This window comes from Muscardinus avellanarius (genome assembly GCF_963383645.1).
Source record: "Muscardinus avellanarius genome assembly, chromosome: 4".
Taxonomy (NCBI): domain Eukaryota; kingdom Metazoa; phylum Chordata; class Mammalia; order Rodentia; family Gliridae; genus Muscardinus; species Muscardinus avellanarius.
Genome location: NC_137789.1, coordinates 95,686,505 through 95,757,695, shown reverse-complemented (window position 1 = coordinate 95,757,695; position 71,191 = coordinate 95,686,505). Strand labels below are relative to the sequence as shown.

Here is a 71,191-nt window from a genome sequence, read left to right as displayed (position 1 = left end):
TAGGAAAATAGGAGACAGAAGTCAGGTATTGGCAGCTTTTCCATTTTCATATATGTGTGGATTTTTAATATGAGGATGGGAAACATTAATGCTCAAAATTTTCAATAAACAAGTTTCAGAGTTCAACTGTATAACAATTGTAAATATCCAGGTACGGTGGTGCACGCTTGTAATCCCAGTAGTTGAGAGGCTAAGACAGGAGGATCGAAGGTTCATGGCCAGCCTCAGCTACTTAATGAGGCCCCCTGAAACATAGTGAGACTGTTTTAAAATAAAGAATAAGCCGGGCATGGTGGTGCATGCTTGTAATCCCAGTGCTTGGGAGGCGGAGACAGGAGTATCGTGCAGGTTCGAAGCCAGCCTTACTGGCTTTAGAGACCCTGTTCCCAAATAAAAATAAAAAATTGGTCTGGGAGTGTAGCCCGGAGGTAGAAGGGTTTCCAGTAACCCCAGTACCACCAAAAATACATACATACATACATACATACATACATACATACATATTAAATACTAAAATAAATACTAAAATAAAATAAAGAATAAAAAATCAGACAGGGGTGTAGCTCAGAGGTAGAATGGCCCCGAGTTCAATCCCCTAGTACTATAAAAAAAAATTGTAAATAAATTTGTTAAGTTTTTCTGGTCATACCAAAATTTAGATTTTTTTACATTGGGAATTAAACCCAAAGGCATTCTGCCTCCAAGCTACACCCTGATAAGTAAAATAAAAAATTAAATGCGAGTAAAATAAAAATAAGTGAGTACGGCGGAGTGTGAAAAACACGAGAGAGGTCCGGTACACATGGCAAGTAAAGTTTTAATGGCACGGCTCTCCCGGGGATCAGGGCGAGGCACCGTGGGGCCCGCGCGCCTGTCCGAAGCTTGAGGACGCGGGCTCTCCTTTTAAAGGCATGCATCTCGCGAGAGGAGGGTTTACTCGCGGGAACGCCCAATTCTCGCGGGGGTTTCAGCCCCTCCCTTGCCCTGCAGAGGTCATGTGACACAAAGTCACATGAGTGCAGGTCCCAACTTAACATTCCGGCCTTTTGATGGTAGGGATAATGGATGACGATTGGACCCTCTAGCTTCTTCCTGCTGTCAAGGGGCGTCGTCAGGGGCCCCAGGCCGGGAGGAGTCGGGAGTTCAGTCCCCCAGAAGGGGTTGCAGGTGGGTGCATAGCTGCAGTGCGAATTGGAGGTTACCCTGGACAGCTTAGTGATGTGCGCTTGAGGAGGCTTGAACAGGCAAGGGCTATTAAAGAAAAAAACAAATCATGAGATTGAGCAGGCGACCAAAAAGGAGACTGGCTTACTCAGTACCTGGAGAGCTACCCTGAGCTGGCAAAGAGGATGGAGGTTGAGGGATCCAGGAGCCATCAGTCTTCAGCCAGGCTGAGTAGGGCCAGCGGCGGGGCCTGGTCTGGAAAGGTGCTCCCCCTGTGTTGAGGCACCTGGGGCTCACCCTTTTCCAAGGGCACTGTTCCAGTGGCCCTCCTGGCCACACGCCGAGCAGTCTGATTGGTAGGCGTGGCTTTGCCCCACTTGAGGCAGGCTCCTGGAGGTAGTTGTTGTTGCAGTCCTCCACACGTAGGTGGCGCTCCAGGGGGCTGAGCCGCCACCGCCAGCCAAAGGGCAGCTACCAGGGATCTGCTTTTTGGCAAAGTCGGAGTGTATGCTCCATTTCCGCCTGTTTCTCTCTGGAATTAAAACTTAGATGCTATGTTAAGGTTCTGTCAGCTGTGACGGACCTATACTCACAAAGAGCGCGTCCCGGGGCTGGTGTCTGGCAAGAATGGCAACGCAGACTCCCCACGGGCAGAGGGTGTCGCCCCAGCCCCGGCGTTTCCCACAGCACCTAGGGCGCGCCCACGCGGGCCGCCCAGCAAAATTGCAGTCTGGCGCGGGCCAAGATGGCGACTGTGACATCACCAGGCAGTGACTACGCCCCATCACAAAATGGCAGCTGGCGGGAAAATAAATGGAAGCTGATGGGGGAGAGCATTTGGAGGGATACCAGACCGCTTATAAAAGTTTCTAACTGTTCCTGGGCCACCGCAACCTATTTCCCAACTCGTATCAAGGCAGACAGGCTCTCAGGGCATCTGCTAGTATAAAGGTTCGACTCTCCATAATTGGTTCGCGGGCAGAAACGAAGAACAGGAAATGGGCGTCCCCGATTTCCCTGCTCAATCGTTCGGAAACAGAGGTTAAGAGATAGGGAAGAACGTCTTCATTCCTTCTCAAAACCGGAGGATGACCTGGTCATCCGCAGCGTGGTCCCAGTGGACCGGGGGACAATGGGTCACCAAGCGCTTGGATTTTTAGGTCCCAGTGGACCGGGAGACCCAAGTCCGGAACCCGCTAACCAAGGGAAGGAGGCAGTTTACCGGAGTGAAGTGTTGCCAGCCAGCGCTGGCTTCGACAGAAGCGCTGAGAAGCTGCTGGGAGCGTGGTGGAGCCGGGGCGCGTGGATGCCGGTGGCTGGTGTGGATGGCACTGGCGGCTGGCGCAGGTGGGATCAGTGGGGGTGCGCAGGCGGCATGGCTTGCCGGGCCCGCGGCGTGGAGACAAAATGGCTTCCAGGCACACGCCAGACGCTGAGGCTGGGCCCCGAGGAGCACCGCCAGTGAGCCTGGCTCGGGGCGGGTGGGGCAAACCGGCCAGAGGTCCCGGCGGTGACCGGAGAACCAAGCTGGAACGGTGCTTTAGGAGGTACAAGCGGCAGGCAGAGGTCCTGGCCCGCGCAGGTGGTTGGCAGGCAGAGCAAGTGCCAAGCTGCCTGGCTCGGGCCGGAAAGATGGCCGCCGACTCCTAGGATTGGTTAGGAGTGGAAAGGGGGAGGGATTAAAGATTGTGAGGCCTCCAGTGAGGCCATGAGGTGGGAGGGGTTAAAGATGGCGAGGCCTCCAGTGAGGCCATGAGGTGGGAGGGGTTAAGGATGGAGAGGCCTCCAGTGAGGCCATGAGGTGGGAGGGGTTAAGGATGGCGAGGCCTCCAGTGAGGCCATGAGGTGGGAGGGGTTAAGGATGGCGAAGCCTCCAGTGAGGCCATGAGGTGGGAGGGGTTAAAGATGGCGAGGCCTCCAGTGAGGCCATGAGGTGGGAGGGGTTAAGGATGGCGAGGCCTCCAGTGAGGCCATGAGGTGGGAGGGGTTAAGGATGGCGAGGCCTCCAGTGAGGCCATGAGGTGGGAGGGGTTAAGGATGGCGAGGCCTCCAGTGAGGCCATGAGGTGGGAGGGGTTAAGGATGGCGAGGCCTCCAGTGAGGCCATGAGGTGGGAGGGGTTAAGGATGGCGAGGCCTCCAGTGAGGCCATGAGGTGGGAGGGGTTAAAGATGGTGGGGCCAAGATGGCGGCCCCCCAGTGATTCCACGTGTGCAAGATGGCGGGCCAAAGCTGGCGACCCCCCCCCCCCAGTAATCCCATGTGGCTGCTTACCGGAATGGCCAGGCCCAGGCAGCAGGGGTGGGCAGGCACAGGGTGAAGGGCGCCAGGGCGCGAGTCCGAGTGGAGGAACCAGCTGGAGCGCGGGCTGGACTTGGCGGGCTGGGGGCTGTTTAGCAGAGTGGCGGCCGCCTAGATGGAGGAGGCAGGCGGCCCCGGCAGGCGGGTCTAAGCAACGCCAGGCGTGGAGAAGACATAGGTGCGCGGTGTGGCGCAGTCCGCGGGCGGCGCGGTCCCATTCCAGCGGCGGGCGGCGTGGGCAGGCGGGAACGGCGGTTTTAGGAGGTCCAAGCGGCAGGCAGAGGTCCTGGCCCGTGCAGGAGGTAGTCCACGCAGGCACGGGGCGGCAGCGGCGGCAGTGGTGGGAGCAACGCCTGCAAGCGGAGCGCTGGTGTGGGACCTCGCAGTCAGCTGCTGGCGGGTCGGAGAGTCCGGGGCTCAAAAAGAGAGTAAAAATAAAAAGAGAAAACAGAAAAAAAAAAAAAAAAAAAGGAAAAAAAAAATGGGGAGGGACCCAAGAGTTCTCCCGGTTCGGCACCAAATGATAAGTAAAATAAAAAATTAAATGCGAGTAAAATAAAAATAAGTGAGTACGGCGGAGTGTGAAAAACACGAGAGAGGTCCGGTACACATGGCAAGTAAAGTTTTAATGGCACGGCTCTCCCGGGGATCAGGGCGAGGCACCGTGGGGCCCGCGCGCCTGTCCGAAGCTTGAGGACGCGGGCTCTCCTTTTAAAGGCATGCATCTCGCGAGAGGAGGGTTTACTCGCGGGAACGCCCAATTCTCGCGGGGGTTTCAGCCCCTCCCTTGCCCTGCAGAGGTCATGTGACACAAAGTCACATGAGTGCAGGACCCAACTTAACACACCCCAGCCCTTTTTAGTTTTTATTTCAAAACAATATTTTACTCAGCTATAAAAAAGAACAAAATCATGTTATTTGCAAGAAGATGGAAAGACCTGGAGAACATTATGTTAAGTGAGATCAGTCAAGCACAGAAAGAGAAGGGACATATGTTTTTTCTAATATGCCCAAACTAGGGAGTATTAGGAATACCAGAGGGACTCCAGACAATGGAGGGGAAACCTCAGCAAAGCTAGAATGGAAGGAGAGGAGAGGAAGAAGGCTGAGGTTGATTAATGAAGGAGCTACATTCGAATTTGTGTAAAAATATAAATATAGCATGGCTAATCTGGACACTCATTGTTGGGAGGGAGAGGGGGAGGAGAGAGGGTACCAAGCATAGTCCGAATATATGCCATTTTCAATATGTTCCACATAAAAAAAACCCAGTATTTTACTAAGTTACTGCAGGCTGACCTCAAATTTCTGACGCTCTTGTCTAAGCCTCCCAAATATTGGGATTATAGGCATGCACCATCATGCTGGCTATATTTAGATTTTTAAAAAAAAGGAAACTTTTTTATTGACAGCAACTTAATGCTGTTTGTAGTGTTTTGCTCCTATGGTAAATTCCATTTATGGTGCTTTTCTGAGTTGTCCTACATGCAAGTATGAGTTTTTTGTTCTGTTTTGTTTTGTTTGCGGTACTAGGGATGGAACCCAGGGGCATTCTACCTCCAAGCTACACCCCCAGCCCTATTTTTTATTCTTTATTTTGAAACAGGGTCTCACTGAGTTGCAGAGGGCCTCTGTCCATGAACCGCGATCCTCCTATCTCAGCCTCACAAATGCTGGGATTACAAGTGTGCACTACCTTGCCTGGCTAAGTATGAGTTTTTAATGTCATCTATCTTCTGTACTGTTTCTGTAAGTTTTCTGTTAAAATTCACGAAACTGTAAGAAAAAGAGATACACAAAATGCTCACTGAAGCACATTTTATATCGGGGAGGGGAAAAACCTATATGTTCATTAATAGGGCGTTACCTGGATAAATAATGGTGCCTCCATCCATAGGATCTTTTGCAACTCTTAAAAGGAATGATTGGATTTATGTGTACTCACTCCCATGGATTTTTCTTCTCATCCTTAATGATCTTCCACCATATGATACTATGAGCTAAACATGATTGTGAAAGCTTTGATCTGGGTATGTGTTGTGTCTGAATATACACTAGGTGAATAAGGAATGTATAGACAAGAAACGTGGGGGAGACTACCAAACTGAGCAGGACTTGTTGGAATTATTGAGCAAGGAAAAATCAGTAATAGGGAGAAGTTTCATGTTTTACATTGAATAATCCCTACTTTGTGCTCTACCACAATAAGAAAGTAGTATGTATGGTTTTGGGCTTTTTGTTTGTTGAGTTACATCCCCAGCCCAATTGTATTTCTTAATTGGAAGCAGGGTGTCAGTAAATTGTAGAGGGCCTCACTAAATTGCTGAGACTGGCTTTAAACCTGTGATCCTCCTGTCTCAGCCACCCAAGCACTGGAATTACAGGCATGTGCCACCATGCCCGGCTTGTGTGCGCTGTTTTAAAAATCTTTTTATGCTGGGCGTGGTGGCGCACGCTTGTCATCCCAGCGCTTGGGAGGCTGACACAGGAGGATCACGCAGGTTCAAAGTCGACCTCAGCTACTTAGTGAGGCTCTCAGCAACTTAATGAGACCCTGTTTCCAAATAAAGTATAAAATAGGTCTGGGAGTATAGCCCGGAAGTAGAAAAGCCCCTGGGTTCCACCCTCAGTACCACCAAAAAAAAAATCTTTTTATGCTTTTATTGGTGCATTGTTACTACACATCATAGTGAATTAAAAATGATACAAACTTAGATGCACACAGCATTGGATGTATTTTTAATCTTAAATTCAAAATAACAGGTAGCCCACTGGCTCTGAACTACAAGAATCTTGTGCATTTAGATATTCTTTGATTATTTATTTTATTTATTTATTTATTTTTTAAATTTATTTTTTTGGTGGCACTGGACCCAGAGGCTTTCTACCTCCGGGCTATACTCCCAGACCTATTTTATACTTTATTAGAAACAGGGTCTCACTAAGTTGCCGAGAGCTTCATTAAGTAGCTGAGGCTGGCTTTGAACCTGTGTGATCCTCCTTTCTCAGCCTCCCAAGCCTGGGGATTACAAGCATGGGCCACCACACCTGGCTTTCTTTGATTATTTAGAACAAGCTAAATTACCAAGGAATGTCCTACAAAGTGCGAGAAATTCCTGGCATTCCTGAAATAAATCCTTCCTTCTGAGCCAGCTAGCTCATCCCAGCATCAATATTTCAAAGGGGTTTTTGTTTTGCTTGTGTGTGTGTGTGTGTGTGTGTGTGTGTGTGTTGTGTGTGTGTTGTGTGTGTGTTACTGGGGATTGAATCTAGGGGCACTCTACCACTGAGCCACACCCCCAGGCCTTTTTATAGTGGGGTGTGTGTGTGTGTGTGTGTGTGTGTGTGTGTGTGTTACTGGTTGGGGATTGAACCCAGAGGTATTTATTCTACTTCTGAGCTACACCCCAGCCCTATTTTATTTTTTATTTTTCCCCCCAAATGGTACTGAAGGGTCCAAGAATTGCCCACCAACCCAAATATCGAAGGACTCACAAGAGATGTAAAAATGCAAGGGAGGTTTATTGTCCCGGCTAGCCAGGGGTCCAGACCAAGACACTATGGCCAAGGTTCGACCCCTCCCCACTCCACGCTCTGAATTTTATAACCCTAGGAGGGAGTGGTTACACATGAGGGAGTGGTTACACAAGTCAGAGCCCGCCAACCTTAGAATACAACCAATCAGATACAAGGACAAACAAGTATAACCAATAATTTTAAAACATGCATCCACACACCTCAGAGCAGGCTCTGACTTTCCCACCCACCTTGGCTGGGCCAGGCTTATTTCTGCACTGAAGAACAGATTATCTCTGCACTGGAGAGCAGATTAGCCTGGCCTTGTTTGCTGATCTAGCTCAGAGATATGGGGATGGGGTCCCATTTACAAAGACCTTGGCCGGCAAGCTGGAGATTAGAGGCTTTGACCTTGTGGGTCCCCTACCCTTGTCCTTGGATGGATCTTGATTTTATTTCCAATCCTACTCTACTTCTATCTTAACTATATTTTAATACCTTATTTCTAATCCTAATATGGGAGAAGACTTCTCTAGTTAACTTCTCATATGGGGGGGGGGGGAAGCACTTCTTCCAGCCTGCTTTCCAGAACCCCTACAGTACTGAGAATTGAATCCAGGGATGTTCTACTTCCAAGCTACATCCCAGCCCTATTTTTTATTCTTTATTTTGAAGCAAGGTTTCATTAAGTCAGAGGGCCTCACTAAGTAGCTGAGGCTGGCCTCAAACCTGCGATCCTCCTGTCTCAGCCACCCAAATACTGGGATTGGTCTAACTTATTTGTCCAGACTTGCCTGGAACCTGCCATCTTCCTGTCTCAGACTCCCAGGTACTGGGATTACAGGCATGTACTGCCATGTCATGCTCCTTCCTGAAACTTAAAAAGAGTTAGATCCAAGTCTCAGTGACATATCCAAAGAGGGAGAGATTCAGAATTTCCATGCCTGAGGCAGTTGGCTTGCTGTGTAAGAGGAAGTGAGCAGGGAGGATTATTGGTTAGTGTGGTGGCTGGATGGACAGTTGCTCAGCCACAGGCACCCCAGAGGGCAGAGGGGAGGGGCTCTAGTTGACCCAGAAAGCAGAGGGGGAAGGGCTTTAGTTGACACTTGGGATTCTAGGGAAGAACCGCCTTCTTCCAGGCTGGGGGGTGATGGCGCTTCACCTGCAGCCAGGCAAGGTACCCGGGGCTTTCAGATTTGTTAGGGCTGCTGCTTTCATTTTGCATTTTCACTAACTTTTTTTTTTTTTTTTTTTGCACTTGATTTAGCTTCTAAGAAGTGTTCTAAACTTGAGGGACTGAAGTGAGTTCACTGAAAACTCACCCAGCTCTTAGAATGAAGAACGTCAACGTCATCGGCTTGCCTAGCATAAAGATAATGGGACGGCAGTATATACTGTTATCTAAGAACCCGGCTGTGCAGAGGCGGGAGAACTAGATTCAAATCCAGACTCCACATGATACCAGCTGTGTGACTATCAGAAAGGGTCTTGACCTCTCTAAAGCTCGATTTCTTGATCTGCAAAATGGATTTGATGATATGCCTCATATGGGGTTTCAGGGAGGATGAGAGCTGGTTGGTGTAGGGTAGGAGTGAATCAAACAAAGCTTAGCTGTGGTTTACTAATCTCAATGATTAGCTAGCCATGGTGGCGCACGCTTGTAATCCCAGCATTTGCGAGGCTGAGAAAGGAGGACTGAAGGTTCATGGCCAGCCTCAGCTACTTAGTGAGGCCCTCCACAACTTAGTGAGACCCTGTTTCAAAATAAAGAATAAAAAGTAGGTCTGGGGATGTAGCTCGGACATAGAATGCCCTTGGGTTCAACCCCCAGTAATGACACACACAAAAAAAACTTAATGATTACTAAACCATGGACTCCTTAAGGGGTAGACACAACATGTAAGCATGTGAATTATTTCTGTTTCCTCCTTCCAAGTATATAACACCATCTAGTACAGGACCTGTGTATGTGTGTGTGTGTGTGTGTGTGTGTGTGTGTGTGTGGTGCTGTGGATTGAACACAGAGACATTCTACCTCTGAGCTGTATCTTCAGCCTTTGTTTGTTTGTTTTTGTTTTGAAACAGTCTCACTAGGTTGCTAAGAGGCTCACTAAGTTGCTGAGACTGGTCTTGAACCTGTGATTCTTCGTTTCAGCCTCCCAAATACTGGGGTCACAGGTGTGCATGACCTCACTTGGCAGGCTTACACATTGCTTGAACAGTCTTTGATTTTAAGTCATCTTACAAGTTTGTAAATTAGAGGTAACTGATAGCAACGCAAAATAATTTTTATCTGTAGATATGCAAATTATGCCTTAAATTTACGAACTTCCAATCTCGCCCACTTGCAATGTGTGGTGCTATTCCCGTAGCATCTTACGTGTTTCTTCAGCAGTAATTAATAGCACATTCTCACTGTGTATGTGTATAAGAGCCACAATTTTACTTTTGGAATACTATCTTTGGGTGGGGGGGTACTTGGGTTCCTGGAAGCCCTTCTACCTCCGGGCTACACTCCCAGACCTATTTTATATTTTTGAAACAGGGTCTCTTACGCCAGCGCGGCTGGCTTCTAACCTGCGCGATCCTCCTATCTCCGCCCCCCAAGCGCGGGGATTACAAGCGTGCGCCACCACGCCTGGCTAGAATACTATCTTTTAACATTGCTGTTCTTACCAAAGCTGTGAGTTTCTATAGAGAGCAAACAGACATCCTGCCCGAGCGTCCTGCCTGTGGGGGTCGGGCATTGTCCTATGGCATTGGTGTTAATGTCTTGTTTGCACGGAGACAGAAAAGCTTGCACGCTCCTAGGAGCTGGGGTTCCAGTCCTGAGCTACTCTGCACGAGACGCCAGGAAGGCTCATCTCTCCGAGGTCAGTCGGCCCGTCTGTGAAACGGGCTCCTAAGGAATCCTGCCCCGGGGAGGCCTCGCGAAGCCAGGTCCCCTCCTCCCTCCCTCCCTCTGTGCCCAGGGGCGCCCTGGCTGGCACCGGCCCCCTCAGCTTCGGGGTCTCCGGGCTCCGCGGGGTGCCGTGGGGCCTCTGGAGGGGGCGGGTTCTCTGGAGTCAGAAACTCGGAGCCGCCTAGGAATTTTGGCTCGGGCCGCGAGCATTTCCTCCGGGGCGGGCCGGCGCGGTCCCGGGGAGGGCGGCCGCCGGCAGACTCGCGCTGCGCCTCGCCGGCCGCACCATGCGCCCGCTGCTCTGCGCGCTGGCCGGGCTCGCCCTGCTCCGCGCCGCCCGCGCCCCGGCCGGTGAGTGCGGAGGGGGGGTCGGGAGCAGAGACTGGGAGGTAGGACGACAGACAGATGGAGAGAGGGGGATGCGGTGACTCGGAGAGAGAGACACGGAGGGAGGGAGGAGAGGAGGAGATGGACTTAGTGGAGAAAGAGAGGAGAGGAGAGGAGAGGAGAGGAGAGGAGAGGAGAGGAGAGGAGAGGAGAGAGGAGAGGGAGGGAGAGGGAGAGGGAGAGGGAGAGAGAGAGAGAGAGAGAGAGAGAGAGAGAGAGAGAGAGAGAGAGAGATGCAGATGCAGAAAGGAAGAGGGCGACCGATGGTGAGAAAAAACAGATACAAGACAGGAAACAGGTAAAGGAGCGAGGGAAGCATAAAATAAGAAAAAGAGAGGCTGACACAAAAAGAGGCTTTGGAAATAATCGCCTACAAGGGAGGACAGAAAGGGAAGGGCGGGGCGGGCGGGGCGCCCCGTCTGTGGTCCCCGTACTTAGAATCGCAGGTTTGAGACCAGCCTCAGCAGCTTAGCTAGACTCAGAAACCTAGAGAGACCTTGTTTCAAACAAACAAACAAAAAATAGGAAAGCCTGGGGGTGCAGTTCAGAGGTAGAAAGCCCCTGGGTTCAGTCCCCAGTAGCAAAACGAACAAACAATGCAAAGGAAAAGTGGGTTGAAAAGAAAAGGAGAGAGAAAACGGAGTTTGTGAGACGGGGGAGAACAAGAGGAAAAGAAACAGAGGAACTGGAAAGGCAAGAGAAGGGGGCTGGGTACCGAGGAAGAAAAAGGCGTGGACCGGCGAAGCCCGGCGGAGCCGCAGGGGATGGAGGCGGGACGGGGGTCCGCAGGTGGGGCGCGGCCGGCCCAGTCCCCAAACGTGCCAAGGACCCAGGCAGACGCGCCAGGGTCTGGTGGGGGGCAGCCCCCGCCTCCAGGGCTTCGCGAGCTGCCCGGGCGGGGCGGCGGAGGGCCGCCTCGCCTGCGCCGCTCCTCTCCCTCCCTCCCCGCAGGGAACGCGTGCTGCCAGCGAGGCTGCGAGGAGAGCCGGCGCAGCCCTCCCCGCGAGTGCGCATCGGGTCTCTTTCCTTTACCCTGATTTTTCTCTAGCTTCCAGTGTGAGAGAAGACATAAGACCCCGACTCCCTGAGTCTGGCTTATCTCACTCACCATGATGCTCTCCAGTGCCATCCATTTGCCTGCAAATGACATCATCTCATTCTTCCTTTTGGCCCAAACTCCATTGTGCTCTCTACTTTGTTTTAAAGAAAACCCCAGGCATCATGTATTTTTATCCATAAATATAATATATAATATACACCCATAAATATAATAAATATATAATATATATTTATGGATGTATATCCATAAATATAATACTGGTTCCTGGAAACCCTTCTACCTCCGGGCTACACTCCCTGACTTACTTTATACTTTTTATTTGGAAACGGGGTCTCTTAAGCCAGTGCGGCTGGCTTCGAACCAGCGCGATCCTCCTGTCTCCGCCTCCCAAGCGCAGGGATTACAGGCATGGGCCACCACGCTCGGCATAAATATATTTAATTACCTATAAATAGTACCGCGTGTGTGTGTGTGTGTGTGTGTGTGTGTGTGTGTGTGTGTTACTGAGGACAGAAATCAAAGGCATTCTATCTCCCAACTATGTCTCTAGCTCTTAAAAAAAAAACTTTTTTTTTATTTTTTTTTTATTTTTTATTAACAGAGTCTTGCTAGGTTGCTGAGGCTGGTCCAAAACCTGGGTTCCTCCTGTTTCAGCCTCCTAACTACTGATATTACAGGCATGAACCACCATGTCTGGCTTCCTTATATATCTCTAAAAGTACATATTTATGTATTTGTCTGTTTGGTTATTGTGGTGCCAGGGTTTGAACCCACAGACATTCTACCTCTGAGCTACACCCTCCAGTCCTTTTTATTTTTTGTTTCAGAATGGGGTCTTGAGAGTCTCACTACGTTACTGAGGCTGTCCTTGAGCCTGTGATCCTCTTGTCTTAGCCTTTCAAGTACTGGGATTACAGGTATGCGCCACCACATCCAATGTTTTAAAAAGTATTCTTTTAATAAACATAACTGCAGCACCATTATCATCCCCCAAATGAACAATTCCTTTCCATCAGATCAATCAGTATTTTTACATATCATTTGTTTGCTCCAAGTAAGGTTACATATACTGAATTTGGTTGATATGTCTGTTCATGGTCTTTACATATATAAATAAATTCTCTCTCTCTTATTTCTGGCAAAACTGTCCTAAAAAGTTCTACACAGTTAGACCTTTTTTTTTTTTTTTTTTTTTTTTTCCCAGTACTAGGGATTGTACCCAGGGGCATTCTACCTTTGGGCTACACCCTCAGCCCTATTTTTTATTCTTTATTTTGAAACAGGGTCTCACTAAGTTACAGAGAGCCTCACTAAGTAGCTGAGCCTGGCCGGGAACCTGCAATCTTCCTGTCTCAGCCTCCCAAGTACTGGGATTACAAGCGTGTGCCACCATGCCCAGATTCACAGTTCAATTTTGTTAATTTCATTACCTTGGCATCATTCAGGTGTTCCTCTACCCCTTATATTTTCTATAAACTGATAGCTAAATCTAGAAGCTTCATCTGATTCCTGTTACGTTTTCTTTGCAAGAATACTTTTTGTCTTAATTATTTTACTTTGCATCTTCTTGATTGCTGCTGAGGTTGGACTTTTTCTCCAAAGGCAAATCGGTCACTTCTACAGATTCTTGTAACTCTGTTAGACTTCTTCAGTTGTGGTGCTGGGATTTTTCATGTTGATCTACAAAGCTCTTCATAGATGAATGAAGCAGACTGATTTGTGTTACCTGTAGGGACTTTTTGTTAAGGTAAGGCTGAGCTCCTAATCTGCTGTCAGAGGGATCCTAAGGGTCCAGTTCTTTTAACTAGTCTCAGTGGGGAGACTGTCACTGTCACCCACCATTCCAGGTGTCCGTGGACGTCGGTCTCCTATTTGGGAGTCTACTTTTACTTTGGGTAAGAGAAGAAGATGCTGGAAGGCTGTTGTGAGGATCACAAATACAAAATAAATATGGTGAGTGTGAATCACTGGAACACATGAGGGAGGGAGAGAGAGAGAGAGAGAGAGAGAGAGAGAGAGAGAGAATGGATCATGAGTACTTGCAGCTTTTGTCCCATATCTATGCAATCTCTCATTTTACAGAGAAGGCAACAGAGATGGGAGGCCCTTAACCCACACAGAGTCACACCAGTGCTGGGGCTTGGTATATAGACAGTGTCAGACACTTGGATTCAAACCCTGTTGCTGCTATATACCTATTGCATAATCTTGAGCATGTCTTTCAGAGGCTTTGGACTTTGGTTTTCTAATCTATAAAAGAAAAAAATTTCAAGATAGAATTAAATGAGATGGTACATGTAAAACACATACACACACTCACACAGAGCTTGGCACATGATAAGTAATCACAAGTCAACAGTAACTGAGGATATAGAATATGGTTGCCTATTCTAAAAGCAAAGACAGCCAGGGTCCAGCAAAGTGGGATTGGCTAGTAATAGAATGAGGCAGGAGGGGGGCTGAGTCCTTGTTGAAGAAGCCCCTCCCAAGGATGCCCTGGGCCCATGCACCCTGGCTCCCTGCATGCATCTGGCCCCAGGACAGATGCTTCTCCACCCTGACCTAGAAGGAGCACCAGCCTCCTTGTGGAGGGCTGAAGACCTGGTCTGGGCTCCCCACCTTCTTGCGGTGTGCCTTCATCTCCCTGAGCCTTGGTCTCCCACCTAGTAAACACCCTCAGATGGTGTTTGGACTTCACTCGACACAAGGCACCTCCAAGGGCAGAATCAACACAGCATCCCACAAAGCAGGCAGGCGGCCGCGGGCGCCTCACAGATGCAGAGGCTGAGAAGGGGGAAAGAGCACACAGAGAGCGGGGGCAGGGCCATGTCTCCCACTGCCAACCTGTCTTTATCCCAGATGGCTTTTGAGATCTTCTCAGCATCCTGGGTTTTTCTGGAGTGCTTTAATATATTTTACTTCACTGGTCTAAAACATACAGTACACCAAGAAAAAACTAGGCTCCTGTCCAGCCTCAAGAGCAGAACACCAGGTGTTATACTCAAAGTCCGGGACCCCAGGGTGACAGAGACCACCACCACACACAATAATGGGAACAACAAGAAGGGGTTTATTGGGGAACTGGCTTGAGCTAGGATCCAAGTCCCTCAACGCAGTGGAGTCTTGACAAGGACCCCGAGTCTTTGTTCCAAGGCAGTTTTATACATTTCAGTCACTCGGGCTGTGATTTACAAAGGAGTTATCTTTAAACCAAAAGGAATTTTTACTGCTGTTATCACAAGCAACGGACAGGATACTTGGTGCCTCCCATTTGGTTCGTGCCTTCTGGGGTTGGTTGGGAGTTTTTCGTCCTGACCCCGGTGCCAAAACTGGCACTTAACTGTTAGTTGTATTCCTGGGATACTGAAACTTAGGCCTAGTGTGTTTGCTATATGGATGAAGCCTGCCATGGCACCACTTTGGTCCTACACAAGCAGCCTGCTTAGCTCTTAGTTGAAACACAAGAGAGAAATAAGCACAGGTGTGGCAGATAGGGACTTTTTGTTATAGCAAATTAACTTGTATCTGAGGGAAAATATTAACTTAACCCCAATCTGTGCATCAGAATGACACTGGTAAATTCTCGGTTCTGCAAACTTATATCTGGACGTGGAAAATGACCAGAGGACAAGGGAGCTGTGACATGTATGTTCCTCAAAGTCTGAGTTCTCTCTTACAGGGCCCCAGGGTCCCTCTCGTATTTCAGCCAGAGCAGCTCCGCATACTTGAGTTCTTCATACAATCATTTGAAAATAGCATTCTGCTGCTTTTTTAAAAAGTCAAGGCTGGGCGTGGTGGTACATGCTTGTAAGCCCAGCATTTGGGAGGCTGAGACAGGAGGATTATGGTTCAAGGACAGCCTCAGCCACTACTTAGTGAGGCCCTCTGAACTCAGTGAGACTCTGTTTCAAAATAAAGAATAAAAAATAGGGCTGGAGGTATAGCTCGAAGGTAGAATGCCCCTGAGTTTCATCCCCAGTACTGCAAAACAAAAAAAAAAAAGTCAAAACCCTTGATGGTTTTGAATGAATCACAAATATTTATTGAAGTATTGAATGTGGCAAAAGTTATTTTATCTGTTTTATTTTTATGTATGTATGTATGTATGTATGTATGTATGTATTTATTTTTTGGTGGTACTGGGGATGGAACCCTTCTATCTCCAGGCTACACTCCCAGACCTATAGAAACGGGGTTTTCTTGAGAGGAAACCCAGCGTTTCCTCGAGATGAAACGGAGTTCCAAGTTCAAAGCGAAGAATGACACCCAGAATGACACCTGCAGACCTCAGGAAGGGGAGTAAAAGGTTTATTGGAAGCAGCAGGGAATGGGGGGAGGGTGGCTGAACACCCCAAAGGGGCTGGAACTCTGGGTCCAACCGCTGCCTTCAGGACAATACTTGAGAGTAGCCCAAGCCGAATTGCCTTCAGGTGCAGGCTGCTTTCTTCCAGAGTCCGCACGATCTGCCAGAAGGGAATAGGAAAAGAGGCAGAACACCACTCGGGCTGTCGGGTCTCCTGGTATCCAGTAGTTGTCTTCAGGTCACTACCCGAGTGTCGCCCGAGCCAAGTGCCATCAATTACAAACTACTTTCTCCCAGAGTCCACGTGATCTGCCAGAAAAGAGGTGCAGGTCACCCCTAGGGGCTCTGGTCAGCCTTGATGTCCAGCAGAGGCCTTCAGGTCACTATCCAAGAGTCACCCGAGCCACGTGCCCTCAGATGCACTCTGCCTTCTCTCAGGGCCAACACGACCTGAGAGAGAGAGAACAGCTCCCCAAAAGGGGAGGGGTTCCCAGAGTGGGTAACCGTCCTGCTGGGGGGGGGACTAAGGCTTTGTCGATGCCTGTGGATCCTCTTTTGGTTGTGGTGACTTTGGGATTCCAAGGAGAATTCTGGGAAACAGCTCTCAGAATTTGCATAGGGTATTTGCAAGTCCTTTGAAGGGTCTCCTTTCAGTGAAGTGTCAGACTTGTTCGGTGGGTTTGTTGATTAGTAAATCAGATGGCTTTTGTGAAGTTCTGGTCCTTCTTATCTCTGAGCCTTTAGAATTTCAGATATTTGTCACCCCTCAGGAAACTCAGGAAATTAACTTTTTTTTTACCAAGCCCTTTTCCCTATCTGCCTATTTCCTTTCTATCTCCTCACTATTTTATATTTTTTATTTGGAAACAGGGCATCTTAAGCCAGAGAGGCTGGCTTCAATCCTGCTAATCCTCCTATCTCTGCTTCCCAAGCGTGGGGATTACAAGCGTGCGTGTGTCACCACGCCCGGCACAAAAGTTATTTTATTATACTGAATGTGATCAAATATAATTAGCCCCCAAATGGTCCATGTTGTTGGTAAAAGTAAAATGTGACTTATGATGATGAAGGTGATATAGGCAGCACCTTTAAAAATTGCTTCTGAGAAAATATCACTCAACACACAGAGATCATTTTTTGAAGGGGAGATACTAGGGATGGAACTCAGGGGCATTTTATCTCTGAGTTACAACCCCAACCTGTTTTATGTTTTATTTTGATACAGGGTCTCACTAAGGTGCTAAGGGTCTTGCTAAATTGCTGAGGCTGGCCTCAACTTGCAATCTCTCCTGTCTCAGTCTCCCAAGTACTAGGATTACAGGTTTCCACCAATCCTCCCAGCTTAGAAATCACTTGAATTGTGGGTGCTTCTAGGACTGAGTGAGTTCCAGATACAAAGATCTCCCTGCAAGACCTGCACTGGGAGGAGGCCACACGTCCTGCCCCCAGGATAGGACCTGGTGGCCAGGTCTCTGTGCCTGGGGCAGCCAGCCCAGCACCTCCCCTGGGCCTCCGGGCTGCATCCGGTGGCCTGCTCTCTCCAGCATACAGTGCTCCTCCACCCATGGCCACCGTCCAGGGTGCACATCAGGAGTCGGGCCAGAGCAAACAACCTCACATCCAAGGAGGTCCGCTTCCCAACTGGCAGGGCGAGCAGGGCTGAGGGAAGGAAGGATGGGGACGCTGGGAGCCAGAGCCTTGGCCCTGCAAGCTCCACATGATAGATACCCCTTCAGCCTTCCAACCCTCTTGGTTGAGTTTACTGACAGCTGTGTGTGTGTGTGTGTGTGTGTGTGTGTGTGTGTGTGTGTGTGTATGTGTGTGTGTGTGTGTGTGATGGAAAGTACTCAATTTTTGCCTGGTTGGAGTTTCTGCTCCTAGAAGCAACTTTTCCTTTACTCCCCCTGTTCTGACCTGGAGCTAATTTCAGAGGCCTTCCTGCAGGCCCTGAGAGGCAGAGAAGTGTCTTGGATGAGCCACATCTGGGGGCCAGCCCCACCCATTCACAGAAGAGGCTGCGGAGGCTCAGAGCGAAGGAAGTGGCTCATGATCGGTAGTGGCTGAGCCAGGCTGACGGGCCTGCAGGATGTTTTCAGCCATAACACACTCAATCCAAAGCTGTAAGCAGCCCCACTATGGGGAGGGAGCGGGCTGCTCAGGGCAGTTGCTAGGGCCCCACCTCAAGCTTTTTCTCTCCCATGCGCTCCTCTGAGACCTGGATGAGCTCATGGACAGTTAGTTGTACAGCCGTGTACAGAGCACAGCTCTGTCCAGATGTGAGAGATTAGCGCTGAGCTGCACGGAGAGTGACCTCAGCCCGGCTCCTTCCCTGGAGAGATTCTGGAGCCAAGTTAGACCTCATTACAGACACGCAGGGAACAGGGGGTTTGAGGCCAAAAAAGGGGAGTAGATTCATGTTGTTCAAGACATCCACAGCTGGGTAGATTCCCCCTCTGCCAGCAGGGCTGTGTGGCTTCCTCTTGACATAAGCTATGAGAAGGGTGGGCAAGGAGAGGAGTTTAGGGTCTGTGAAAGGGCAGGGGATGCCCAGGGGCTGACTTGGCCAAAGGCCCCAGTGGTGCCTGCAGAGAGTGCGCATGTCACAGACACAGGCCCAGACACACCCCTCTCCCTGGGACAGTGCCCTGTGGGGAGAGCAGCTCTCACTGCCTGCTCAACATCTTTCCAGGCTGAGCACCCGTTTCAACTGAGACAAATGACACCAGGGTCAACTCCTGAGCTGCCCTCGCCTCTCAGAGGCCTTCTCACCTTAGCCCAGAATGGAGCCCGACCCTACCCTGGACATCTCATATCTATGCATTCAGCCCTCGTTTTGCTCACAACTCCATCAGACGACCGGCTTTTGTTGTGGAAAATTTCAAGCCATATACACAGAAGTAGAGGGAAGCTGGGGTGTGGTGGCGCATGCTTGTAATATCAGTACTTGGGAGGCTGAGACAGGAGGATCATGCAGGTTCGAAGCCAGCCTCAGCTACTTAGTGAGGGTCTCAGCAACTTAGTGAGGCCCTGTTTCCAAATAAAATATTAAAAAATAATAGGTCTAGGACTGTAGCTCAGAGGTAGAAAGCCCCTAGGTTCCATCCCCAGTACCACCACCACACACACACACACACACACACACACACACACACACACACACGTAGAGGGAGGAGTTGGACACTCCCAAGTGCTCAGCAGCCATCTCCATCGTGATCTCCATCGTGAGTGACCCCCAGCCAATCTTGTCTGCTCTGAGGCCAGCTCACACCTCACCTCATCCCCACGCCAGGCCTGGAGTGCTCCGAAGTAAACCCAAAACACCCAGCATTTCAGTGTCAGTATTTCAGTATGGGGTCCTAAGACTCACATTAATTTTTTTGTGTGTGGTACTTCAGATTGAACCCAAGAGCATTCTTCCTCTGAGCTATACCTCCAAACCTATTTTATTTTTACTTTGAAACAGGGTCTCACTAGGTGGATGAGAGTCTCATTAGATTGCCGAGGCTCTTCTTGAACCTGCAATTCTCCTGTCTCAGCCTTCCAAGAACTGGGATTACAGGCATGTTCCACCACAACTGGCTCAAAGATTCATCTTTATAAAAGTAGTCATCATGCCATTACAAGATTCTTCTCCCTCCCCACATTCAATAATGGCACCATTGTCTTTTGAGAAGGGGTTTCTAAGTTCAGTGGAGGGAAATAATGAGAAGAATTTAAATTGTTCTACATAAGAGGTGCAGTATTAGTGAGATTGACCTGGCTACAATGCAATGTCTGAGGCAAAGGACTTACAAAGATAAAAGGTTTGTTTGGCCTCACAGTTTTGGAGATTCCAGCCCAAAATTGCTTTGGGCCTGTGGGAAAACGGCACATCATGGTGGGAACATTGTCAGGGCACTTGCCTAATCAGCAGGGAGGAAAGGAAAGAAGACACTGGGGTCCTATAATTCCCTTTGAGGGCATGTCCCCCAATGACCTAAGGGCCTTCCCAAAGGCCCCACCTCCTAAAGTTTCATCACACCTCCCAACAGTGCCACCTCAAGGACCAAGTCTTTAACATAGGAGCCTTTGGGGGACACTCAGGATGCAAACTATAGCAACGGGTGCTTCCGAACTCCTCAGGCATGCTAGCTCATCCTGCAAGTTCCTCCTACACGGTCTCCCTCACACACCACATGCCCTTGAAGCCCTTTCTTGATTCAAGTCCTCTACCCAGATTCTCAAGTGTAAAAATATACTTGTTGATTTCTATGTGTCAATAGTCTCACCATGCCTGCCACTATCATCATCACCATCCTTACCACTATCACTACTATTATTATTATTTTGTAAGAGTTTTACTAAGTTGCTAAGGCTGGCCTCAAACCTGTAATCCTCCTGTCTCAATCTCCCAGTACTGAGATTATAGGTGTGTGCCACCACACCCGGCATACCATGGTACCATTTTAATGGCAACTTTTAGCAACCCACTCGCAGAATTTCTAAAAATTCAACAACATGAGTTTTCTACTGCTGGATCCTGGCTCACTTTGCGGTCCCGCCTTCCCTCTTACCCCACTGCGGTCTTTGCTCTGCCTCCCACGGGCACGCTGGCGTGGCACTGACTCTGTCGCTCTCCTTTCCAGTCCTCCCCATGCCAGCCCTCCCTGCTGCCTCCATCCATGCTGTCCCTGTCACCCCTCCAGGTTCAGGAAAGCTCTTCCCTCCTCATCTCTGGGACAGCACCATGCTTCCTGAGCCCTCAGCTGGAAACTGAGCTCAGAACCAGGGTTGAGGTTTCTGGTGCCAGGGCCGGGGGTACCAGGGAGAACCAAGGAGGGGAGGAGATGAGTTGGGGTTTGAGGAGATTGGAGCTCAGATCTTCCACTTACTAGCACTGGGGCCTGGGACCTGCATTCTGTGCATCAATTTCTCTGAGTGGAAACGAGGATGACAGCAGGCTGGGCCCCTTGCACGGGGCATGGTAACACTCGTCCAGTAGTAGCAGCTGTGACTACCTGGTCCCAGTGTCAATGCTCTTACTACAACATTCCTCCTCCTCCTCCTCCTTCTCTTCCTCCTCCTTCTCCTCTTCCTTCTCCTCTTCCTCTTCCTGGAGGATTGCACAGGTTCGTGGCCAGCCTCAGCTACTTAGTGAGGCTCTCAGCAACTTAGTGAGATCCTGTTTCAAATATAAAATAGGTCGGAGTGTAGCCTGGAGGTAAAGGCCCCTGGGTTCCATCCCCAGTACCACAAAATAAAATAAAACAGAGAATAAAGCTGAACATGGTGGCATGTGCTTGTAATCCCAGCATTCGGGAGGCTGAGGCAGGAGGATCACAGTTCACGGACAGCCTTGGCTTAGTGAGGTCCTTTGCAACTCAGTGAGTCTCTGTTTCAAAATAAAGAATAAAAAAACAGGGCTGGGAGTGTAGCTCGGAGGTAGAATACCCCTGGATTCCATTCCCAGTACTGAAAAAAATAAAATAAAATAAAATAAATAAAAAATAAGGCTGGAGGTGTAGCTCAGAGGTAGAATACCCCTGGGTTCCATCCCCAGTACTGAAAAATAAATTTAGACTACTGGTTTATTGCACTAAGTCTTGGGATGAAGCTATATCATTTCACTTCACTTTTAGGATCCCTGTCCCTGCCTCACCCTCTTCCGCCCCCACCACCTGGTCCTCTGCAGCCACCCCAAAGTCCCGGGATGAAACTTTTCTTTCCTGACCTTCCCGGTCCAGGCTCACCTCCCTGACAAGCTCATGGGTCTGTAGGTGAGCGTGGTCTCAGAGACAGGTGATGGCTCGCTGGCTCCCGCTGGCATTGCGGTTTCCAGGGCAACCTGTGACCAGACTTGTTTTGCCACAGATGCCCAGCCCCTCAGCCCCTCCCCTGGAGACCCAGCATGGACTAGAGGCTGCGACTCACAGGTGGCTGTCCAAGGTCGTTTACAAGTCGTGGAAGAGGTAAGAAGGGTTATTGGGGGGAACACAGTGCAAGAACCCCCTGCCAGGTGGTAGGCTCTATGGGGTGTGGACACAACCTTGCTAAGGAATGTTAGAAAGGTCAGGCCCATCCTGCCCCCAGGGCCTAACTGGGAGCTGTCAGCCGACCAGCTCCTACCTCCCCTGGGCCCTCACACCCAGCCTGAGAGCTGCCCTTCACTACGGATAAATTCGGTCACTGCATTTTGTGATATAGCCGTGGCTCATAACTTGGGGTTCATAAACTTGTGTGAGGGAAAAATGGCATCTTTATTGTCAAAATGCTTTAGTGAAAATTTAGCGTTCCTATTCATAGTAGCAGGTGAGTACTGTGACTTTGTCCTCAACAGAAATCACATTTAGTTTCACCCAGTTATAGTTATGAATATCTCAGCATGGCATTTTGTTTTTTATGTTTGGTACTGGGGAACCAAAAGCATTTACCTATAAGCTGTATCTCAAGACATTTTTATTTTTATTATTTATTTATTTATTTATTTATTTATTTATTTAATTTGGTGGTACTGGGATGGAACCCTTCTACCTCCGGGCTACACTCCCAGACCTATTTTATAATTTTTTATTTGGAAACAGGGTCTCTTAAGCCAGCGTGGCTGGCTTCGAACCTGCGCTATCCTCCTGTCTCCGCCTCCCAAGCGCGGGGATTACAAGCGTGCGCCACCACGTCCGGCTTATTTTTATTTTTATTTTGAAACAGGGCCTAAGTTGCTGAAGAGCCTTCTAACTGGCTGAGGCTGGACCTCCTGTCTTGGCCTCCCAAGCACTGTTTTGTAGGTGTGCAACACTGCAGCTGGTCAGCATGTCATCTTTATTCCTCATGTCAGAATCACCAGAGTTGTTGGGCCAGATGTTAGAGCATGTCATTTAGTCAGTTAACAGATACCTATATTATTACACAAAAATCATAATTTTTAATGAAGTTTATTTCCTTGTTAATCCTACAGGTCTTGTGTTTTTCATTTAAAGCATTATTCTGAGAAAAGGTCTGTAGGCTTCATCCGACTGCCAGTAGGGTCCTTGACACAATTGAGAACCCCAAACAAAGAAAATTTCAAAACCCCCAACCTGTTATTTGGTAGGGACGCCACCAGGGGGCGGGACAACTAAAGGAATGGAAGATCAGGCTGCCAAGTCCCAAAGTAAAAACGGTGCTCCGGTGCCCCGCAGGCAGAGCCCGGGACTAAAACTGCTGAGTGCCAGACCCGAGGGGCCGTGGAGGGCAAGCCCCCAGGATACTGTCACCTGGGGAAACGGAGGCAGGCGGGCCGGAGCTGAACAAGGAGAACCAGATCCCGGCACCCAGTTCTCGGCACTGCACCCTGCTGGTCCTTTGGGTGTGGCTGACTGCAGAAGTGGGCCTGACCTCGCCCATCCGCTCTACTCTAGACGGTGGAGAAGACTGTGGAGCAGCTGGAGACGGAGGTGAAGGGCCTGCTGGACCTGCTGGAGGACCTGGCCTGGAACCTGCCCGCGGAGCCCTTCAGCCCGGCCCCCGACCTCCTCGGGGACGGTGAGCTCAGTAGCCTCGGTCATCTGGGGCTGTGCCGGCGGGATGGAGGAGGCTGCTCCTCCACACTCCGAGCTGCGCGCCAGCGGCGTGTACTCTGCCAGATCAGCATCCCTGGGGCACCACTGAGGCCCGGCAGGTCACTAGGGAGGCAAACTCTCAGAACAACCCCGACACCCCGCCGCCCTTCCCTCCTCCCCTGGCCAAGTTCACGCCTCCCTTTTGAGTTCCTCCACCTCGCTGCCTTCCCAGGATCCACTGCTGTTACACCCCAAATCCCTCAGGGAAGACAGGTAGAGCGCCAGTGGGAACGTGGTGGAATTGTTGCCTGACCCTCCTGGAGCCTTGTGTTCCCAGGGGATGGGAGCGGGTTGGGGGCAAGCTGCCGGGCACCACGGGGATGAGGGGACACTTCATCCCTGATGTTCACTCCTTCCTTCCAGATCACTTCTGAGCAGCTGAAGTGAAGGAACTCAGCCCCGGCACTGACACCCCTGTGAGCAGAACCGCCCCTCTGAGGACAGAGCCACAGCCTTCTCGCCCTCCTTTCCCACCTTGGTGGGAAATAAAATCTTCTCCTTTGGTCCACTCTGTGTCTGCTGACAGAATGACCCCTGTACCCACAGCCCCTTCTCCCCCATTCCCTGACTCACTCAGCCCCTCTTGGCTCAGATATGGAGGGCCCAGGCTGTCTATGTCTCTGCTTTCTGTGTTTATAGGGACACGCAGGGCAGGTGTTGCTTGGCCCCAGCAAGGCCTGGTGGGTAGCCTTGCTACTCAAACTGTCACCCTAGGAGGGGCCATAGCATCACCCCAGAGCTCCTCAGAAATGTAGTTTTCACTGGGTGCACTGGTGCAGGCCTGTAATCCCACCAGACTGGGAAGCTTAGTGAGACACTCTCAAAGTTAAAATTTATAGAAGGGTTGCTGGGGGTGTAGCTCAGTGTAGTAGATACATGCTTGTTTAGCATGCGGGAAGGAAGGAAGGAAGGAAGGAAGGAAGGAAGGAAGGAAGGAAGGAAGGAAGGAATTCATTTGGGATTCCACCCAGACCTCCTGAATGAGAATCTGCTCTCATGATAGGCCCCAGGGGATGTGCTCACTAAAGACATTCCACCATACCCATGCTGGGGATGGAACACCACCCTCCTCTACCACTTAGCTATATAACCCCAGCCCCTTCAAAACATTTTTTCCAAGGCCGGGCGTGGTGGCACACGCTTGTAATACCCGCGCCTGGGAGGCTGAGACAGGAGGATCACGCAGATTCAAAGACAGCCTCAGCTTAGTGAGGCTCCCAGCAACTTAGTGGGACCCTGTTTCCAAATAAAACATAAAATAGGTCTGGGAGTATAGCCCGAAGGTAGAAAGCCCCTGGGTTCCACCCCTAGTAACCCCCACACACACACCCCCCAAAAAACCCCATTTTTTCCTATTTAAGTAAAATTCACATAATATAAAAAAATCCCCATTTAAGTCATTTTTAATTACAGATTCAGTGGCTTCCAGTATGTTCATCATGTTGGACAATCATCACCCTAGAAAGAAATCCTGGATCTATTAGTCACTTCCCATTCCTTCTCCCAGCAGCTCCCTGGAAACCACTAACTTTTCTGTTCCCATGGACTCGCCTATTCTGGATATTTTATATAACTGAAATCATACAATATGTGGCCTTTTATATCTGGTTCTTTCACCAAGCATGTTTTGATGGTTCATCCATGCTGTAGCATGACAGTACTTTATTCCTTTTTAGGGCTGAATGACATTCCATTGTATGGTCATCCCACATTTTATTCACCCAACCATTAATTTATAGACAATTGATTTTTTGTGTTTATGGGAAATTATGGTTATGAACATTAATTTACAAGTTTCCTGTGGATGTATGTTTTCATTTCTTGTGAGATATACCTAGGAATGAAACTGCTGAATTGAATGGTGACTGTTTAACTTTTTGTTGGTTTTTTTGGTAGTACTGGGTATGGAACCCAGGGGCCTTCTACCTCCGGGCTACACTTCTAGACCTATTTTATATTTTTATTTGGAAGTAGGGTCTCTTAAACCAGCTGAGGCTGGCTTCGAATCTGCGTGATCCTCCTGTCTCAGCCTCCCAAGCACGAAGATCACAGGACTGTTTAACTTTCTGAGGAACCACTAAGCTGTTTTGGATAGCGGCTGTGTTTAAGCATACATCCCCACCAGCAATGTTAGCTATGGGATTCTCACAGATGCCTTCTATCAGATTGAGAAATGTCTCTTCTAATTCTTAGTTTATTGAGCATTTTTTAAAATTTCAAAGCAAAAAGGTGTTATTTTTCAAATGCTTTTTTTTTTTTTTTTTTTTTTTTTTGCGGGTCTGGGGATGGAACCCAGAGGCATTATAGGGTCTCACTGAGTTGCATAGGGCCTAAGTAGCTGAGGCTGTCTGCGAACCGCGATCCTCTGGTCTCAGCCTCCCAAATGCTGGGATTACAAGCATGCGCCACCACGCCCAGCTCAAATGCTTTTTTTGCACCAATTGAGAGGATCATGTGGGGTATTCCCCTTTCATTTTATTAGTAACAGGTGTTACATTGGTGGATTTTTTTATATTGGATTATTGCATTCCTGGGATAGTCCTTTCCGTATGCTGCTGGATATGATTTGCTAGCATTTGGTTTAAAAATGTTGCACCTATGCCGGGCATGGTGGTGCATGCGTGTAACCTCAGCATTTGGGAGGCTGAGACAGGAAGATCATGGTTCGCAGACAGCCTCAGCTTAGTGAGACCCTGTTTCAAAATAAAGAATAAAAAAATAGGGCTGACTGTATAGCTCGGAGGTAGAATGGCCCTAGGTTCCATCCCCAGTACCACAAAAAAAAAAAAAAATGCACCTATAAGGAATATTAGTTTGTAGTCTTCTTGTGATTTCAGGATCATATCGGTCTCATAGGATAAATTAGGAAGCATTCCTCCCCTGTATTTTGGAATTTGAGAAAGAATTGGTGTTTATTTTTCTTTAAACATTTGATAGAACTCACCAGTGAAGCTATCTGGCTTTTATTTGCCTGAAGCTCTTTGGTCACTGACCTAATGTCTCTGTTATAGGTCTATCTAGATCATCTATTTCTTCTTGAGTCAGTTTTAGTAATTTTTGTGCTTCTAAGAATTTACCCATTTCCTCTAGTTGTCCAATTTGTTGGCATATAATTGTTCCCTGTTATTATCCTTTCTTCTTTTTCTGTAATTTGTTTCTGTAATTTAAAAAAAATGTCCCCCTCACTCCTGACTTAGTAATTGAGTCTTTATCTGGCAGTCCAGCTAAATGTTAATTTATTGTCAAGATTGGCCACTAAAGTCTCTATGGTTAGCTTCATAGTCAGTGATTCAACAGCTTTCCCTAAACATCTGAAACAAACAAGTCTTCCCAGTCTTTGCAGATGTATTCTGTGTTGAGATATACCTTTCAACAGGGCAGTTTATAACTCTGCCTTACCCTTCATTTCCTGCTTGTGCAGAGCCTAAAGGTCAGTCATAGGCGAGTGCTTAGGACCTTCCCAACTGTTTTCTAAGCATGCAACCAGCCCTGGGCATGCGTGTGGCTTTCTAGATTCCCAGGAACATGGGAATCTAAAAAAGCCCGTATTCCCTAAAGCAAAACTCTTCAAAGCCTTCATTGCCCAAAGCTCATTACTCTGCCTTTTATCTCCCCAAGCTTTTCATATTTTCTCCTGTTTGCACAGCTTCTGTGTCTTTCCCCTAGACACCAGTGGCTATACATTGGCCTTGAACACCTCTTACCCCCTCAGTTGCCACCTCCAACCTGTGAGAGCTCCAAATTAGGCCAAAGTAAGTTATTTGAGCTAGTTTAGGTCACAACCTGATGAATGAATAACAATATTCTTGAGGATAATGTCTTCTCTCTCCAATTCTAGGAAGCTATACAGGATGCTGCTGCCAAGCTGGGGCAGGGGGATGGCACCAGGGTACACAAAGCTCATATGGAATCAGCCTTTCCCTCCTTAAGCATTCACTTGGTTGCTATAAACTCTCAAGCAGCTTCCAGAGTTCCACTAAAGCTAATTCTGTTTTTGCCAAGTAATCTTGCTTTTGTAAAGGAGCAGCCTTTTGGAGCTCCTACCTCCCTCTTTATATAAATGACACAAAATTTTAAGAAACTCTCATCTAGCCTGCTGCTCACTTTACAAAGGTGCAAGAGGGGAAGGGCTTCTCCAGGGCCATGAGGCAAGTCAGTAAGTGAGCTGCTATCAGAACGAGGATGCTCCCTGCTCAGAGCTCTTTCTGCCTCAGGACCGCATCAACTGTTACTGTGCAGGAAGCAGGCTCAGGATGAACGCCAGCATTAGGCCAAGAGGCAGCTTTCCAAGCAGGAGTTGTGGATAGTATTCCGTGGTAGACTGGGGGTTTGAAAGATTGACTCCTTTACTCAGAGGAAATCCTATATGAGACCAGGTAGGGAAGTGAGTAATGATGTCCCTGTCCCTTAGAGTAGCACAAGCAGAGAGCTTTCAGGCTTGACCAGCAAACCGGGACAAGTAACCCACTTACCCCACGGCTGCCAAGAATTCACTGAGGGATGACTTCATCTGGTGCTTCATCTTCTAGGCAGGCACCGAGATACATCCCCAGCCCTTTTTATTTTCCTTCTGCCTTGGCCTCCCAAGAAGTTGGAATTATGAGCATGTGCCACCTTGCCCAGCTGGCACTTTATGTTCTAGTTGTTCTTCTAGATGTAAGATGAGAGGGCAACCTGGATTTGTCTTGCCTAACATCTCCAGGAAGCAGGAAATGACCCAGGGTAGCTCTCTCAGAAAGATGACCTTCCCCTTTGTTTTGTCCTGAGAATAATCAACAATGATGACCTCAAACTTCCAATCACTTCAGGAGGCAGTAGGTATCTTTGCCCCAAAGAGATCTCACTGAGTTCACACAGACCTCCAGCCCATAGCTACCTTGGGTTGGGCCTCTTGGGCACTACCAAGTGGGCAGCCAGAGGGACAGGAAGGTAGAGAGAGCCAGTACCAGGGAGAACGCAGGGACCCAAGCGTGTAGACCAGGGGTGTGTCAAACTCAAAGGCCTACAAGGCCCAAAGAGGTAACAAGAGCTTGCAATAATACAACAGGGAGTGGTGGGACCCATAGCAAATGGTGACTCTAAACGGGACAGCTGCACTGGCTCCAGCCAAGCAGGAACGCAGGATCCTAGTTGCCAAATATTTTGTCATATTTAAGACAAACCAGAATTGCAGATTTTAAAAATATGAAATCTCTCAATGTTTAGATTTTGGCAATAAAGTCAGATTTCTACAATGATTCCCAAGAACCAAAGTAAATGCATCTATAAGTTCCACACTGCCTGCTGGGGACCAGCCTGGGAGCTCTGGAGTAAATAGCAAGGCAAAATAATGTCGGAGAATCGTCAGTCACATCAGAGCACACTGGTTCTAGACCTTGCCACAGCTCAGGAGGCCACCAGGGTCAGGCTGAGCTCATGGCCTGCTATACCACACCAGGCAGCCCATCCCATCAGACAGGTGCCAACTGGCACCCATGGGCAAGGCTCTGCCCTAGGGCAGGGGCTTCTTGGAAAAGCAGGAGGGGCGGCACTCAACTTGAGCAGGACCGTTCTAGGCTGAGGCTCTAGATATGGACCCAGACACAAAGCTGCCATCTTGACCAGGCCCTGATCTATCCTGGCACCACATGAGCACTGGCTTCAGAAGGTGTGTCCAAGTGGACCAGGTTAGTGCCCAGCTTGTAGGTGCTCCATACACCTCGGTGTCATCCCTATCACTGCTTATGGGCAGCGAGGAGTCAGACACTGTCCCCAAGCAGGCGTCTACCTTTCAGACAAATCACTCAATGGGGTTCTGGGGAAAAGCCCTTGTCTCTGGATTCTCCTCTTTGTAAACTTTCAGCACAGGTCTGAAAAGAAGTGAGTGGAGACTTCTGGCCAGCCAGTCAAACTCTGTGCTTCTGGACATGACACGATGATTCCTAGAAACTGTTTCTTCTGGTCTCTCCCTTTCCTACCCCCAACTAAAGGGCAGAGGGCCTGCAGGGGACTAGAGCTAGGAGCACCCTTCCAACTGGAGGCTCCCAATTTTAGGTTAGGTGCTGCCTTCCTTCCTCTCTGGGTTGTCCCTGTCCTTCTCGCGGACCTCCTACCAAGGCCCACCCCAGGCACCTGCACATGTTCTCCTACCCAGGCCCCATTCTCCCAGGACCTGCACGGTGGCCCACATTCCTCCTGGTCCACTCTCAAGGCCGCGCTGTGCCTGCTCCACTCCAGGGTCCCCGTGCCTCTTAGTGTCCGGGCCTGCAGCATGGATTTCAGAAGCCACCTTTGCAGGTCCTTAAACCAGCTCCTGTTCATTAGCTCATGCTCAGATTTCCTGAGCACAATTTTCTACTTCAAGCTATGTTAGTTTTCACTGGGTAATGAGAGGCAGGAACCTCTGAGCCACGATGCAGAAGAAAACAAGCTGGCACCAAGAAGACATTTCCAGAAAGTTCCAGAACTGGCTGGCTTTAATTTGGAAACAGCTTTTGGCTACAGACATTCAGGTTTAAGGCACATTCCAAACTACAAGAAGCCCTGCCACTGGCGGGGACTGGCTTTGTGCTCGTGGCTTTTGCATGGAAGATGGAACAAATGATTTCCTGGCCTTTTGATTCTTCTAAAACGGAGTGAGTTTGGCAAAAACAAAGCTCACGACACATTCTCACCAGATGCAAACATTACCCCTACAGATCCTCCCTTTTACCCGTGGTGAGCTGGGGAGGGATGGTGCTCCTCCCCTCTGCCCTCACCAGAGACCTGTACATGGCAAACAGACTGGTATGCATCTGCCTCACGATGAAGGTTGAAAACAGAAAATATGCCTCCAAATAAAAATATAAAATTACATGGCTAAAATGAAGCTGAGTCTTAACACAAGCAACGAGGAAGGACTGCATGAGTCAGAAAATAAACATCTACTTCAATGGCAAGAGGCCAAGAGGCTGTGAGGGCCAGCGAGGAGGCGGCAGCCCGAGCCCCAGCCCCACGCTGTACGATGGGGAGGAGCAGGGACTGGCCGTGGCTCTAGGGACAGACGGGATGCCTCGGGGCTACTTTGAAGATTTGTGGGAACAGGCGCTCCTCTGGCCTTTTCCTGGCATCACCGGTGCCAGCAGCAGGCAGAAGTGAGCCCGTCACCACTCAGTCGTTGCCACCGCAGATCTTCAGCAGAATCTTCCGGTAGTCCCCTGAAGTGTCTCCCTAATCACAGAAACGACATCAGTTAAGGGAGGCAGGGCTGCTTACTGCACCCAGATTGCCTTCTGCCCAAGCACCCTTGAGGAGAGGTAGGCCCACCCTATGGACACTTTCTGCTCCATGGGTCCCGAGCAGGCAGCACAGACCTCCGAGAGCACAGCCCAGCCTCACCAGACCCCCGTCAAAAACAAAAAGCTGCACCCTCTCCAGCTAAAAAAGTCAAAAAAACAATCACGACCAACTTAAAATCAGCCCAAAGCCACTACCTAGGACTAAACAATATCATTCTTTCTCTAGTGCATTTACACTGCACCAAACTGGGCTTATATCATAACACAATTCTGGGTCCCGCCCAGGGACACGATCTCCCCAAGACTGCTACTACTCAGGCTTCCCTGTTCCCAGTGTCCTGCCCAAGTCCACCGCACTTGCTCCAGGAGCGCAGGTCAGGCCCAGCTCATTTCTAATCACACTGCCACCTTGCCTCCTTTGAGAGCAAGGCCTATAGCTTCCTCTAGACATCAAAGCCTACTGGCACACAGGAGCTACTGTCGGTACTCACTAGTTCTCTGCTATCTACAGCATTTCTAGCACAGAAATGGAAATTAGGTTCTTCCAAAGGCAAGCCCAGCATCAAAAGCTAGTGGGTCTGGAATCAGAACCTGGTCCTGGGGACTTGAATTTTAGGTTCACTTGAGTCTGGAATTTAACTGCCGGGCTTTTCAGACAAAAATAAGTTTGTCACCTGGCTCTGGCACACAGGGATGCAACTGTAAGTAGTGTTCCTAGACCCTTCTCATGGGTGCCTTGTTCAATACTCATACTACTCCTGGATAGGAACTAATTATCCTCAGAAGCGATGGGGCCAGGGCTCCATAAAGGAGGAACTAGAAAGTAGAAAGGCCAGGACTAGATTTTCCAGTTGTGACCCCAGAATCCTTGTTTTCAGCTGCCTTGTATGTGGTCCCCATTATAAATCCAAGTGAGAGAAGTGATTAACCACGTAACCATGGCTGAGCCCCAGGGTCTCGCTGATGGATCACAGATGCACAGGGTTCAGGGACCCTCGAGGTCAGAGCCAAGGTGAGCCCTGAGATTTCACCAGTGCAGCAGGTGGACGCTCCCATGCAGTGAGGGAGCAATGGGTGTTTGGAGGTGGGGATGCAGGACAACAGGTGCTCCTCTGGGCTGCCCCACCCAAGAAGCTTCCCATGTTTGGGGGCAATGAATGAACAAGTAGGAGTTAAAAGAACAAGCCTGAGGTCCATCAACAAGATGCCCAAGTCTGATCCAGAGGACAAGCAGAGGGCTATTCCCACAGGGAAAGGGGTGTGGGCGAGCAGGACGTCAAGAGGTCTCACCGTGATGTCATTGTACAGCGACTTGCCATACAGCCGCTTGTACTCCGCTCTGATATCCAGAAGGTCAATCTCGCTGCGGGACACCATGATGCGAATCAGGGTTCGGTCCTTGGTTCCTGCTCCCTAAAGAGAATCCACCCAAGAACATGAGGAGCGGGCCCGCCACCTCCCACATTCCCTGGTGCCCGCCGTCCCCCCATCCAGATCTCCTGGCTAAGACATCTCTTTCCCACGCTTCTAAGCTTAGTCCATCATCCCAGGACACACTCCACAGAGATACATACCCTCATGGCCTTGTTGAGCCTTTCAGCAAAGTAGGCCGGGGTATTCTTGAGACACTTCACTAGAAGAGAAAAATACAGTGTAACTACATTTGTGGAGAACTCTCAGCCTGAGAAGGGCACAGAGTCCTCCTCAAAGCCCGGATGTCAAACCCATCGTTGCATCCGCTTCCCTCCTCTGCCACCTCTGGATTCAATAAGCCCGTGCCTGTGGCTCCAATTCTGTGGATTAGAAACTCTAAGCCTGGACGCCAACCCAACCTCATTCCTGCCCACCACCAGGCAGAAGGCAGGCATGAGTCAGGGGAGGTCGGGGATGGAGGGAGCTGAGTAGGGAAGGCTCATGAGTCACGATGGACAATCCTCCTGCTGGGGCAGGAGGGGCCGACCAAGCCGCCATGAGCCTCTCACCCAATTAGTGTCTTTCTAGATTCGCAGGCATGAGACAGACACACCGTGTGGGACAGGCAGGAGAATGATGATCTGCTGCCTGTCCCATCCAGGAAGCTCCATGAAAAGCACCGTGTAAAATCGAGCAGACTGTCTGTCTAGGTGAGTGGAGAGAGGCTGTGAAGGCCCGGGGGGCAAGGCCCCAGCTCCACACAGGGATAGGGTGTGGTACCCCCCTCCACCCGCTCCAGAGGTGCAAGCATGTAAAAAAGCATGCCGGCCCCGGGAGCCAGCCAGCTCCCCCGGCGCGGGCCTGCTCTGCTGTTGCAAGTCCAAATCTTTCCACGTGTTTCCATCACAAACATCTGACAACTGCCTGCAGGGATGTATTTTTAGAGGAAACTTGGCAGGATATGAGTCACCTTCCTCCGGGAGAGCAGCTGGATGCTCTCCCACTAATGCCCACGCCGTAGCTCCCTTTGCCAGAGCTGCGCTGGAAACATAAACAAGACGCCTCTGGCCGGGGCAGCTGGGGGTGAACTCTGCGGCGATCCGGGAAGCAGCGTGACTTCCCCTGTTCGACACTCTGGATTTAGCAATCCTGGAGCCTGGAGTTCTTTCACAGCAACACCCCTCGACCGGAGGACGGCGGCAAGCACCCTGACAACCCCAGTTCCTGCTGGCTACCTACCCACGGCCAGCATGCCCTGCTCCAGGTCCCCGGACATTTCCCGGCAGATACTCTTCTCAATGTCACGACCTGTCATCCTCTGGTACTCATTGAAAACTAGTGGGAAGACAGAAGGAACACGTCACAGACCGAAGGAGCATTGTTCTCCAAATTTCATCTGGTGAAGACTTAGCCCCCAGTTCCTAGGATATAACTGTGTTTGGAGATAAGATAAAGAAGTAAGTACATTAAGCAAGGATATTGGAACGGGCCCTCAGCCCCGAGCTGGCATTCTTCTAAGAGGAGATCCAGACGCGCAGCGGTCAGGGACTGGACGGTCTTCAGCTTAGAGTAAGTAGTTCTACTTAGGATTTTTTTGCTTTACAAAGGTGACCCATACAACCATTCTGGAATTCAATTTCAGCATAGTTGTCACTAAATTATCTGACATTCAACCTTTATTACAAGCTAGACTCTGCATTAGATGACTTTACCCCACCCCACTGTAGGCTAATGTAAGCACTTGAGTATATTTAAGACAAGCCAGGCTAAGCTACAATTTTGAGTAAGTTAGGTTTTAAATGCATTTCCTTTTTCTTTTTCGTGGTGCTGGGGATTGAACCCAGGGGCATTCTACCTCTGAGTTATACCCCTGGCCCTATATTCTTTATTTTGAAATAAGGTCTTATTAAGTTGCAGAGGGTCTCATTTAAGTAGCTAAGGCTGACCCTGAACCTGGATCCTCCTGTCTCAGCCTCCCAAGCACTGGGATTACAAGCATGCGCCACAAAGTCTTTTTTTTTTTTTTTTTTTTTTAACATAGTTTGGTTATGTGCCCCAGGCCAGTCTCCAACTCCTGGGCTTAAGAGATCCTCCTGCCTCACGCACTTGAGTACCTAAGACTTCAGATGAGTGCCACCACACCCAGCTTTACATGCATTTTTAACTTACAGCGGCCTTATCAGAGCACAGCCCGTCATAAGTTGAGGCATTATGCATACCGAAGGAAGACCACATGCGGACACGGTGACACAGAGGCTGTCTACAGTCAGGAGAGACCTCCAGAGAAACCAGCCCTGCAGTCACCTTAATCACTGATCTGCTACCCTCCAAACTATAAGAAAAGCAATTTCTGGTGTTTAAGCCATTAAGTCTAACAAAGCCAGAGCTAACTAAGGGAGGACACCCACCAGGGGCCTGCCTCTCCCGCTCTACTCCAGGGACCCTGGACAGCCCCACCGACTGCTCCTGCCCAGCTCTCAATGTGGCTGCTCTGTTACGGGTCATGCACACTGCCGATGTCCCTCACCAGACTCCTCCATGCTTCTAGTCTATGCCGTTCCTCCCATTATTCTAAGGGTTAGTCCTCTCAGCCTGACTGCACCGATGCCCAGCTAGCACAGTCAGCCCCGGCTAAGCCTGGGACCAGCTGAGCCTCTGCAGGGTGGGCTCTTGGCTCCTAGAGGAGGGGTGGGCTGGAGACCAGACACTGGAAGCCCAAGTCTAGGTGTGTGTGTTGAAGGAATAAACAAATGCTGCCTGGTACTGTTGCTATGACCATGTTTTAGGCTATACTTTGGGAAACCCTGGATGAGTTACCCCTGAGGGCATTCCCATCTCTTAATATTCAACGCTGCAGCACCCGCTGGCCAGTGGAGCCCATTGCCTCCCCTCCTCTGCTTCCTTCAGAACTCTGCTTGCCAGGACTCAGGAAACACAGTGCTAGCTCTTAAATCACCAGCAGGGGGCTCTTTTGAGAAGCAAAAAGATAGTGCAAAGGACAGGCAAGTAAGTGTTCCCACAAGCTGTCCCCACTCTGCCCTCTGCCCTCATGCCACAGGCTTCCGTGGGGACTGCCCTACCTGCCACCAGGTGTGCCCGGCTCCGAGAGCACAGAATTGCATTGAACTTGGACTCGTCTGTTCCCAGGCGGTTCTCCCCAGCTGCATAGAGTTCCTGGACAGAGAGGAAGGCACATGTATAACATAAGCTCCACCCAGATCCCAGGTCCAGAGCTGAGCAACGTCCAGCCCCGCGGGCTGAGGGGAAGGAATGAGAGATGTCCCAGCATGGAGCACGGGTTCCCTGAGCACCTGCTGTGCTCATCCACTGCAGAACCAGACACGAGCACCCCGCATCTCCTCCCTAGCCAGTAGAAGAGTCTGAGGCTGGGGGCCTTGGACCAGGGCAACCACGGCCAACTACTGGGGGCCCAAGCCAGGTGGCGAGCAGCACTTAGATCTATGGCACCTACACCCAAGGGTGACACTCAGTGATCTGCAGGTCCAAGTGAGGCTGAAGCAGACCAAGAAGGGAGGAGGGAGAACATGAGATCTCTGCCTTCAATGAAGGGCTGAGGAGGTCCAACCAGCTCCTCCCACCCGGAGCGGGGGCTCTCCTGACAGAACACCATGGTCTCAATTAACTAGCAGGGAACAGCAACTTCTCTAAAGAGGAGTTCAGACACCTGGGCTTCCTCTCTTTTCTGCAGCTCATAAGGAGACAAGGGCAGAATTCTACAGTGATAGCTGGTTCCTGGGCTCATACCCAAAAGTTGAACAGACCATGCCAGCTCTGCCCCTGTGCAGACATTCTGGTATATGCACCTCGTCACAGGGAAGGAAACAAGCCACATGAGATCCCAAAGCCATAACTAATCTATCAACTGCTGCAGTGTCCTGTGGTCCTGCTTATAGGTGAGGAAACTGAAGCCCAGAAGGCTGGATTACCTTTCAAGGCAGAAAAATGGTAGAGTATGTCTGAAACATGAAGCACCTGGAACCCGCCCCACACCCCTCACTCTTTCCATCCCAGAGCACCTACATGTAAAAGAAAGAACTAGGGGACAGAGCCCTGGCTTAGAGAGCCCAGTGCAGTACCTGGCCTGGTCATCACTCACCTGGGCATCTCTCTGCACGAGGGACATGTCCACATTTGTGCTTTCGTCCCGGTTTCCCTGCAAGGAAGCAAGTAGCAGTCAAGCCCAGTCCTTCAAGGAGTTCAGTCCCTCCCTCCTGCCTCTCCCTCTCCCCACTGGATGGAGGGTACCTGAGAGAGAGAGATGAGGAGCCGCTGGAAGTGCCCCGACGTGTCACTTCGAATGGCCTCCTCCAGGGTCTTTTTGTATTCTGCAAGGGAGACAGAAGGGCCACCCTGCAACACTGGGGATGGGGCTGCCCACTGCAGACTGTCCAGGTCGACAACACAGGAGAAGAGCACCAGCGGCCAGGATGGCCCTGGGAGGACCACAAGCTCATGACGCCCCAGGCTGGCCTGGCCTCTGGTCAGGCTTCGCCCAAACCACCTGCAGGTGGTTCCTGGGCCGCCCCTACCTTGAGCACCTGCCCTGTGTGTGAACAGCCAGCAGGGCTGGGCCTTGGGGAGTGGCAAGTTTACAATTACCAACGGGTGGGTGATAAGGAGGGCAGGAAGAAACGAGCAGCCCCGGCAGAGGGTGTGGCCAGGGACCAGGGTGCGGAGGGGCGATGTGCGGAGGGCAGCCAGTCTGGCTGACCTGTTTGGTAGGCTCTGCTCAGCTCCCGGATGTGCTCATTGTTGCGGGAAGCCAGGATCTCGATCAGGCAGGCTTCATCGGTGCCAACTCCCTGGAAAGGCCGAGAACCCAACAAACCACGCGCATGTAACGGTGCCCTCGCCATCCCAGAAAGAAAGCAGGTGCCCCAGTGACAAAGGCTCCAAGTAGAGACACACCCCCTCCCCCCAGGTCCAGCTAGCACTGGACAACAGTGATGATGATGAACAAGGGTCACACGGAGGCCATCACCACCGATCAGGAAACAGAATCAGAGCGCCCAGTGACTATCCAGGGCCACACAGTACACGGTGAGGCTGGGGTGTGGACCACCATCTATCTGATTCCAGCTCATGAGTAAGAGGACAACTAAGAAAACAGGTTAAAAGCAGGAGAGATGAGCGTGGAGCTGTGCAAACAACAGAGCCCTGAGTGAACTGTGGATGTCTGGGGACCTCTAGGATACACAGCAATGAGGACAAAAGGAATAATTATGCCAGGGACAGCGGGAAGGCAGGAGACAGGGTCAGCAGCCTGGCTTTTATGTTGGCTTGAATTTTGCCTCTGCAGCTTATGAGCTGGGTGATCTTGAGGAAGTTACTCAACCTCTCTGTGCCTCTGGTTTCTCGAGCTAATATATGTTGAGTATTCAGACAGTGCTGATCAGGCAGGAAGCACATCTCTTGTCAGATGCTTTTACAATTATCAATACCCCCATGCTGTCAGATTACTTGGCATTTACAAAGAAACTTCGTGTTAGCAACCTTACCCAATGCCCACCACACATCCGAGAGTACCGCTGTCCCTACTTCCTGTGTGCTCATAGCTGATGCCATGTCTGTGCATCTCATAAAGCTGCTGAAGGTAGGTGCTGGGAGGACCACTCCCAGGCTCAGGCCACTGCCCTCCCCCGTCACCTCCTGAGCCCTCCCTGCACTGGGCAGGTGCACCACACTGAATTTTCTGCTTCTCCTTGGAGATGTGGGAAAAGATCACGCCTCAGGCCTCTAAGCCAGCAGGTCCTCCCAGGGCGCCTGCACAATGCCCCCAAACCCCCCTTTTATGGAGAATGCAGCTCTTGGTCCACAAGACACACAGAGCCAGAGGACTGGGCATACTATCACCAAAACTGATCAGACTGGGGGAGACAGTCCAGGTCAAGCCCCTGGAAATCTGTCCTGTGTTTGAAATCTGGATGAGGGATGGCTGATCTTTTCTGAAGCTGGATCTCTGACAACAGAGGGGGGGGGGGGATAGGCATCATGGAGGAGCAGACACTCTGGAAGAAGTGGAGACAGAGAAATCCTGCCTGGGCCCTGCCCTTTCCATGCCCTGGTCTAGCCTTCCCTCTCCATCTGCCTGTTTCACTTCGGCTCCTCAGTTATGTTGCTGCCATTTGCTGACAGCACAGTCCTACCCCAGCCCCGGCCTCCAGCCCTGCTTCTCACTGTAGCTTCTTCTATGACCCCAGCTCCTGCCAGTTTTTTAAGATGGAGAGAGACTTAGCTGCTCCCTGGTGACGAATACACATTATCTGCTTCATGGGGAAATTACCAGAAAGATGTCCTTTCTACAGCATTTGGACTCTAACTCAGGAGGGCCCAGAGCTATGCTAAGTAGCAGCTAATAAGAGAACACCGACAAGCCACCTTGTTCAGGCTTCCTTCTGGGCCATGTCCTCACCCACACACGCCCCGCGTACACACCTTGATGGCTTCCTTTATCTCATACACGTCAAACATGACTGGGGTCTTCATCAGAGCCAAGATTGTCTTCTCGAAGTTTCCTGACAGTTCAGACTTCAGATCTTTGATCAAATCCTAATTGCATATTCAAACAAACGGGTCTGTTTTGAGAATCCATAGCAGGTAACTCATAAGAAAGAATCCAGGAGCCAAGGACCAGCAATATCTGCATCGCTGGGCCCTGGGGAGAGAAGCCCGAGCCCAGACCCGGCCCCAGACCTGAGCCTGGGCCTGCAATCCCATGAGGTGCCTCGGGTCCCCAGGCACACTGAGGTGGAGCAGGGCTGGGCTGACCACTAACCTATTCCCTATTCAGCATTTACCCAATGTTCACCTTCTAAGACTCAAAACTCCCAGAGTTCAAAATGTGCCCATTTTAGCCGGGCGTGGTGGCACACGCTTGTAATCCCTGCACATGGGAGGCTGAGACAGGAGGATCGCACAGGTTCAAAGCCAGCCTCAGCTACTTAGTGAGGCTCTCAGCAACTTAGTGAGACCCTGTTTCCAAATAAAGTATAAAATAGGTGTGGGAGGATAGCCCAGAGGTAGAAAGCCTCTGGGTCCCACCAAAAAAAAAAAAAAAAGTGCCCATTTTGTGTTCAGATCTTAAACTTTTTCTCCAAAGCTCTTCTTACCCTCTTTTCTTGGAGGTGGTGGTGGTGGGAGGGCAGGGACTGAACCAAGGGGGTAATTCTACCTCTGAGCTACATTTCCAGGCCTTTTTTTTTTTTTTTTTTGAAACAGGGTTTCACTAAGTTGCTGAGGCTACCCTTGCTTCCTGTGACCCTCCTGCCTCAGCCCCCTAAGTACTGGAATTACAGGTGGGTACCACTACACTTGGCTTCCTTTATAAAGTTTTTACATCAGCTAAACCTCCCAACGTGTCATGAGGAGGGAGAGGAGGGGAAACTGAGGCCAGTGGAAGAGAGTGGTCCAGCCCCCTCACTAAGCCTATCTTCTGGATGCCTGAGTTGCTCCCCTGAGGTGCATCCTACACCTGTGAAAGATGCCAGAAGATGGTAAGCCACAGATGGGGTACATAGCAGGAAAGGCCTGGTACGGCTCAAGTGTCCACCGTCAAAGTCCACCATCCAAGGAAAAGCAGGGTGTGGGCACCCCTGCTCCTGGCTGCACTTCCACACCCCCTGCGCCTCACCTTGCCATAAGCTGTCTTGAAGGACAGGAGGATCTGCTGCCGCTGCTTGTTGGAGCGATTCCCCAGGCAGTCGATGATGGCCTGTTCATCCGTCCCTGAGGAATGGAGGTGCTCACGGATGTACTGCAGCCACTGTGGCTCCTGGCCTGGGGCGGCTGCTTCTCCAGCACACCCCAGGCCCTCTTCCATGTCCACCTCCCCTTCCATCACCACTGGGGCCAGGCTTGCTCCCGCCCCAGCCCCACTGCCCATGCAGCCAGTGTGAAACCACCCAGGAAGTTGGGCAGGGGCAGGCTCAAGGCCCCCATCTCTCACCAAAGCCCTTCATAGCCTTCCGCAGGACCTCGGCGTCACGCAAGGGGTCGAAGCCGGAGGCGTCTGTGATGGTGCCTCGGTTTCCAAACTATTCAGACAAACAGTCACAAGTAAGATGACTAGCATGCTGCCTCTCCCAGGTGCAAGACTGCGATCCCCAGACTCCGGGCGGCCCTCTTCCTGCAAGTGGGACGCCTGAAGGACCCTGCTGTAAGAAGGCTCTACTGTGAGCCTGCCTAACACTGCTGTTGTGTGTCTTCATGCTCTGAACTGTGGCTTCAGCCCATGCTGGGAGACCTGACAGCTGAGTCCTGACACCGAGAACCTGTGCTGCACCCAGGTCCTCCATGAGTGGGCTGGAGTCCTGGTGAAAGGCTGCCGGCGCTGCTCAACATCTCATCACACAGCTACGTGTGCACACATCAGGCCACCCCTGATGGGAGTGAGACTCGCCTCTTCTCCATCTTTGCCTCCTGCCTGCCACATGGTGAGTAGCTTTTCTCCCTCACACTCTCCACCAGGCGGCCCCCTGTCTAAAAACAGACCTCCAGCACATACCACCAGCCCTGTGCCTGGCTAGTTTGGCCATGTAACCATGACAATGAAGTCTAGGCTCTGCAAACATGAACTGTTCTCCAGAATGGGCAAGATAACTCCAGACAAGCTGCCAACACTTATCTCTACCCAGGGAGGATTTTATATGTCCACCAAAACCTGCCTGTGAGGGCACACCAAGGGAACTGTTGAGCATAAGGCCCCGAGACCAGCGGCCTGGGCAGTTCTTACAAAACACATGGCCTGGGCAGTAAATCACAAGATAAACGAAAGACTTTCCTGGGGCGTTCTGACCCAACTTGTACTCGGAACTTCTAACCAAACTAGGAAAAGCAGCAGCTCTCTTAGGCCTGAGGAATACACTTGGAGGTGGGCCTGGGAGAATGTGATACCCTGTTAAAGCAAGAGGCTGGAGACCTGTACCTTTCCCTCCCCACTCCTCTGACCTGCTAGGCCAACACTCACCTGAGATGGGGAAACGGCAGGGGTGACGGTCCCAGACCCCTCATATCCTGGGTAGCTTGGCACTGGCTGTGGCTGCTGCCCCGGGGGTGGCATCGGTGACTGCCCAGGGTAGGTCATTGGCGGTTGTCCAGGGTAGGCCCCTGGGGGCTGCTGCCCAGGGGGCGGCATGGGCTGGCCTGGCATGGGGGCCCCTGGGTATGGCGGGTATGAGGGCATCCCAGAGGGCGGGTTTCCACCTGGAGGTGGGTACATTCCATATGGAGGAACAGGCTGCTGGGCAGGAGGCGGCTGCCCAAAGCCACCAGGGGGCACTGGAGGATAGCCACCCCCGGGGGCTCCAGGGTATGGCACGTTGGCTCCTCCAAATGTCCCAGACATGTTGGCCGCCTGAAAGCACACAAAACAGAGCCTAAGCCTCACTGGCCCAGCAAGCCATCTACCCCAACCTTGCTCCAGAACCACCAGCACTGTCAGTAGTGAGTGCCCGCTGCAGCCCCGTGGCGCTACGCTCCTCTCATCCCTTAGCCAACTTCATTTACGGCATCTCCACCCTTAAATGTGAGGATAACAACACCCACAGATGATTAGAGTTCACAGAAAGGAAAACTGTTCAAAGCTACATGGCTATAACAGTATAGCTGGGGTTCTGAAGTGGACCTCTCTAGACCTGAATCTGGGATGCTCTACCCGGGTGCAGGGGAAGTGACCCTCCCTCTCCCGGCGGCTGGCTGCCTTCCACCCAGAGACCCTGGGTGAAGGCGAGTGCCCACGGCCCCAGGAGGAAAGCGAGGGGAGGCCCGCGCATCAGCTGCTGTCCAGACTCCCTTGGCAGGTGAGTGCAGGTGGGGTTTGTACTCGCCCAGAATAAAAGCCTGGATCCTTATGAGGCCCCTAGGACCTGGGAGACCCAGACCCCGTCATCGTCTCGTGCCTCTTCAGCCTGATGTCCCTGAGCACATCAGGCCCATGGGCACCTTGGAATTGGCAATCCCTAGACAGCACATCTCTCTTCTGTTTGAGATTTCTGCTCTGTGTCCCTTCTCAGCCCACCTAGACCCCCACCTTAAAGTCCTTATCTCACCCACCCACCCACCCACAATTCCAACCTGCTCCCTCACTCTTCTTGTTCCCATAGGACCCACACTTTACTATCTCTACACAGCTGACGTACAGTGTCATCTATCTCGTCCAATACATGGTAGCTGCATCAGAGCTGAGACTTGGATTTTTCATACCCCTTCCCCACCCACTTCTGTGCCTAGAACAGATCTGGCACAAATTTGGGTATGTACTGGTTGTACTGTTCTACAAAGCCCAAATTTATATTCAGATTACAAAGTATACTTTAAGCTACGTGTGGTGTCACCGTTTGTAATCCCAGTACTTGGGAGGCTGAGACGGGGGGTTACAGGTTGGAGGACAGACTCAGCAAGTCAACCTAGTGAGACCCTGTTTCAAAATAAAAATAAAATAGTGCTGGGGGTGTAGCTCAGAGGTAGAATGCCCCTAAGTTCAATCTCTAGTACTACAAAAAAGTGTATTCTTTTAATAACACAACAAATAAAAGTAAAGTATCTGCCCAAGCTCCCTGCCATGCACCACCCCAGACCACTAGGAGAGTCACCTATATGTGAGCATATGTGCATGCACATGCATGTGGATGCCTGTACACAACACACACATGTGCACAAACATGCACACACCCTCTCTTCCCTCTGGGTCCTGTGCTGAGCTCATAAGAAGGCACTCAACAAATCTCCATAGAGGTGCCACCTGCCCCACCCCACCCCAGGGCTTAAAGGACCCCAAGGGACTGTCAGTCCAGAGTGATCCCCTTCAAACTGAAGCCAAAGAAGGGTGGTGACAAAAAACCACCACAAGTGAACACACAAAAAACACTGAAGCCCAGGCCAGCAGCCTCGATCCTGGGCCTGCGGCCGTAGTCCAGGGCCGCACCAGCATGGGATTACACTCACCATTCCGGAGAGGTAGTCCTGGTTGAACTGCCCTGTGTAGTTGGCCACATTATCTAGCCCAATGGGGGGCATGTTGGGTGGGGGGTAGCCAGCACCTCCCCAGGCACCACCACCTGAAAGCAACACAAGACCCCTTAGCCCCATCTGTCTCCTGCCTGGGCAAAGGCAAAGATGCAGGGACCCAGGTGGACAGGAAAGAAAGCCAGGCAGAGCCTCGGGCCAGCATTATAGCCCACACAAAACACTGGGGCGAGAGGGACAGAGAAGAGCAGAGGAGGCCTTCCCTGTGCCAAGGAGCAAGGCAGAGACCCCAGATAGGCTCTGCCCTCCCAAGACCACCACCACAGTAGGGGCAGACACAAGGCCAAGTCACTCTGGAGCACTGTGCTGAGGCTGTGCCGTGGTGAGTCAAAGAGGCTGCACCATTGGAAACCAACACAGGGGACAGTAGGGCCAACTGTGTGTGCTGGGGCAAGGCTCTCAGCCACCCTAGGCCCAGCTCCTCTGCAGACACTCGTGACGGGGCTCGTGTGTGCCTCACACTGCTGTGGTGAGGCTGTCAATGCCTGTGCAGGCTGGGCTGGGTGCCCAGCGGTGGCACACTGGACCCTGACACAGGGAGCAGCAGCGTGCAGCTAGAGCCTTGGTGGAGGCTGTGGCCTGACAGATCCATCCCTGCCACCAGCCCCATGGCGCTCTTCAGCTTCAGGGCACAGGATACTGGGGCTGTGGGACACCCAGACCTGAGAAACACCCAGGGATATAGGACACGCAGGGACGGGACAAGGGACACTCGGGGCTGAAGGCTCCTCAGGAAGTAGCCCTCCCCAAGTCACCGACCTGCTCCGCCTCTTGCTACCCCAGCGGTAGGGGCAAAGACAGGGACGGCAGGATTCTACCTGGGGAGGGCACTGAGGCCAGTGTGGGCAAATCTGGGAAGCTTATTCAGAGAGAAGTAGCCCAGCTCATCCCCGATGTGCCCTGTGGCAGTGGATGAGCCACCTTCCCTGCTTGGGCCAGTTCTTCACCTGTTCAGTGGGAAAGAGAAGGGTACAAACAGCCGGCAGGCTCAATGATGCTCAGACCTCAGCTCCAAAAGTGTGAACAATGGCAGGGATCCCACGGAGTGAGGAGCAGTGCGCTCAGACTTCCTCGGGACAACCATCCTGAAGCAGACCCTATCTCCTCCTCATGAGGAGCACTCATATTACCTTTCCTATTATGGGGGCCAAGTCTCTTTTCAGAAAAACAAGGAGTCGGGGCCAGGTCAGATGGCCAATCCCTAAGTGTGAACCAGCTCTGCTGCTGGGGCAGGTTCTGGTCACTGACTGGGTGGGGCAGCCACACCCACCCTGCACAGTGGGAGTGACATCTGACCCCAGCATCTCCCTCCAGGAGACAGCCTCCACGTCCTCCTCAGCAGGCTTCTCCTCTTGTTACAAAACCATGCTCCTGAAGCCAGGGCGAGGATTCTGAGGCCACCCAGTCAGAGGAATGGCCTGCCTGTCTCCTCAGCATCCTTAACAGCCTAGTGAGGCAGAGACCCTCGAAGCCATTTTACAAAGGAGGAAACAGGATCTCTGAGAAGTGAGGGCACCTGTCCATGTACCCATGAGGGTGGTGGTGGTATGTGTGGGGGTCCTCCACCTGTGCCCACCAGGGAGGGGGTCCTCCTTTGCTGTCTCCTCCCCATGAGGTTGGGTTCCTGGGGGGCAGGGAGTGAGGAAACTCTGATTCCTCCCTTCTCTGCACCTGGTCCACCCCAGCCCCTCTTACCTGGTGCCACTGGGGGGTAGCCGCCAGCAGGTGGAGGGTACCCTGGGTAGCTCATGGTCAGATCTGGAGGGGAAGAGAAAGTACACTCAGGCTGGGGCTGGGAGCCCTCACCAAGCAGGACTGGAGTTGCCCCAGCCACGCCCCTCCAGAGGTTGCATTAGGCTACAGTCCAGTTTATGGCTCCCTGCAGATGTCCAGCTGGGACTTCTGGGCCAGCCACACCAAGGCCAGAGGAGAGCTCACTGCCCTCCAGCCTGTGGAGGGTGAAAGCCCCTCACCCAAATGTCACCTTGGCCCCTGCCTTTACCTCTTCGGGGGAGGGAGCAAGGGTACAAATAACCGACAGGCTCCATGATGCTTAGACCTCAGCTCCAAAAGGGTGAACGCGGGGCGGTGCTTGTGTCTGCGCCTGTCCTCTGACCTCAGTTGCTAGAGCAACTGGAGGCCTCCTCCTTGGGACTCCAGGCCTGTGCTCTTCATCTTCCTGTCTTTTCATCACCATCTCTCCAGTGATGAGGGAAGTAGAGGACCCTGTCTCCCTGTGCCCAGTGTAGAGACCCCAAGCCATCCACAGCCACTCCCACTGTGTCATCCATTCTCCATCTCCAGGTCCTCAGGCAAAGGACCCGGCCAGGTCATTCCTACAAACAGAAGGGCCCTGAGGAAGGCGTGTCTGTTGCAGGGCCTGGAAGAAGAGCAGAGGAGGCAGTGCCATCCTAGTCCCGCAGATAATACGGTGAAGCTGAGAGCATGCAAGGGTCTTACTTTACATTAGACAGTATGGGGAGGAGAGAGGCCTGCAGCCAAGCACAGAAGGTGAACACCTGCTTTCCAGTTCCTCCATACACAGATCATTAATTGTCCCACGACAATTAACCAAGTCAGCTGCTTTGCACCAACCACTCAAAGACTATCATGCCACCTGCCCCCGCTTGCTAATCAGCAGCAGCTGCCGCTGCAGTTTGCAGAGGCCACCAGTGGCAGGTGAGGCTGGGAGAGGACGCCTGCAAGCCCCACAGCAACCACACCTGCTGCTCCCAGGAGAGCTGCCCCTCCCTCTTCACGCCTGGGCCACAGCTTGCGGTCACAGCATCCCCAGGAAAGTTGGTTAACACACACACCGCTGGGCTCTTCCCTGGTTTTCTGGGTCAGCAGAACCAGAGTCTGCACTGTAAACAAGTTCCCAGGTTCTGATCTGAAACCTCACTTTGAGAAGCTCTGTCTGGATGCTCTATCAGCCTGCAGGGTTCCAGCTTCCCTTCATGTCACCCCTGAAGAACCAGGCATGTGTTTTTCAAGGAAGTTAAAGGACCTTCTGAAGGTGCCACTGGTTCCCTAGGTAGGCCCAGTTCTCAGCCCTATAGGTGTGGTCACTTGATTTAGTCACTGGGCCCAGAGGTGACCAAAGGCAAAGCAATTGGAAGTCAGGCAATGCCTTAGGGGCCTGGGAGACCCTTCCCCTTGTAAGTTTCCACCTTTCTGAACACACATAAGGCTGAGGTGCCCTTGGAGAAGGTGTGGCTCATCTCTCCGCAGCCGGGTGAGAGGTCAGCACAAAGCTCTGCTAGCCCTACCCTCGGCCTGACCCTTCTGCCTACATTTTGCCAGGACTCTCAACCCTCATGGGGACGACAAAGCCCCGGCGGTGCCAGATGAGTCGGGAACCTCTTGACAGGAGGAGCTGTCCACAGGAGGCAGGGGAGCTGCCACTGAGGCTGGACCAATGCCTCCCTCACTCTACTCCGTTCCTCTTCCTTACACCAAATACATTTCAGAAGATTTAAATATAAGAAGCTGCCTCACACCCCAAAGGCATGAAATGTGCGAAGAGAAAAACCAAAAACAAGAGAAAGATAAAACAAATGATCAACTTAGGAAAACTTTTCTAATTAAAGAAAAAAATTTTTTTTAATTTTTTTGGTGGTACTGGGGATTCCTGGAAACCCTTCTACCTCTGGGCTACACTCCCAGACCTATTTTCTATTTTTTATTTTGGAAACAGGGTCTCTTAATCCAGCGAGGCTGGCTTCGAACCAGCGCGATCCTCCTGTCTCCGCCTCCCAAGCGCAGGGATTACAAGCGTGCGCCACCACGCCCAGCAAAGAGAAATTTTTAAAAGGACCAGCTACTGAGACTGAGGCAGGTAGATCACCTGACCTCGAAATTTAGAGGCCAACCTGGACAAGAGTAGGATCCTGTCTCAGAAACAAAAAACAACAGTCAGTAAAGAAACTGTCAAATGATGTGAGTGGGCAGCTACAGAAAAGGAACTGAAGAGGTCATAAAGATGCTAGGAGAATTACCAGCGAAAAATACAAAGATGCCCAAACTGAAAACGGTACCCTTGGACCCAGCAACTCTGCTACAAACTTCGCTCCTGGCCACTCACACAGTGCGAGATGACACTGGGCCATGGCTTTACTGGACAGCACCTGTAACAACTGTAAACCTCTCACTGCCCAACATCTGGTCACACAGCATCAGACTCCTGCGATGGATACTCCCTAATTTTCAGAATTAGCTAGTTCTATATAAAAGGATTTAACATTATCCTAGTGTATAGTATGCTAATAAAAAAAAAAGAAAAAACCCAAACACACAAACTATACACATACATACACAGGCATACACATGCACACAAACACACACACACACACACACACACACACACACACACACACACAGGCATAGACTATATCCCCGAGTGATAAAAACAAGAAACTGGGGACACTGGCTACCTCTGAAGAGGAGAACGGGGGGCTCGGCATGACTCACTGGTTATGGCTGCGCCCTCTGCATTTCGGTCACATGCATGAATTCCTAATAAAAACCCCAATTTAAGAAGGCCTCGTGCAGGTAGCTTTTGTGACCACACTTAGGCCACCTCCTCCTGCCTTCAGAGTCAGGGCTGCTCTTCCACGATTAAATAACTGACACATGCCAGGCATAGTGGTGTACATCTGTAATCCTAGTACTTGGGAGGCTAATAGGGGATCGCAGGTTCAAGGACAGCCTCAGCAACCTAGCAAGACCCTGTTTCAAAGCAAAAAATAAAAAAGGGCCAGGGGTAAATCTTGGAGGTAGCATGCCTTTGGGTTCAATTCCTGGTACCAAACACACACACACACACACACACACACACACACGCACGCACGCACGCACGCACGCACACACGTTTGGGAGAAATGATGTCTGTGTTCTCCAAAGTATCTGAAACAAAACACCCAACCAGGGACAGTCCTGAGTAGTCTTGTTTACCACTCCCCCACCTGACGAGGTGGACACAGCCAGCTGTGCCCCTAAGTCCACCAGAGCCAGCCCACAGCCAGCCCAAGTTCAGATGTGGGTGGGACAGCCTCTCTAATCATCCCCAGGAGGAAAGAAAACCGGCTGGTCAGCCTGGAGCAACCTACAGGCCACATCTGGACTCTGAGGGGCACTCAGGCAGATCCGCTGCAAGGTCCTGAGCAAAGAAGGCAGCTGACCTTCATTTTCTTTTTTTTAAACTGTGGTAATGGGAATGGAACCCAGGGGCCTTCTACTTCCAAGCTATATCCCTAGACCTGTATTTTATTTGGAAACAGGGTCTCACTAAGGTTGCTGAGAGCCTTACTGCGTTACTGAGGCTGACTTTGAACCTGCAATCCTCCGGTCTCAGACTCCCAAGTACTGAGATTGCAAGCATGTGCACCACACCCAGCTGGCCTCCATCTCTTAGGGCTTGCCTCTGGAAAATTCCCACCCTCTGGGGGGGGGGGGGGAGAGGGAGAGAGAGAGACACAGACAGACACAGGGAGGCAGGAGGCAGGCAGAGATCGGGGATTAAACCCAGGGACATTCTACCTCTGAGCTACACTCTCAGCCCTATTTTTTAACTATTTTGAAACAGGGTCTCACTAAGTTGCAAAGAGTCTCATAAGTAGCTGAGGCTGGCCTCAAATCTGCGATCCTCCTGTCTCAGCCTCCCAAGTACTGGGATTACAAGTGTGTGCCACCAAACCCAGCAGTAATACATTTTCTGATCGACAATGCTATGAACCAAAAACTGCCATAAAAGATTATTTTGAGAGGGGAGAAGAGGGCACTCCTCTAATGTTCATGATGTACATTAAAAACATATCAAAGTCAATCACTAAGTCAAACATGAAGAGGGAATGGGGCGGGAATTGGGCAAGGGCTAATTGGGTGATGTGTGCATGTATGCCTCCACCATCTTGTACTCCATTAAGATGTATGACTATAATGCACCAATACAAAATAAAAAAATAAAAAATAAGAGGAACACAAGCATACTGTAGGGAAATCCAAAGGGAACAGAAAGGAACAAGGCACCCCCATCCCTTTCAGTAAAGATCATCACTGAGCAGCTTCTGATGTATAGTTCAATACACGCAAACATAGACACACACAAACATATATGAATATATATCTATAAATGTACACACGTTTAGTTCATGTCTGTCCACATACATGTACTAAGTGTATGTATTTGCACATCATGAACTCCCTTAGCTCCAGTACGAAGTCCGGCTCCGTGATCACAGTCCACGTGACGCTGTGATGGGATGAGAAACACACGCAAAGCAGCTGTGGGACTGAGCCGCTCGGCCTGTGGGGTCAGAACGGATCTGAACTGATCACCGGCTGGCTGAGGGGAACAGTCAGTGGGTGCAGACACCTTAGCATCCGCTCACAAAGAGAGTGGCGTGAGCCAGAGGAAAGCCGGTTTTGCTTTGTTTTTCCTTTGGATCCACGTGCCTCCTGCTTACTGTTTGGCGAGATGAAGCGCTAGCCCTGAGCTGGTCTGAGTGGCTCACGGCCGGCCTGCGCCGGCCTGGGGAACTCATTTGTCCTCAGGTACAAGCCAAGAGGGCCTTGTACAGGTAGGCTCTGGAGCCCAAGTGCAAGAGAGAAGCCCAAAGAGGGCAAAAACGTCTCTCTAAAGTGGCCAAGTTCCAAGAATCTAACCAGCAAGGATCTCACAGAGACCTGCAGCCAGGCCCTCCCTGCCCCACTTCTTCCTTCCTCTTGGATCTTGGGTGTTCTGAAGAGGATCCCTTTCCGTTTTCACCCCAAAACCTAGGCATACAGAGACTCACAGAACGTCCACTGTGGGAGGATCTTGGAGACTGTCCAGTTTCCACCTCCCTTGGTTTTGTAGCTAAAGCAGGCCAGGGACACCACTTGTTCAAATCACAGGTCAGTGTAGAACAGGGCCAGCTGGCAGCCCACAACACAGCCTGCCTTATTCCCTGGCAGCACCGAGCAACCAAACCTGTGTCCGCTTCACCCAATGTGGGGCTGGGGGAGAGCTCATCTGGTGAGGTAGCTGGTCTTGCCATGGTTGACCTGCTTTAGACCCTCCTCCAAGGACAGGACCGAAGGGGGCGGCAGAGATGTGCTCAGAACATGGCTCCACCAAGGAGAGAGAGAGAGAGAGAGAGAGAGAGAGAGAGAGAGAGAGAGAGAGAAGAAGAAGAAGAAGAAGGAGGAGGAGGAGGAGGAGGAGGAGGAGGAGGAGGAGGAGGAGGAGGAGGAGGAGGAGGAAGAAGAAGAAGAAGAGAAGAGAGAAGAGAGAGAGTGTGTGTGTGTAGCAACCTTCAGTTCCTTGGCTCATTCCATTCCTTCCCCTGAATAAATTCAACATTTAAACCCAAAGCTCAGTGGGGCATGGTAGCACACACTTCTAATCCCTGCACTTGGGAGGCTGAAACAGGAGGATCGCACAGGTTCGAAGCCAGCCTCAGCTACTTAGTGAGGCTCTCAGCAACTTAGTGAGACCCTGTTTCCAAATAAAATATAAAATAGGTCTAGAAGGATAGCCCAGAGGTAGAAAGTCTCTGGGTTCCACCCCCAGTACCACAGAAAAGATAAAAATAAAAATAAAAAATAAACCCAAAGCGCCTGGCAGGAGGGATACCAGATACACCCCAAACTTGCCATATATGCTCAGCCAAGGTCAGCTGCAGGAGCCATCTCAGTAGACCATGCAAGTAACAGCAGCTCTGGACTTCCAAGGAGTGAGAGACAGCAGGGACGCATTAATTGATAACAACTGGCATTTTTAATACCCTTTTTATCTCGGAGAAAATGTCTAAAACACAACAGCGTGGCTAAGTGTGGTGATACATGCCTGTAATCCCCGTACTTAGGTTAGGAGCTGAGACAGGAGGATCATAGGTTCAAAGCCAGCCTCAGCAACTTAACAAGACCCTGTTTCAAAATTAAAGGGTGGGGGCCTGGAATCATAGCTCAGAGGTCAAGTGCCCCTGGGTTCAATCCTCAGGACCAAACTGAACTAACCAACCAAACAAGAAACCACAACAGCACAATATATCCTCATCCCTCAGCTTCAACAAAGTATTGCTTCAAGGTCAATCTTGAGTCATCTGATTCCACCCACTCACTTGTTATACTTTGAAGAAAACCCAGTCCCTGGATCAGTATGCTTACCCAGTTACCCAGGTAATGCTCCCAACCACCCATGAATGCTATTTTCCAGGCCTGCAGCCTGCCCGCAAGGACCCCAGCATCCTGCTCACGCGTACCCCATGCTTACAGCCGGTGCAGAATGAACACAAGTCTGGCCTGTGCTTTGGGGGTTGGTAGCTGAGTGGCAGTGGCCATGCTGCTCAATATCCTTCAAGATCAATTTTCTCCTTTACGACCCCTTCCTCACTTGCTGTTAAGATCATACAAGTATCAAATCCGAAGTGTCTGGCTCATAGGAACAGGCCAAGAACAGCACGGTAAACACTTAAACTCAAGGCTCCAAGCAAGGACGATACGCATTTTTGCACGCTGCTGTTCTGCAGAGCAGGACCCCACTGGCAGCGGCACAGCTCCAGGGACCTAGAGCACACCCGATCAAAGCTTCCCCCCAGGCGCCAGGCCTGTCCCTCTACCGCACACCTGCTTACTTCTGCACCCAACATCCGCTGCCTCCAAAGTCTCGCTCTGGTGTATACAGGACCCCAGACCCAGCTGGGGCGTGAGCAGAGGCTGCAGCAGGATGTGCAGCTCAGCGCTGCCTGAACCACAGTGACACCAACTTAGTCTCTGGCGAATGTGAACAGCAGGAACAGTTTACAAAGAGATTTATACTCCAAAAAGGTTAGGAAATGCTGGCTCCTATACATCCTCATGCCCTACAGCTAATACCTCCCCTTCCAGGAAACTGCCAGTGCCCAACGGTATAATAAAGGCTCGGAGAGTCCTGTAACAAAAGCCCACTGATGTTCAGCCTCAAATCTCCCCAATTTATGAGGCCACAATCTCAGTCACCTTTTGCCCACTCGCTTATAATGCTCCAGGAATGACATTTTACATGGAATTTAGTGCTTTACATGGAATTTAAATTCCCCACAACCCCACAGTATTAAAACTAACATTTTTCTCACAGAGATGAAGAGACAGGGGCCCAGGGAGGCGACAGCTAGTAAATGGCCGAGGCAGAAAGCCACCCAGGTCATGTGGCTCCACGCCCAGGGCTGTCACTCTCCCCTCCCCACACTTCCTCAGAGCCCACTGTGTCTGAACCGTGTCTCAAGGAGCAAGCTCTAGAAACACCGTGAGGTGGAGTTTGGAACCTGAAGATGCCAACGCTTTTCTATGTCCAGTCACTGTAAAACCTCCCCCCATCCCCCATACTTCCTGCAAGGCATGTAGAACATGGGAAGAACCTGGACGCTGGGCTGGTTCAAATCCCAGCTCTGCTCCCTACTTGTGTGATCTCTCTTAACTTTCCTGGGCCTCAGTTTCCCACATCTGTAAATGGGAATAGTAACAATTTTATATTGTACTCATTATGCCATTTAACCTTTCACCGAAGCAGTTTTCCTCAATATAAAGTAGCAAACAGGATTAGAGGGTCCCAGGAGCCCCTGGGGCTATGTTCTAACACCCAGGCTGAGAACTGCAGGCGCTGGAGAGGCAGGAGGGGGAAGGAGTGACATGGTGGCACGGCCTGGACAGGGAGGGCACAGGAGGTGGGAGGGTGCTGTGGTTGTGGTCTGCAGCGTCCCCAGGCAGTCTGCGTGCCACTGGGAGGTGGTGGAACCTTCTGGAGGCGGGCCTTGGGGGGGTCTTGGGTCCCTGGGCCATGCATACTGCCACCTGGCTGAGCTCAGCTGGAGGAAGTGGGATCTCTCGCCCCTGCCACGCCAGGTGGGACAGGGAGGCTGAGTGACGCAGCCCAGGCACGCTGTCCAGATGTCAAAGCCAGATTCTGGGCTGGTGCTCCTACCACCCCCGACACTCTCCCTCCCATGCCCTACACCAGTTCCCCATCTCTGCACAGCCCACGATCCTCCATCAGGAGCCACGAGTCACAGGACAGTCACGAGAGACTTCTCGCTTGTGCTGCACAAGCTTTACCCACAGCCCACACAACGCGGATACCATCTAACGCTGCTGCTGGGCCGCCAAGGCGACAGGCAGGGTGTGGAGTCCAGTGACGACTCTAATTCCAGCCCCACCACTTGTTAGCTGCGTGACCTCTGGCATTCCACCTGACCCGAGTCTTTCTCCTCATTGGTAAGATGGGAAGAAAGCCATCCATCCATCTTACGCTAATGGCTGTGGAGATTCAGGCACTGGGTTCTACATAGGCAGCAATGTACCGTGTTACTCATTAGCATATAGTAGGTGCTATATGCTAATAATTTTAACTCACTCCATAGGAAGCAGTAGCTTGGGAGTCAAGGTCTGAGTCCTAACTCTACTTGCTGTGTGACCCTCTCTGAGCAACTTCCTGAACCTCCCTGCACAGAGATGACTTGATTCACTTAACCTTGGTGTACTGTGAGCACCGACTGTAGTTAAGAATAAGATCAAGCTTTGTAAAGTATGGGACAGTTACCTTCATGGTGACCAACCATTTAATGTCTGTCTGTCCAAGTGACCTAAAAAGACAAGCTCTGGAGGCGTGCCTACCTACTGTTAAGGTCACAGGGCCTCAGAAGGATGATGGTCAGGGGAAGGGGAGGAGGGGAGAGCTTTTCAAAGCCCAAGATCGAGCCATCAGGTTTAGACTCTTTGAAAATACTCCAGACAGCCCACACCCTGATTCCCCAGGGCCTGCGAACATGTTACTATATGTGGAAAAGGGACGGCTCAGATGTGATCTAGGTTACCTACCAGCCACAAAAGGGACACCGTCCTGGACTATCCAGGTAGGCCTATTCCAATTCTAAGAGTCAGCAAATGTGGAGAGCCTCTCCTGTCTGGGTTCAGGACAAAAATGAAGGATGAGGTGGATTCCAGCGGGAGATGGGCCCACCTATGCAAGATAAACAGATACAGAAAATGTGGCGTATACCCATAGCCTTAAAAAGGAAGAAATTCTGACACACACCCTAACATGAATGAACCTTAAAAACATTATGCCCAGTGAATAAGCCAGGTAGAAGAGGATAATTATTGCATGAATTCACTTAGACAAAACATCTAGAGTAGTCAGATTCAGAGAGACAGAAAGGAGAACGTTTGTTGCCAAGGCTGCGGAGGAAGGAATGGGGAGTTCATGTTATGTGGGTGCAGAGTCAGTTTGGGAAGAAGTAGTTGTTCTGGGGATGGTGGTGGTGGTGATGGCACAATGGTGCGTCTGTGTTTCATGCCATCAAACTACATACCTAAAACACAGCAGTAAATTTCACGTTGTGTATAATTTACCACAAAAAACTTGCATGGTTTTAAGCCACACATTTATAATAATTTGTTACAGCAGGATAGAAAACTAAATCTACCCAGTGGCCATTCCTCCTCTCCCTCCAGATCCTTCCATGGTGCTCCTTTTGAAAGGTCTCTGCCTGCTTTGCACCAGAGACCCGTGAACAGGCCTTCTTTGACTGGGGTAGCAGTAAACTACTATACAATGGCGAGGGACCAGGTGCTGCCCTCCTGAAGTCTGGGAGGAGGGCAGTGAGGCTGCTTGCTTGGGTCAACATGGTCGCCATGGTCACCATGAGTCACCATGGGGAGACTCCTGGCTCTGAGGAAGGCGAGACACACCCAGCCAGCCATGCAAATGCTCGGAAGGAGGGGAAAGGTGAGTGGTGTGACTTACATGGGCAGGACCACCATGCTCATAGGTGACCCTGAGAGGTGATGCAGTGCAGCCGCTCCACCTCCTCTCTCATTTACTGATGGGAAACTGATAAGCAGGGGGGAGAAATGGTAGGTCAAGGAGCTACAGCAAGCCCCGAGAGGCCAGCCCAGAAGCCCTGCCCCGGCTCGGCTCAGGACTCGTCCTCCAAAGGTCTGCTGTGCTCAGGTGTCTGGAGCCTCAGGATGCCACAGCCAGTGCTGGAGATGAGTAAACCCAGGGCCTCAAGCATGTGAGGCAGGGCTCTTCCACTGAGATGCACCCCAGCCCCTTTTCTTTTCTTTTGAAGCAGGATCTCATTAAGTGCTCAAGCTGGCCTCGGACTTGCAATCCTCCTGCCTCCGCCTCCCAGGTGGCTGGGATGAGGGGTATGCCACCACAACTGGCAGGACAGTTTTTGGTTCCTTCTCCCCAGTGCTCGAAGCCAGGGGGTTCCAGCGCAGCTTGCTGCCTGAGCATGGTGGGCGAGATGAGTCCAGGACCGAGGAGAGAGGAGTCTACGGTGACACTGGCCTTTCAGGAGAAACTAGGGGAGAGGAGGACTTGTAAAATCCTGACCTCGCCCCATCCACCCCAGCGTGGACTCTCAGCTTCTCACCAGCTTTTTCATCTCTCTCTTCATCTACACCCGCAGCAGAGAATCACAGAGCATCCGAGGAAGGTTTCCAACAAGAGGGAGAGACGAAAACCAAGGAATAGGAACCAAGGAAACACACTGATGGGAAGAACAGGGGAACATATATCCTCAGGGACAGCGGCGAGTCTAGTGTCCACAAAACACAAAGATGCGATGTAAGTGGAGCAATCAGACCAGTAAAGTGTCTTCAGACATTGAAAACAGAAGAGATGAAATTAAAAATCCAACAGAAAAGGCTGAACACCACATCAAGAAAACCCAGGGAAAAAAATAACAAAAAAAATCATATAGGCTTAAGAAAGTCAGAAAACGGCCAGGTACAATGGTGCACACCTGTACTCCAGCTGCTTGGGAGGCTAAGGCAGGAGGATCACAAGTCTGAAGCCAGCCTAGACAGCTTAGCAATACCATCTCAAAAACAACATTTTAAAAAGGGCCTGGACTGGAGCTCAGTGGTAGAGTGCTTGCCTAGCATGCAGAAGGCCCTGCATTCAATTTCTGGACTGTTAAAATCAGTAAATGAAAGGAAATTGGGGGAGTCTCAGTAGGACTAAAAGGAGTTCCAGGAAAAAAAAGAACAAGAAAAACAGAGGCAAGAAAATTATCAGGTATGACATAAGCACATTGAAAAACACTGAAATCTCTACATTGAGGTGGTATTTATTGCTACATCATAAAATACTTTATAGTTAACTATTACAAAATCTAGTGTCAGTCCAATGGCTAAAAAAGATCAACAGCTAGGCATGGTGGCACATACTTGTAATTCCAGTACTTGGGAGGCTGAGAGAGAAAGAGTACAGGTTCAAGGCCAGCCTCAGCAACTTAGCAAGACCAATTTCAAAAATGGGGGGGGGGGTCCTCAGAGGCATCATTTAGAGACAGCATGTTCCTGGGTTCAATCTCTAATACCAAAAAAAAAAAAAGACCACCAGCAAAGTTTATTACTGGAACCTGAGAATACAAGAGGCAACGTAAAGACACACTTTTTAAAAAAGAAAAAAAAAAAAGAGAGAGAGAGAGAAGGACAAAGGTCCTTTTTTGTGAACAAGAATGACACTGGACTTCTCAAAAGCTATACCAAAAATTAGAAGACAACAGAGCAATGCCTTCAAAATTCTGACTAGGCCTCCAGGCATGTTGGCACACGCTTGTACTCCCAGGACTTGGGAGGCTGGGGCAGGAGGATTGCAAGGCCTGAAGCCAGCCTCAGCAACTTAGTGAGGTTGTCAGTGACTTGGTAAAACCCTGCATCCAAATAAAAAATATAAACAAAATTTAGGGTGTAGCTCAGAAATAGAATGCCTTGGATTCAATCCTCAGGGGGAAAAAAATCTGATTGAAAAGTATTTTCAGCTTCTGAATCTATCTATAGCCAGCTAAATTGTCCACTAGTGGAGGATAGAAGAGACTTTTCCAAAGACTCAGAATCAAACCCAAAGCCAGCTGTGGTGGCTAATGCTTGTAATCCCAGCATTCGGGAGGCGGAGACCGGAGGATCATGGTTCGCAGACAGCCTCAGCTACTTGGTGAGGCCCTTCACAACTCAGTGAGACTCTGTTTCCACTGAGTTGTGAAGGGCCTCACTAAGTAAAATAAAAATAAAAAACGACTAAAAAATAGGGCTGGGGAGTGTGGCTTGGAGGTAGAATGCCCCTGGGTTCCATCCCCAGGACCACAAGAAAAAAAGAAAGAAAAAAAAGAAAAGGAAAAAAAAGAATCCAACCAAAAGCCTTACCGCTCACACATTTGTCTTAGAAACTTCTAAAGGATTCCAGGAAAATTAAAAAGAAAATAAAGAAATGAAATATATAAGAGCCAGAAAGAGGGGGACTCTAACACAGAAAATCAACATAGAAAACCTAACACAGAAATTATAAAAGAAAGTCCTCTCAGATGACCATATTATACCTGAGGAGCAATTGTCCAGTATGAATAACAGATATGCAAAAAAAATCAGCCAAAAAAAGTAGAGAAAATTTATTTACTTCCAGAATAAGGAAACACAAAGTTTTTACTCCTGAATATCTAACCACGGCAAATTACTTGACACAGCACTGAACAATATAATTTATGGTCATAATAATGTCAGCATTAAATATGGATATATGTATTGATTACTCATATCCAAACAGGTAGTCAATGAGTAATGCCTAGGTTGATAAATTACAAAATAGTAATATAAGCTTATTAAAGTCTAAGGTTAGAAAGCTTATCAAAAATTAACTGTGGAGAGTCAGGAAAAGGGGAGCCATGACAAGATAGCTGGCTTCAAGCCAGGCATGGCTGTGAACTCTTATAATCCCAGTACTTAGGAGGCTAAGACAGGATGATCATAGGTTCGAGGACAGGCTCAGCAAGCAAGACCCTGTTTCAAAATAAATTTTAAAATTTGGACGGGGGATGTGGTTTGAAGGTGGAATGCCTTTGAGTTCAATACTCAGTACCACAAAAATAAAAGTAAAAAATAAAGAACAGCTGGCTTCATTAAGATCAATATATTTGACTTTTCTCATTTTTAATCATGAAATATTTTATAATGCAGCAATACTACATATGAGCTGAAATGCATGCTAATAAAATCAGCATCTTTTATCATTAAACTTAAAAGACAGAATGTTATCAGTACATTTGAACTAGATCATTCAACTACTTTGTGAAAAATACTTTTTTCTTTAGGTAAAAATTAAAACATCTTTTGCTACCAGTGTTGTTTTCTCCCAACCAGTTTCTGGAATAATTTATTTTATTTTTTTAACCAGGAGGAGGCCAAGTTTTATGGGGCATATGAAGCTTATATAATTTTAGGGGCCTTCCTTAAAAATGAATAGCAAACATTTTCATTTTCACAAACTTCATAAAGCCCTGTGACTTCGTGGACTCACTGAGAGGACCTCTCTGGAGCCTGCTCAGGGCCTGTGTAAATGAGGCCTGAGGCCTAGCCCTCATTATCTTCATGATTCTGCCTGGGCTGAGAAAGGCCCCAGGGATGGGCCAGCCAGGGGAGGAAAAAGTCCTGGCCTGCTCTAGGCCTTCCCTCTCTCTGCAGGGGGTAAGCACAGCAGTGGCTTCCAGGAAAACAGACGCACTATTCAAGAGCCATTCCCAGGAGACCTGGGGCTAAAGGCAGAATTCAGGAGGCATGGTGTTTGGAAGCAGAGCTGGGGCACTCTGGGGACTTAATCCTCTCCTGGGCTTCTCTACCATGCCCATCCCAGTACCTGGAGTTCTGTGAAGGTTTTCTAGCCCACAAACAGTAATTTCCTTGCAGAGGAAGAGAGGAACTGCATACAACTCTGACATAAATCCTTTAAAAAAAAAAAAAAAACAATAGGGCTGAGGCCCTCTAGTTAAGAGGTAAAGAGCCCTCCTCACCTTCCCAAGAAAGTATAACAGACCTCTCAAAGTAACTGGGGACTGAGGAGATGGGGATGAAACCAGAGCTGGCTCGTTGTCTCCCAGTCCCCAGGCCTGTTGACCACCCTGGAAGCTCAGTCCCTTCAAACCCTGAAGCCTTGAGTGTTCACACCAGCTCCACAAGGACAAGGCCTCCCCACCCCAGCCTCAGGACCCTCTCTTTCAAGTACCCCTTATCCTGGGCTAATCTCCCCACAGTGACAGAGCCCCAGCCAGTCACGCAGTGAAGGCTGAACAGGTCGCACTGGGTGAGGTGAGGGTCTCTTTATGGCCTTGGGGATGGGCTGCCCCTGTGGCTGGCATCCCAGGTTAGAACAAGTCAACCTGGGCCCAGAGTCATACTGGGCCACTGAGGAATGGCAAGGAGACAGGAGGCTGCCCAGAGTGTGTGTGCAGCAGCAGGAATCACAGGAAATGCATTCCTTCCACTCAGCCAAGCTAGGCCACGTCCACTTTTAGACTCGTGCTCATAAGGTCCTGTGGCTGATCCAGTCTCCTTTGTCCTGGCCTTCCTTCCCTTAGGAAGAGGTGGGACTTCCCTAGAGTCCCACCTCTTTCAGGAAGCCTACCCTGATCTCCCCACCTGCAAGGCCAGCTCTTCCTGGAGCTCCACTGCTGGGCCTAGGATGTACTCATGGTCCTCCAGTGCTCTAGTAATGCTCCCCTTCTTTGTGCTCTGGGACAAGTGTGTATGTTACGTCTCTATACATCGGCTCATCCACCTTCACAGCGGTCCTATGTATCACGGCCCTCATGTTATAAACAAGGGATCTAAGGCTCAGAGGCCATGACCCAGTGAGACCTCGCGCTGCAGGCTATGCAACAGGCCTCTCCTCTGTAAAGGGCTGGTACTATGTAGTCTTCAACATACACTGAGCCCAGCCAGAGCAGTGTCTCCTGACTCATCTCTCCACGTCCAGGGTGGCACCTGTTCCAGCAGCCTCTGTCTGGCGTGTGGGCTCCAGGAATCTTGGGAGCCGAGCAGACATATCCAGGACATTTCCTCCTCTCCCTCCCACCCCAAGGAAGGACCTGAAGCTAAGAGAGAGGGCGTTGTGTCTCTAAGTCTGCGGCCCCTGCCCTGCTCTTGTAGGGCACCACCTCACCTCTGCAGTGAGTCACCTAGGCAAGCGGGAGGGCCTCGGGGCAGCATTTTACCAACCCTGACTGTAGTTTCCCAGGCACTTCACAAAAAGCCTACAGAAGGTGCTGTCAAGCATTCAACTCCCCACCCACTCGCCAGAGGTTAAAAATAGTGGAGGTTCTGTCAAAGTCAATCATTAGCCAGGCTGGCTTCAGACTCTGCCCTCCTGGACAAATTCCAGGCAAGGCTGCCCAGAAAGTGGCCTTGGACAGCCTCAGGGGCCTCGACAAGGGGCCGAATTGAGGGAGCAGATCCTAAAAAACACTTTTTAAAAAGAAAGTCAATGCCCAGCACACGGACACTGGGCGCACCCAGGAATCCTAAAACGTCAGAGCAGGAGGAGCTTTCATGAGATCATCTGGCTTCACTTGAGGTTGGGAGCCAAGGCCGGGGGAGCAGAAGGGGCTGTCTGAAGAGGTAGCAGGGGCAGGACCAGGCCCAGAACCAGGTCTCCTGACTTCTAGGTCCAGGCTGCTTCCCCAACACTCAGCATACTTCTGGGCTCCATCCCACCTTCCCCAGCTGCAAAAGAGACTTGGGAAACATAAAGGTTAACCTGGGAAACAGAATGGGGATGTAACTGTGCCTCCCACTTTCCATACAACTGAGCATCACAGAAGTGGCACCTGCTCCAGGGGAGCCGAAGGACACTCCCAGTGCGATGGGATGGGATGGGATGGGATGGGATGGGATGGGATGGGATGGGATGGGAGCCACACAGAGCGTGGGGGCTGGCAGCCACTGCACTCTCCTTTCAGGGGCACTGAGAGCCGCAGTAAGCACCAGCTCCAGCTCAGTCAGGGCTCAAAGGGCATCAGTCCCAAGCTTTCTCCTAACGTCATAGCTGAGGTTCAAGAAGACAAGCTGGGAAAAGGTGGCACAATCTACCCAGCCCAAACCAGGTCTCAGAAGGGCCACCCTGACCCGTGGGGCAGCTGTCAGACCTGGATTCTGGGAATAGCCCCATGGTCTTAGCACCATAGGGCCTGCCAGCCTGTTCGCCAGCTCAGGGTACTGCGTGCTGGCTTGCCACTGGCTTGGGATACTATCCCACGTGCTAGCTAACCTGAGGAAAACTGGCTTGGCCAATAGCAAGACATACATAGGAATAGTTTCAAAGTAAAGAAAGCAGTGGGTGGTGGTCCAGAAACATCTGGCTGTTGCCCCTCAACCATCTGTCCTTCCTTGCTTTAGTAAGACAACACGTGCTATGGCCTGGCACACAGCAGCTCGGCAGGTGCTCTAGGGATGAGCCTGGGCTGTCTTGGGCCCTGGGAGCAGAAAAAGCATCTAGATGGTATGCTCTGCGTGTGACCCGAGACTGGCAGCACCAGGAGAGTCTGGTGCCTGTCAGAAATTCAGATTCTCAGGCCCTACCTGACTCATGCCCCCATCAGAATGCTTAGGGGTGGGGCTTAGGAAACCAACAGCTTTACTGTTACTTCCCCCAGTGCAGGGGACTGAACCCAGGGCCTCATATATGCTAGGCAAATAGGATATATACCAGGCAAATAGCTTGGTATTGCTTGGCCCAACCTTTGAGTTTGTAATCATTCTCATTTAGAAGTTTGTTTCTAAGCCAGGTGTGGTGGTACATGCTTGTAATCCCAGTTAGCTGCAATCCCAGTGCTCTTTGTTTGTTATTTTGAGACAGGGTCTTGCTAAAATGGTATGTTTGAAAAGCCTTTCAGGTAGTCTTATGTTTGCCTAAGTTTGGAAGCCACAGCACCAGCGAATGCCGGAAGCAACAAAACAGGAGGCGCCTGGTGCCCGGACAAATCTCATGGAACAGATTCAGAAAGCCTGGCTCTGTTTCTGAAGAGAGGGAGGGGACAGACAGATGCTCTCCTCTAATTCACAACTAACCCTGAATCCTAATACAGGGAGGATGGGGAGAAGGAGCGATGAGAAACTCAACCAAGATAGCAAAATTTAGGAAAGCAATAACCTCTGAGTATAATGAACACTCAGTGTAATGAAGAGACAGAAATAACATCAAATGCATCAACTAGTGTACTTATGTGACAAAGCAGTTAGCACACAAAAACTTACAAGGGAGAAACCTCAGGTACAGAGACTGACCCCCATCTTTTGTTCTCTTCTTTGCTTGTGTTTTATGTTACATAAACAGCCAGGACAGACTGGAGTGGCCTGAGCCTTGCTGGACCTTGACATCGTAGTGAGTAGTTTTCCAAATCTTGTGTTTCCAAATAAAGGCAAATGGCTGAGGAAAAACCCTGGCCTGCTGAGGCATGATTATCAAAAAAGTCCTCAACATTTTTTTTTTTTTTTTGGTGGTACTGGGGTTCCTGGAAGCCCTTCTACCTCCGGGATACACTCCCACGGGCTACACTCCCAGACCTATTTTTTTACCTTTTTATGTGGAAACAGGGTCTCTTAAGCCAGCGAGGCTGGCTCCGAACCAGCACGATCCTCCCGTCTCTGCCTCCCAAGCGTGGGGATTACAAGCGTGCGCCACCACGCCCGGCCTCAACATATTTTTAATCTGAGTATTTCCATCTCTGGTTTTCCTTTTCATTTACCTGGTCTATCTTTGCCCAACCTTTGAGTTTGTAATCATTCTCACTTAAAAGATTATTTCTAGCCAGGCATGGTGGCACACATTTGTAATCCCAGAATTCAGGCGGCTGAGACAGGAGGATCACAGTTTGCAGACAGCCTCAGCTACTTAGTGAGGCCCTCGGCAACTTAGTGAGACCCTATTTCAAAATAAAAAAAGAAAATACAAAATAGGGCAGGGGGTGAAGCTCGGAGGTCACATCCCCTGAGTTCCATCCCCAGACTCACAAGAGAAAAAAAAAAATGTTTCTAAGCCAGGCGTGGTGGTGCTCGCTTGTAACCCCAGTACTTGGGAAGCTTAGACAGGAGGATTGCAGTTCATGGCCAGGCTCAGCAACTTAGTGAGGCCCTCTGCAACTTAGCAAGACCCTGTTTCAAAATAAAGAATAAAAAATAGGGCTGGGGGTGTAGCTCAGATGCAGAATCCCCTAGATTCAAACCCCATTACTGGGGGGGGGGGATTGTTTCTCTGATAATCAGAACATGGCTGGGCTTGGCAGGAGAGAGATGGCAGAAGGCAGTGAATGAGCGCAACAGTGACCCTATCTGGTGGTTTCTGCCTTTGAAAGAGGAACTCAGAACTGGCTGCTGTAAAGCAGGCCAGCCTCCTTTGCTGGGTCTCTTTCCTATATGGGCTTCCTTGCACATGCTCCGGTCCTCTTCCCCTTCTCTGTCATATTGTGACACTGCATGGTGCTTCACCAGAGGCCAAGCCGATGCCATACCATACTCTTAGAGCTTTAGAATCAGAAGTTAAATAACCTTTATAAAACATCCAGCCTCAGTTGTTTTGTTATAGCAACAGAAAACAGACTAAAAGGTTTCTAGGCCATGTTCCTGGAGCTTGCAAGCAAATTTCATTTTATCTCTTCTTCCTAAAAGCCTGGCTATCATAAGGACCATCAGACAATCATGAAAGGGGTGCTCACCATCATTAGTGAGTTGAGAAACAACACCTGATCACCAACTGGTCCCTGGGAGCCTGAAGAGAAACTGAAGGACAGGACTTGAATGCCCTCTGACTGCTGACTACCTCTATATCTGTGAGCTTTACTGTCTCAGCTGCTCTCTTCTCATCTCCTTTATAGGCCCATCTTCCCTTACTCAGCTGTTACAGGTGAGGTCTTCCAGTCCACTGTGCCCTTGACTTTAAACAGCACTATAACTTAGACAAAAATGCCAGCCTACTCAGTTTCTCAAAGGAACTACCTCAGATTCATGACCTTCCCCCTCCTCCACTGGGTTCTCATTCTACATCCCATCCCTCGGGAACCCAGGAGGGAGATTCAAGGGTGAAGGGGGGTCTCTCCTGTGCACACAGACGAGGCGAGGTAAACGGAGGGACTCGCTAATGAAGAGTTCAACAGAAACATGCCTTGTCACCTACTTCCTAAAAATAGCTGTGACCTTTTTGGTGGACACAACAATCTCACATCTGCTATCACCAGCCCACCCCATACAAACTCCTCCAGAAGATGTCAGGTCCCAGGCTCCTCATCTCACAGGCCTCCAAGCCAGCCACCACCTTGCACCCGGGGGGTCAGGGACAAGAGCCCCTGACATTCCTCTTGGTCACCCTTTCTTTTCTGCTAAGGCAGTGGAACCTTTAGGAACACAAGCCCCTGGGAAGCTAGACACGAGAAGACACTCACTGGGCCCTGCCCACCTCACACTCCAGCCCCAGCTTCATGATTCCTTGTGGTAACAGGCCCACTATACCTACAGGTCTGATCTCAATCCTTCTGCAAACATCTTGTCATCTGGTTCTCCATCTGAGGAAGTCATTTGTCATAAAGAAAACTGGAGCTGCCAGGTGTGATGGTACACACTTGTAATCCCAGCATTTGGGAGGCTGAGACCGGAGGATCATGGTTTGCAGACAGCCTCAGCTACTTAGCGAGGCCCTCGGCAACTCAGTGAGACCCTGTTTCAAAAATAGAAAAGAGCCGGGCGTGGTGGGGCACACTTGTAATTCCAGCATTCAGGAGGCTGAGACAGGAGGATTGTGGTTCACGGACAGCCTCAGCTACTTACTGAGGCCCTCCGCAACTTAGTGAGCCCCTGTTTCAAAATAAAGAATAAAAAATAGGGCAGAGGGTATAGTAGCTTGGAGGTAGAATGCCCCTGGGTTCCACCCCCGGTACAGCAAAAATAAATAATAATAATAATAATAATAATAATAATAATAAGATAAAGAATAACAAATAGGGCTGGGGGTGTAGCTTGGAGGTAGAATGTTCCTGAGTTCCATCCCCCAGTATTGAAAAAAAAAAAAAAAAAAAAAACAAAGCCGGGTGTGGTGGCGCACACTTGTAATCCCAGCATTTGGGAGGCTAAGACCTGGAGGATTGTGGTTGGCGGACACCCTCAGCTACTTAGTGAGGCCCTCTGCAACTCAGTGAGACCCAGTTTCAAAATAAAGAATAAAAAATAGGGAAGGGGGTGTAGCTTGGAGGTCAAATGCCCCTGGGTTCCATCCCCAGACCCGCAAAAAAAAAAAAAAAAAAAACCACTAGAGCCATGTGGCTAAATGGCTTGTCCCAGATGAGCTGGCAGAGTTGAGAACTCTGTCCCAACTCCTTGGCTGCCCAGCCCTTACCTCCTCACTTCTACACAGGCAAGATGTGGTGGCTCCTCCCCTATGGAAGCCACAGGGATGAAGGGCAGGAAGCCTAATATGTAATAGTTTCAGTGGAAGTTCCATTCTACAAGTTTAACAACTCCTTTACAAACACAAACCTCTACCAAAGAAACCTCAGTTTCTTCAGTTACCCTAAGAGCTAAGAACGGTCCTATCTCAGTATCATTCAAATTCCTGATGTTCTGGAAACAAAGGATCAAAGGCTGTTGTAAAGAAAAATCCTGAAAACTGGAGCCTGCTTCTGGGCTGTGATTGAAAAGAACACCCATGTCAGGTGTGGTGGTACACACTTGTAATCCCAGTATTTGGGAGGCTGAGACACCCAAGGTTCCAGGACAGCCCCAGCTACTTAGGCCCTCTGCAACTTAGTGAGACCCGATTTCAAAATAAAGGATAAAAAGTAGGGCTGGGAGTGTAGCTCAGAGGCAGAATACCCCTTGGTTCAATCCCCAGTACCGAAGAAGAAAAAAAAAAGAAAAAAAGAAAGGAAAAAGAACACCTAACATTCCGCCTCTCCCTTAGAAAGTCCTGTGGGACCAATGGCCAGGAACCAGCTCAGGCTTCCAGGGAAGGAAGCTAGGAAGTGAGAAGGAAAGGTCCTGGGCCTTCGAAGACACAGAACTCAGCCCAAACTGCCCCACGTCTCCCTCGATCACAAAGCCACGACATCACTAATCAATCCTGGCCTTCTAGACTGAGCCATCAGGATGGGCTCTTTTCCTTAACCTTGTCCTGGCTAAACAAAGGGGTCAGATGGACTTCCCACCGCTGTCTGGATCCATTACCATCTCACCCTCTCTGCTTTTCTCCGCCCACCCTTTTCTCTGCCCACCCTAGGTTAGGTCCTGTACTTTAACCAGAGAAACGACCTCTTTGGCCTCTCATTCCACTAGCATTACCTGTGCATCCAATAAGGCAAGGCCCATCCTGGGTAAGAGATGAGTCAGAAACAGCAATTGACCTCCAATCACGGAGGCTAGGGCAATGATAAGACATGTGGCCACACAAATACTATGCACAAGGCCAGGACTAAGAACTGGGCCTGTACCAGCAGAGTGGAGTAGAGGAGGAGAGCCAGGGAGCTCGGAGCATGTCCTGCTCCTCCTGCTGGAGCAGGCACCTGGTGAATTATGGGCACAATCATGGAAGGCGGGCATCCAAGAGGACAGAGCAGTGCGGGCTAGACAGGGGAACAAGTCAGAAGGGCGGTCCAGCTTGGCTGGACCTCCCACTGTGTGGGGGCAGTAATAGGTATTATTATGATATTATTCATTGGTATCTGTATCGGATTACTTATAGGCCAGGCCTTGCTTTGTACACTTTATGCCTGGGTGACATCCACCTAGGACACATGTGTATGGTGTGCTGGTCACCACCTGTTCTGACTGGTCAGTACCTGAGCACTATGGTTGTTAAAAATATTAACTCATTGAATCTTCACAATAAGTCTATCAGGTAGGAAATTAAATAATCTCCATTTTACAGATGAGAAAACCAAAGCACACAGACCAGTGAGATCAGGAAGGAGGACTCCTGCTGGAGTCCGTGAGAGCCCAATGCCTGGCGGGCATGTTGCCTGGCCTCTTTAGCCAGAGAACACCTTGAGCACAGCCTAGAGGGAAGGGGCCCGTTAATCCTCCAGGAATGTTCAACTGCAATAAGGAAGGAAAGAACAGAGCCGTCAGTTAAGACTAGGTAACACGCCCTGCCCTGCAAGTCTTTAGCCCCCACAGTGTAGGGTTGCAGGGGGCAGTGGCCTGTGTGTCCCGACACCCAATCACCAGAGAGGTCCCCAGGAAAGAAATGCCCCCGGAAAATGTTTCCAATTTGAGCCAGCAGTGGCTAGCTCAGCTTTCCCCCTCCAAATCTCTAAACGAGGAACTTAACGTCTACTTTAAGCCAACAGACCGATTTCTACTTCCCTAAGCCTTCGGAGGGCTGGCCTGAGCCCTCGGGGAGAGAGAGACAAGTCCAAGAACCCCTTGCAAACTGAGGATGGTGACTGGAGGTGGGGAGCCTCAGCACCTGGGCTGGACCCCGCATCCTCGCAATTACGTGGGAGAGCGCCTTATAAATAACCAGCAACTGCGGCAGCTCCCGGGAGCCTGCGCCCGCCTAGTTCCGGAGGAAAGTTCCCGAGGGCAGCCTTCCCGACTTGCTCTCCTCCACTCGCCTCGCGCGGAAGGGCGGCGGGCGGGCACCCCGAGAACTCGGCGGGCCGGCCAACCGCCGTCCCCAGCACCCGCAGCCGCCTTCGGGTGGCGGGTCACCGACCCTGGGCCCCACCAGGCCGAGAATGAGCTCCTGGCGCCGGCGGCGGGGGCTGGGCCTGAGCACCCCCGCCCCGAGGAGAGACCGCTGCCGGGGCTGCGGGCCCGGCCGACACCCCGCCCGGCAACCAGGAAGCGCGGGCGCGGGAGGGCGCAGCGCAGCCCGAGCCTCCGCGGGCCGCGGCGCGGTGCCGCCCGCCGGGACGCCCACTCACCTGGCGGGGGGCCGTGGCCGGAGCGGTGTCTCCGCTGACTTCGCGCTCTGCCCGAGGTCGGTCCTGCTCGCGCTCCCCGCCGCTCGGGACCCAAGAGCTCCGGGACGTCTGGGCGGGGCGGGAGGAGGAGCCCGCTGGGCGGAAAACTCCGCGGGCGCGGCCGCCCTGGGAGCGCGGGGGCGTGGTCGGGATGGGCGTGGCCTCAGTGTCCCGCCCCCAGATGTGCCCGGGCGTCCTGCGAGCCCGGGGGCGGGGACTGAAGGGCGTGGCCTCGGGTGCCCCGCCCCCAGGTGAGGCCCCGGGCGCCCGCGGGCCGGCAGTTGCTGCCCCACCGCCCCGGCTGCGCTAGGCTCTGGGACCCGGGGAAGGAGTGCCAGGCGTCCACGCCCTCCAGCTCCGGATATGTTAAATAAGGGCCTCCTTATTTAAGATAAAGACAATTTTCTATACTCAAAAGCGCTAGGCTGAAGACGTATAAAAAACCTGGAGGATTACAGGCACAAGTCTGTAATCCCAGATTACAGACTGGAAGGCTGACATAGGAGAAATCCAGGTTCAGCAAGTTAGGGAGACCGCGTTCCAAATTAGAAAATTTAAAAAGCAGCTGGGGGTGTAGCTCGACTGTAGAATGTCTCTGGGTTCACTCCCCAGGACCAAAATAAAAATAAAAATGCCACACAATACGGAGGTGGGAAGGGGGTAGCTTCTTAGTGGAGAACCTCAACCAGGTGATCAAGGACAACATCAACCGATAAATCCTATTGACAGTAATGTGTTCTTCCTCCTAAGAACACATAACCTCCATGTAATCGCAAAAAACCTCAGGTAAACCCCAGCTGAGAAACATCCAACAGAATGCACGCGGGTACTCAAAACTGTCAAGCCCATCAAAAACAAAAAGGTCTGAGAAGCCGTCACAGCCAGAGGGACCTCAGGACATATGAGAACTAAATGTAATGGAGCGTTCCAGATGTATCCTAGAAAAAGAACATTAGATTAAAAACTACGACATCTGAATAAAATAAGGACTTTCGTTAACAATAATGCATTAATATCGGTTCATTCATTGTAGCAGAGGCACCACAGTGATATGAGATGTTAATTGTAGGAAAAACCCTAGTTTAGGAACACTTCCTGTGTTCTCAATTTTTCTGTAAATTTAAAATTGTTCTAAAAATAAAGTTCTTTTTAAAAAGTACACACGGGTAGTATATGAATATGGTAATTATAAGATATTCAGAAATAAACCCAGATTTGTTCTTCATTCCCCCAGCCCCATTTTAGTTGTGTCCTTCCAGATCTTTCTAACACATCCTTCAAATGTATGTGTGTATACTTACATAAACATATTTTTTTGTGGTATTGGGGAGTGGAACCCAGGGGCTTTTCTACCTCTGGGCTATACCCCCAGCCCTATTTTATATTTTATTTGGAAACAGGGTCTCACTAAGTTGCTGAGAGCCTCACTAAGTAGCTGAGGCTGGCTTCGAACCTGTGCGATCCTCCTGTCTCAGCCTCCCAAGCGCTGGGATTACAAGTGTGCACCACCACGCCTGGCTGGTAAACATATTGTTTACAACGGCATCACCTTCCACTTTGGCTATATTTTACTATGTTTCAGAGGTCTTTCCAAGCAGATATACCTGTGTTAACTGGCTCTTCCTAAGGACTGCATAGTACTCACCACCCTCCAGCCACCAGTCTTTATTATCCTGCTCCTAACTGAAGGGTCTTTAGGTTGTTGCCTATTTTTGACAGCTGAAAACAAACTGCTGATCCTATTTCCATTTCAAAAGTTCCTGGAACCATTTAAGATGGAAGGACAGGGAGCTCATAGGCAGGTGCAGTGCTAGAACGCAGAGCCAGAGCTATGTCTCAGACAATGCCCTGGCCCAGGCCCAGGCCCAGGCCCCACCACAGGCCCTGGGGGCCTCTCAAATCCCACACCTCCAGGTCAGCTCTCTTCCAAGAGCTAGACAGCATTTTTTGTACAGGAGTGAGCCAGTGAAAGTGAAAGCCAGGCCAAAGGTTCCAGAGCAGCTCATAGAAAATGCCTGCTGGGACAGAAGAGGAGCAGAGGGTCAGAGGCAACGGGAAGACTCTCCCAGGGCTGGCTATTACCCTTGTGGAGGCACCCGCAGTGGGGCAGGAAACTGCAGGACTGGGGCACCACTGCGAAGCCCCCTACAAAACCAGCACCTGTTCAGGGTCAACCTGCACTCTCTCTGGGCCAGGGAGATTCATGCAGGAAGTGCACCTGGTAACCTCTGTATGGACACCCACACACAAAGTCCACAGCAGCCGCAAAGGCAAGCTTTTTATGGTCCCCTTTTCTCCATGGCTGAGCAAATCCTTCTTTGAATACTATCTTTAAAAATAAATAATCGCTGACGTGGTGGCACACGCTTGTAATCCCAGCATTCGGGAGGCTGAGACTAGAGGATCATGGTCACAGACAGCCTCAGCTACTTAGTGAGGTCCTTTGCAAATCAGTGAGACCCAGTTTCAAAATAAAGAATAAGCCAGGTGTGGTGGCGCATGCTTGTAATCCCTGCACTTGGGAGGCTGAGACAGGAGGATCGCACAGGTTCGAAGCCAGCCTTAGCTATTTAGAGAGGCTCAGCAATTTAATGAGACCCTGCTTCCAAGTGAAATATAAAGAATAGGTCTGGGAGTCTAGCCCGGAGGTAGAAAAGTCCCTGGGTTCTATCCCCAGTACCACAAAAATTATACATAAAAAAGAATAAAAACTGAAGCTGAGGGTGTAGCTCAGGGTAGAATGCCCCTGGGTTCAATCTCCAGCACCGCAATAAACAAACAAAAAAACAAATAATCATTTAGGGTCTTTTTTTTTTTTTTTTTTTTTTTTTTTTTTGGCCTGTAGCACACATATGCCTGGCTTTGAGCTCTTCAAGATGAAAATGAGAAATACCCTTCCACTGTGCTCACCTTTTATAACTTTCAACCATGTGCTCTCAACAGTGTGATGGGGTGGGTGAGGTGCCGGGAGCTGAGGAGGTGCTGCAGAGGGCTCTAGCCAAGGGCCTGGTCCTCTAGGCTGGTGGGCAGGACTCAACACTAGGGCACCCGTGGAACACTTTGTGAAAAACCCGAAACTTGATTTTCCAATGCCTGGCTTCAAGTTCCGGTTCTAATATCTACAAAACTGCATTCTCTGAGCCTCAGCTTTTTCACCTATAAAATTTTTTTAAATAGTCTATAAAATAATCCTGGCTTCCACGCTGCTCCCAGCTGATACAAACATCAAATGAGGCGAGGGAAAGTAAATGCCTTGTAAAAGAAGAAAAGGGCACCGTGCTGCAGAGTTCTGAGTAGAGCTGTGTTCTTAAAATCTCTTACACGGATTCATTCAGCAGATTACGGTTAAGTACCACCAGTGTGGCTGGCCCTGTGCTTCGTGTTACAGACACAGGGGCTGAAGAAATCCCTGTGTTCTTACATAGCTCCTAATGTAATGAGGAAAAACCATGAATACTTTTATAATAGAGGCCCGCTACTGTGTATGAAGTATAAAATTGTTTCTGTCAAACAGGAGGTCAGACAGCCACC

At 50.4% G+C, this 71,191-nt stretch overlaps 2 protein-coding genes across 2 annotated transcripts; one reads left to right on the top strand and one right to left on the bottom strand.

Annotated features, from left to right (window-relative positions):
- Positions 1–10,168: 10,168 nt before the first annotated feature.
- On the top strand, positions 10,169–23,592 carry PLAC9 (placenta associated 9; the record flags this gene model as incomplete). Its single annotated transcript, XM_080694787.1, has 6 exons — positions 10,169–10,232; positions 11,220–11,274; positions 13,996–14,078; positions 21,482–21,579; positions 23,005–23,217; positions 23,569–23,592. The coding sequence occupies 6 exons, from the start codon at positions 10,169–10,171 to the stop codon at positions 23,590–23,592; spliced, it is 537 nt and encodes a 178-aa protein (XP_080550913.1).
- A 6,613-nt stretch (positions 23,593–30,205) lies between these two features.
- On the bottom strand, positions 30,206–44,667 carry ANXA11 (annexin A11; the record flags this gene model as incomplete). Its single annotated transcript, XM_080695348.1, has 14 exons — positions 30,206–30,393; positions 31,752–31,874; positions 32,036–32,094; positions 33,114–33,209; positions 34,955–35,048; positions 35,992–36,048; positions 36,141–36,220; positions 36,607–36,697; positions 38,331–38,444; positions 39,526–39,620; positions 39,841–39,928; positions 40,861–41,247; positions 42,837–42,949; positions 44,613–44,667. The coding sequence occupies 14 exons, from the start codon at positions 44,665–44,667 to the stop codon at positions 30,334–30,336; spliced, it is 1,512 nt and encodes a 503-aa protein (XP_080551474.1). The 3' UTR covers positions 30,206–30,333.
- Positions 44,668–71,191: the final 26,524 nt, after the last annotated feature.